Consider the following 72,089-nt stretch of genomic DNA (forward strand, 5'->3'; position numbering starts at 1 on the left):
GTTAGATAGCAAGACTTATCCTTGTTGTTTTATTCTATGAGAAATAGTTATAACAGGAAATGGAATCAGGAGATCTGCCATGCAATTGCTTTGTATGCTTCAGTTTATCCATCTGAAAAGTGGGCTTAAAAGTAGTTACCTGACTTACAGGGCCATTTAACTGTAAAACACTTTGATAAAAGGTGCTATGTTAGATCAAAAATATTATTATTTATGATGTGCACTTCTATTGTCTTTTGGCCATTCTCAGAAGGTAAATAAATTCCAGAGCAGACTTATTTTAATAGTATATTGTATGCACTACAGGACAAAGGAAAATTGACTTTGTAATTCAATAGAGAGAAGCAACTGTTTAGGTCCAAATTTTCAAGACATGGTACTGGTTTTTGAGAGTTTTAACTTGATCTGCTGGGCCCAATTTCCATGAAGTAATGAGCACCCACACCTCCAGTTGAAGTTCAAGGGAGCTGCAGGTGCTCAGAACTTCTGAAAACTAGGCCCACAATGGCTCAAGGTGAACATCTCAGGCATTGGTTTTAGTGGCAAAACTTGCTCTTCCATGATAGAGCTTGAGAGCCAAGTTTATTAATAATCTGACTTGATGCCAGATTACAAACCCTTGAATCACACTGGTGAGCAGTTACTCCCATGATCAGCCAGATGACTGGCGTGAATAACTGTTTACCAATGTGAGTGAGGGATTCAAAATCTGGCCCTTAAATATGTACCGATATCATTGTGAAAAATAATTGATCAAAGACTGTTTTCCCAGTAACTCATGGAAGGTACTTGTCATTAAGGGAATATTAGTACATGTATCTGTGGATTCTACCCCATCATATCAATAAAGGCTGTAGCTAGGGAAACCATTGACAAAACAGAGGTGGGGAGTGAATTAATTAGCCAAGCATTCTGATGCTTCAGTAGCAAGGAAACACTATAAATAGCAATAGTTATAAAACACTGTAGTTTTAATGACGGTACTTAGCAATCTGCTATATAGTCAATGGCTTTAATTACAGCACAGTTGTAGTTGGAGGTATTGTCATAAGGAGGGTAGTTACAATGCATGATGCTGCAAGAATATATGGTTTTGGCTGGTGTATTCTTAGTCACACAACGAATGCTAATGGGAAACAGAGACAAGGTGGGTGAGGTAATATCTTTTCTAGGACCAACTGCTGTTGGTGAGAGAGACAAGCTTTGGCGCTTACACAGAGTTCTTCAGCGGCTTTCTCTCAAGTCTTAACTTGTTAGAAGTCTTCATGAGACTTATGATTTTCTTTGGTCACAAACTGTACAACAACCTCATATGACTTCAATGGAGTGGCAAGTCCGAAAGGGTTTGGTCACGACAGTGATGGGAAGATGCAGAGAAATCGACCATCGATTTCAAATCGAGGCATCACCTCTGAATAATTTATGAACAAAAAGTTCAATTTGCATTGCCGCGTTAGAGCGAAACTAAAACAATCACTGGGAAGGCTGAGAATAAAGAACTTCCAGCCGCAAGCAGCTTCACCTGGACTGAGCTATTGAGTTCCATTCATTCCTAAACCATTTTAATATGGAACTCGGGTATTTGGCTAATGTTTATGTAACGGTTTAAGGAAGGTTAAAACAGTTTTATATCTAAGAAAAAACCCAACCTTATCATGGGGACATGTTCCATAAAGATTGTCCCTTCTGTCCATGAGGCGGACCTATTGGCTCAGGACATCATCCCTAATGATAGACCACAAATAAAAAGGGTTAATTTGTGAACTCCATGGTTAAACAAGCCTCCTTGGAAACAAATTGCTTTTAAGTTGCTTTTACAAAGCTTTAAACAAAGGGCTTTCCCTCCCCTTTTACTCTGTGGTATTTGCTGAAAGATTCAGGCTGAGCGATCCTTTGATAGGTAAAAGCAGGTTGGATTACTAATGTACTTGTCTACCTGTCATATCTGAAAGGCAAGTGACTTTATGATTAAAGACTTTTGTCATTCCAACTGTTACAAACTTTAATAAATAAAAAGGAGATGTTATTTCTATTAGCATAAAAGCAGCTAATATTGCTTTTTGTTTAATCAAAAATGTCCTTACTTCTACAGTTCTTTCTGTAATAGATGCTGTTATAGGGTCAACCTGTAGAAGAGATGATCTTTGTTAGGGAATTGTTGGAACCCTGACAGCAGACACCCCAAATTATGCACAAAGCAGAACACTTCTGCGCTGGCTTTATAAACAAAAGGAGCATCTGATTTTTGTCACTCTGTTTACTGGTCTTCTGCATAATATCTGTGGTGTTCATGTGGCTAAGATTTACTAAGTATTCCACTGGTGGTAATCTACCTGCTTTGTAGCCAGGCAGATTCTGGTAATGAAGATCAGGCTTCTTTAATTAAAGGGCAGCAGGTTATGGGAAGAAACCCTAGCGGGTTATACATTTCCCAAGCCTACATCCTGAAGCTGAGCAATGCAACTTTTTCTGGGTCTGCTTCCAACTTGAATTGAGATGTTTCTCTTTTTGGATCTCAGTGGAATTCCAACCTAACTGTATTTGGGGGACCCCGCACAGATCCGGAACCCTGCTAAATCTGCTGTGTGCTACTCAGGTTGTACAAAGCATACTTTAAACCTATGTAACTGGCTTGTTGATTCTCTTGCACATAGAAATCTCGTCGTAGAATACAGCTGCCAGACACCCCAGATCGCCTCCATCACCATCAGTGCCCCCAGTGCAGGCATTGGAATGGGGATATTCCGAGGGGGGGTGGCGGGGTAGTCTCTTACACCTAGTTGGGGACTGTCACAGACAAGTTTAATTCACGGCAGGCCCCAGTGGTGTCCAAGGGAAACACATTAGTGGTCCTTCTCTGAGCCAAGGTTGACTGGACCTGAGGATTGGCTGGGGCCCTATATATCTAACTTTGCTCTGACATTGGAGTCCTCACCTAAAATGTCCCCTCCTTGTGCTGTTGAGCATTCTTTGCGCTTAGCTGTCTGCCTGGATGCCTCCCTCCTAACTCCCTCGCAGAAGTGACTATGATGGGAGCAAACTATACAAAGCGACATATAAAGCAATCAACAGTGATGAACCATTTAAACATAGTGAGAACATTCTGAAAGCAGAAAAATTCCTAGAATTATCTTGTGCATGAGTGGCTACCTGTTACACTGAAATGCATAGAACACAAACAGTTTACAAAAGAGGTTAAGGGTCAAATTCTTAAAGGGGCTTCAATGCAGAAACACGTCTCCCACCACCTCTAGGGTGCCAGTCCACCTCTGGCAACTGCAATATTCATCTAAAAGCAATGGAGAAAGAAGAACACAGAATGTGAACCCCCGCTCCCGCCCCAAGAAAAATGTCATTATGTGACTGATGCTTAAACTGTAGGTTGAAAAAAAAATAGTTGCTTGTTACAATTCTATTGTAAGAGATAATAAATGCTTAGCTGTAATGCTCACCGCTTACTGCTCAGAGTGTGCCATAAAGCCAAATATAGCAGTCAAAAGAGACATTTATATACAGCGGTTGCTGTAGTGTAGCCCACTCTGTTCCATGATTATTTAATCTGGGCCAGGATTTATACAAACCACGCATGGTGAACCTAAGCAGCTCAGAAGAGAGGGGGGAGATACAAATAGATATTAGGCCTAATCCTGCAAATCCTTAGTCACCTTAACAATCCTTACTCATGAGTATGAGTTACTCCCTGAGAAAGGGTTTCAGGATTGAGCCTTCATAAGAATCAGGGTAATGTTTTACCTGTCCAAGTGTATATATACTTCACATATTCTATTTTGGTTTAAATTCTTTTGACTACTAAATACTGAATAGCAAGTAAACCTATCCAAAAGGTTATTTTAGAAACCTGAAAGCAACGGAAAGTGAAATGGGAGAATGAGCTTTCATACTTCAAGAAGCAGCAGATTTTTTAAAATAATTAAAGATATTTTTCTCTAAATGTACTCCCATTTAAGAGAGAATACTCTCCTATTTTGTTGAGAGAAACTCATTTTTACTGTCTTAAAAAAAATCACACAGGCCCATGGGCTTTATTTTTATTTTTATATATAATATGTTACTAACAAGCTGTAAAGACAAAAGAGCTCAAACCTATTCTCTGTTTAGCTCTGGATGAAATCTGTAACATGGACAAAAACAGCATTATTGCCTAATTTTAATTTCTGAGCTGACTAATGTATTTATTGGTTGTTCAGGGATGTGTAATCTGTATTTCTTCTGGGATCAGTTTGTTAGACTTCCATAAATCTTTGCAGTCTATACTTCAGTATAACAATCATTGTACATCTAATATCAAGCCTTATTGTCAGGGTTTTTGTTAGTGTTTTTTTTAACCTTTTAGACTATGGCTATTTCAAAGATATATCTATATCTATATATATATATTTTTCCTGTTGTAATAAAAGCAAGTGAAGTGCTAAATTTACTGAGAGCTCTGATAAGACAATCCAATTTACTAGGCAGCAGTGTTTTAAATACAATAATTAAACATCTCAAGATTTAGTTGAATGAATATTCAGATGTGGCCATCAGCTTGTAAACCACACAGTCAGGTGGTAACTGATCGGGAATTCTTTGCTCACCCAAGGAAACTCATATCCTTTCATTACCGTGCAAGACCCTGGTACTGCCATTTAGAATATGAGGGCAGTGAAGCCAGTGTGGCTATACACAGGTGCAGAGATCTGCTCAAATACAGTGAATTGTGGAATCGCAGTCAAAACAGAATAAAATTCAGTTTCCACCTTGGTTTTCCCATTAGACCCCACCCCCCAGGTTATCAATTTATGGCCTGATCTTCATGGCTGGCACTAGGAAGATATCCTGGCCAGCAGGATATGTAATCCTGCTCCCTATGTCTGAGGTCTAGCCCAAAAACAATGGCTCTGCTGATCCTGCTGGAGGCCGAGCATCTGAGGCTTCCATTGATGTCAATGGGAGATGTGGGTCCCTCTATGGATGAGGCCTTTGAGAGCTCAGGACACGAATTCACTCAGTCCCCAGAGACAGGGAGCACCATAGATTGTCTACAACCCTCTAGCCATTTTAAAGGTAGAGATGGCTGAGTAGATGTAATGTAAACATAATATTGTACAGGTTTTAATGAAATAACTTTACATTTATATTAACATGTGGGTGGATATTAATTTGAGTCCTTTTCTTGTGTCCTCTTGGTGATGTAAGGGTGTGGCCTGAACCTCTAGCGCAGTAGTGGGCAGCCCGCGAGCTGCATGCAGCCCGTCATGGTAATCCGCTGGCAGGCCATGAGACAGTTTGTTTACACTGACAGTCCACAGCCATGGCGCCCACAGCTTCCACGGGGTCACTGGGAGCTGTGAGCAGCTGTGTCTGTGGATGGTCAATGTAAACAAACTGTCTCGTGACCCACCAGCGGATTACCCTGATGGATTACTCTGGCGTGCTCCATGCGGCCTGTGGGTCACAGGTTGCCCACCACTACTCTAGAGGGAAGAAACTCTCTGCTGCCATTTATTAGTGAACCTAGGGAAGAGACAGAATGAGTAAGACTTTATTTGCATATTTTGTTGTGCACAATCCTAGCGTGAACATTGTGGTAGTGTTTGTTTAAAATTTGTTTTTGGTGTATGGGTAATTAAATGTTATCCTAATCTGTGTGACAAAATGGACAACAGAACTGAACTTAATATATGCCCTGAATGAAAAGTCACCATAATGGAAGCCTCAGTCGTGCATGGCTGGCAAAGGAGACAGCCTATCAACAAGAGAAAACAGGTGGCAGCAAGGAGTCTCTTGACAGAAGCCAGGCTGCATGTATGGAGTGGAGATGAATTTGCCCATGTGTATTCCTGGATTTTGGGACTTAACTAACCACTAACACCAAACCGTGAGTAGGGTGCAATAGAAGGAAAAGGGTGACAGTTGTGTGTTGAAGTGATATGTGTCTATCAGATGTTCACACTAGGAGGTGGGGAAACTGAGGCAAGGAACTACTTCTGTTCCTTTTCCCCTTAACTAACTTTTTTTCCTTCTTTTGACTCCATGCTTGTGAGAGGGAAGCAATGCCTGTTAAGTAGGCCAAGGGGAGGTATTTTGTTTTGACCGGATTTCTGGGGAGGGACTTAAGCCTGTGGTGTTTGCTAATTTTAAGAAGAACTCCTCCACCTTTGAACCTGAAACTTGTAGCTGCTAACACCATGTAGCTTGCTTCCTAATGCATGCTTTGTCCTGAGGAAATAATTTGATCCTGACAAGGCCTCTGAGTTGTAATTCTGGGAAGTTATTAGCTTGTCGGTCGTAGTAGGTGTTGACCTTCGCATGTGTTTCTTCCTTTTTGTCTGTTACTCCTTCCACCACTGCCAGTGGTAGCAATAATGGATCTATAGGCGCAGTGAAAATCAGAGTTTTGTGAACTGGTGTGTGTGATCAAGCAATGAGATAATGCATCACAAAATGCACTCTGGAGTGGTATCATAAATAATTTTAAACTACTTTTATCAAATTAACCGCCTAAACTAGTAAGTGTGCTGAAATATACTTTGTACAGTAATGAAATCTTATTACTTCACTCACTGATTCCCTCTGCTATTAAATACTTGCTGAGAAGTGAGGAGAGACTGTTTGGATTTATCTGTGAATTACGGGGTGTGCAGATTATCGAAGCAAATGTACAACAATGTAATATTTCTTTTCTACTTATGTAAACAGGGACAAAAATGGTGTCAGCATAACAGAGTACATTTTGTGATGCATCGTCTTTGCCTCTGATGCTTGATCACTCACTTTGTCATTTACAAAACTCTGTAATTTTTACTGTGTCTCCCAGTAGTTAGTGTAATTTATCAAGGCTTAGCTGTGTACTTATTTGGGTCTTGTGCATGAACTTAACTTGGTTTTATGTCAGCGAAATCTTATAGTGAATCCTGATTAGACAAAGAAATGTCATTACCAATTTTTCCACAAAAATTGAGTGTACATCTTATGCTCATCTATCTAAGTGCAATGGTTGCTGTGCAAAGTAGTAGTAGATGACTTTTTAATCTAGCTGAAAAAGGCATAATGAGATCTAATCGTTGGAAGTTGAACTTACACAACTTCAGACTAGAAATAAGGTACTTTTTAAAACAGTGAGGCTAATTAGCGATTGGAATGATTTGCTGATGGATGTGGTAAATTCTCCATTATTTGAAGTCTTTAAATCAAGAATGGATGTTTTCTAAAGATATGTTGTAGCTCAAATAGAAATTATGGGCTTGAGGCAGAAATAATTGGGTGAGGTTCTTTGGCCTGTTTTATGTAGGTCAAACTAGAGGACCATAGTGGTCCCTTCTGGCCATAAAATCTATGGAAATGGCAACATATACCAGCAGTTATCACATGGTGAAATCTGAGATATTGCAGTTTGGGGCCCCATCCTGCCCCAACTCCCATTTAAAGCGGATTGCGCCCTTCTTGCATGTTAAAAGGATAGAGGAAAACTGTTGGCAAATGCTGACAACTTAAAGGGTGACTACTTTAACTCTTCACAGAACAGAGTGCTAGACTGTGACTTGGATTTCATATTTGAACACGGAGGTAAGAGGGAGTAAGGACACATTCTTACATCCCTGTGTGGATTACATGAACTTTGGGTCTGGATGCAAAGGGTGAAACAGACCTTGCCTTCATAATGTGTGGGGATAGGTAGAGAAAAGGCAAAAACTGGGCTCAGCTCTCCTAATCGCTGTCCAACACAGCTGAGCCAGCACTGGGAGGGAGGTGATTTGATAAAGGCAAGCAGCAAATTACTACCTTCTCTGAGCAAACAGGTCAGTGGAGGAGGAATTGTGTCTCAGGGTTGTCTGAGTCCTGGTGCCTCCCAGGACTACTCCTAGGGTGATGCAAAATATATTTCACATTGTGTTCAGGGCTGTGCCCTCAGCAACAATCCATCAGGGTTATACGCTCCTGGCTGAGAGGAGTGAAAGCTGATGGAAAACAGATAGTGGAAAGGAAAAGCAGCCACCTCACACCACTCCTTCATCCCATGGAAGCATCTTTGTCCCTACTGTGCTGGGTGAGGGTTCCATCGTTGTAGGGAACGGTGCCAAGGAGAACAGGACAGGATGGATGTTGGGTCCAAGAGTGTATGTTTTCTATGATATTGTTCTCACTCTATAACCTACGGGGATTTCTTTGTGGACAATAATACTGACCTTATCAACATTCTCTTCTGTGGGCTTTTAACTCTCTGTGCTGTTGATGCCCACTGTGAGGAAGTATTTCAGGGCTAGAGTTAAGCAGAATACAGTCTTCCTGTCCTATGAAACTTTTTAATATTTCAAAATTTTCCCATTCCACAGTGGGACATATCTGAGACCTTTCAAAATTTCTCAAGAGCAAGAGACCCCAGAGTAGCAAAGTGGCTGTAGCACTTAGCTGGGACATGGGGGAGATGCTTCAAGACTGTGCTTTGAATGACACAGAGCAGGGACTTGAACTTATGGCAAGGGCTCTCATCTGGGAGACTCGAGGCCATGGAGTCTGTATCTCTAAAGCTGTCCTGTTGGAGCTGTTCCACTCTGTATAAATAAACAAACATTCATTATTTGAACCTGGTGCTGAAACATCCCAGTGCCATAACCACTGGGCTATAGTGTGTCTGTCACCCCTCTCTCCAGAAATTCCACCCTGGACTGGAGAAACTTTACCATTAAAGTTTTTTGTTGAAACCAATACATTCCCATTAAAAGCTTTGATGAACTACCATGAATTGCCAGGGATCATTAAACATACCATATTAAATAACTAATAAGCTAAATACCTACAGGTTTGCAGAAGTTGGGCAAGGACTATTTGTCTTACCCTGGGATATTTACTATCAGAAAAGCGGTGCATACTTTACACATGGAAACAATGGGCCAGATCTTCAGCTGTTGCAATTCTGCATAATCTGTTGCCTTCATTGGAGCTATGCCAATTTATACTGCCTGAGGATACGGTCCTATTTAATTTCAGGGAACTGGGATTGCTTTTGTTCCGGTTCTGAACAAAAACTCATATTCATTCTTACTGCATCTGAACTGTTTTCCTACCCTTGCTTAAAACCAGTTAGGAGCCTAGCCCAAATTCCAGGAAGTTGGAAGTTTTTTGTAGTTCTCAAGTGAATTTAGTGCTATGCCGTTTACATTTGCAATATAAAAACACCCAAACAAAAAGGAGAGAGAGAGTGAGAGAGCTGTGAATTGTGACCATAAAAATCCCTGTTATTGTTTATGGCCAGAGCTATATGCAGAAATGGAACATGAAAAATGAGAATAATAGTGGGTAACAAATATTAGATCACTTTTGACAAGGAAATTAATTGTTGGGAACTTTCTCATAAAAGAGGGTTACTACCATCTATCCATGTTAGCGGCTGAAGTTACTTTTGGAGAAATTATATTTAACAAATCAGCATGACCTTTTCATTGCATTCTATCACGATTTAATGCTCTTCTTTCTTTTGCTGTTCTTTGACAAAAAGAATGTTAGCTTTTCTAACATCATGCCTCTTCTGTTGATTATAACTCTGCAGTACTTGGATACATCATGAACAACTAATTTTGAATAGGTGTATGGTTGTGCTTTGTTCACCCATTAGATATGATTTAAGCTCCATCTTCATCCCACAGAAAAAAATAATGTGGCTGCTGTGTTGCCATTAATTAAATCAGTTTCTTGTGTTTCTCTCAGGCCTGGATTTTTGCAGTCCCTAGTTTCTCTTTGAGCTCAGCATGCAAAAAGAGAAAGTTTAGTCTTCCAAGAATTGAAGACAAGGACACATAAATTGGGAAATTAAGCTACGAAGTAGTGGTTCATAGATACTTTTTTGTATTGTTTTTTTTCTTGTAATACTAGTAAATGCTTTGTTATCAGCCTAGCACAAAATACAAGCCAGAAGCATTAGGAGCTGGCTCTGTGATAAAACAATGCTTTACTGGTATCATTTTGAATATTTCAAACCATCATCTACTGGGTTTTTAAAGTCTTCCCACTGATATAATATACATCAGTAATCTACAGAGTCTACTCTTTTACATGAACATTTCAGGCTGGAGTTGGTGGAAGTGCTTGTCCCCTCCATTTATAAAGTTTCAGGGTGCAGACTCTATGCCATGTGACTTAAGGGAGCAATCACACACCATGAATAGCAAATAGTCACTCCACATAGTGGAAACAGGTAGTTGTGAACAACTTCTAGGCTAAAAATCATTCTCATGAAGGGTTTGGATAAAAATCAAAATGAGATAATTTGTGAAAGGACTATGTTTGTTTGCTTGCTTGCTAGGAATAGTTTGCCCAGGTTTGGTTGGATTTCTGCTTATTCACTTGGGATACTTTTCCATGGTCTCATAAATCTTGGGCTGTTCCCATTTCTTAATTTAATCTTATTACTCTAGTTGCATCTTCTTGCCTGTCCTGTCATTCTGTCTCCTCCTTCTCTTTCATGTGCGTGTCCTTCAGATATTTCTGGAAGGTTACCCAGTCCCTTTAATCGGTGCTTTGCTAAGATGTGCCCATTTAATTCTTTCAATCTTCCCTTTTTATATCAATCCCTCCAGCTACTTAATCATTTTTAGTGGCCTTTCTCTGACCTCCCCACAGTGTGTCTGCATCTTTCTGGTAATGAGGTGCCTAGAGCTGAACACTACTTCAGGTGTGGTCTCACCAGTGCCTTCAACAGAGAGACTGGACCTCACTGCTTTGCAACGTAATGCCCTTGCATCTACGGCCTCAAATCACATTGCAAACTCACATCTGATGTACTGTCTGCTCTCACCCTCAGCAGGGGCAATGGAACTATCTTTATAGTGGGGGTGCTGAGAGCCATTGAACCGAACTGTAAACCCTATATATGATGAAAACCACTTCAAGCCACGGGGTGAGGCAGCACTGCCCCCCACCCCCAGCCTAGTTTCAGCACCTATGCGCTCAGGTGGTGATTGGCAGTTTTGTTTTCTTTTTAGGATAACATTACAATAGCAGTTATTGATTCCTAATAGTGTGTCTACTTTTCAGATTACTCAAAATCTGACTCAAAATTACTGACTCAAAATCTTTGTGGCTCTTCCTTACAAGATTTCTTCCTTTAAGCCTGTCTGTGGCCGCAGGATGTCCTGGGGACTGATTTTGCCCTCCAGGAAATACTGTGGTGAGGATCAAACAAGCTCTCCTGGGAACACTGTCCCTGAATCCTGCATGTAAGAGTTAATGCTGAATCCTTAAATGTTAATGTTGCAACATTTATAATATTGGAATTTCCGTCTGCACTTAGCTTGGTATTGTACAGTAAGTGATTTATGCCCCTGAGTAATGGGGCAAGTTCCTCCCTGTGAGAGCTTATGGTGTAGAGATCAGTTTTTCCTCCTCTGTGGCCTGGGGAACAACCTATCCCATTTCACTTAGGAGACTGTTCCTATAAATTAGAAAAAAGTACTCTTCTAAGCCACTTGGTTGAGGTTGATGATTGGCTGATGATTCACTGCTGCTTTACTGGTGAGCCTCTGTAATGGAATCATTTAACATACGTGTCTTGAGCCACCATCAAGAGTCTATGTATGTCGGAAGAATTTATTCTCATTTATGGAATGCTAAGGAATTCAGCAAAACCCCCTGAGGGAGAGATCGGTAGAACATGCACTTATCTGGTGATTGGAGCATCAGTATCTTATCAAGGGATTGTGAGCAAATTGATAACATGGTGTCTTAGCTAGATTTCCTTTGTATTCCCAAAGCATCGAGTTAAATTTCTTTCTCTTAGGACTCCTGTCTCTTCCATGCAGTTCTATATATTTTAATATCAAATAAGTTGCATCACATGGGTCTGGGCTATAAATGATTAAATATGGATGAGATACACATTTTTGTATCTGTTGAAGGAGTTCCTCAAATAACAATAGAATAGGTACTTATGGTTGGAGAGATGCAATTTACTGTGGAGTAAGTCCCAAATGAACTCATGTGCTTCTTAAAGACAGTGGGCCTCTTTCTCTATTGCTCTGCATCTTGTGTGACCGTGCAAAGTGGGTGCAAAATGCTGCCCAATCAGAATTATATTCTTTCACAATTCCTTTGCATAGGGTATGAATGACTACACAAGCCGGTGGAAAATCAAGTACTGGAGAAGAATTGCCTTTGGAGTACACTCTCTTGAGACCCTGGCAGAACTTGGAGAGAGTTCTGGGGACTAGCATGGGTTGAAAGTTGGGCCTACACTACGTTAGTCTGAACAGCCTTAGGGAAGAGTGGTTGTTTCTTCATGGTTACACCGACACTAGGTGAAGGGTTTTATGCTAGGAATAAAGAGTTCACTGGCTGAGTGGCGACAAGGACCTAGTCAATGAAATTCAAGTAATCCATCTAAAAAAAATGGGTGATTAACATGCAGAGCTTGGTCTCTCAGTCCCGCTCTTTCAAACTTTTGACATACATTTAAAAAAAAAAAAAAGATCGAGAGAGGAAACTTTTTTTTTTACAATTTTAACTTAGACACCATTTCTCTAGACTTTTCCTAGGCTCTTCACCAAGATTTTCCCTGGTGGCTACTGTAGTAGTGCAAAGCAGCCATATGGTAACAGACATTTAGGTCCTTTATGTCTTGAATATTTGATGGCTGGTGTGGGAGCTGTAGAAAGAAATCCCCTCTACTGAAAGATTCTGGAGAAAAGATGGAATTTTCCCTCCTCTAAACCTTGGTTTTCTATATCACAACTCACTTGTAGAGCTGAATACAACTACTTATGTATTGACTTATTTAAAGCAAATGTCAAGAAATAAGGACATTTATTTTTGGCCCCTATCTGAACATTGTCCTTACCACTGGTCCTTGCATGATCCTGCTATAGGTAAGGGAGTTTGCCATAGGAAGGACTGAGTAGATGTCGAGTGGACCCCAGGACTTGGTCTGGAGAGAACAGTGTGGAATGAATCGGAGAGGTGGTTCTGTGGATTCTCCTGATTCTGATGTACTGATGGGATTCATTTGAAAATAAAAGCAAATGTAGGGCTATTGACCACTATTGCTGCTAGATAGCAATTGCTTTCCCTTGAACTAGTCTGGGACTTCATACAGACTGGTTAAGCAAGAAAGAACAAAAAAAATGTTCATGTCTTCAACATCTGTACATTGATTAATGCTATAACTGAGGTGTCCATTCATTCTCCTATCTAATCCCAAACGGATTTGACCTGAAAGTTGTGTCTAGGCATCAAACATTGAAATCTGTGACATATTGCGTGATGGAACAGTCCACCTGGTTTTTAGCCACAGTGAATGATTATTGACACTGATAAAGGCAAAGAAGGTCATTGCTTAAACCATCATTCTATCAAAATTATAATTTATGACAGGGCAATTTAGTGCTCCTCTGTCTCTCAGAAGTTTCTCAAGCCACTCTTGGGTACTTGCCTACAGTACTCTGCATTTTGTACTGAACCGTCTTTTATTGTTATATAGTCATTATAGTGATCAGTGAATAATATTAAACATGTCCTTACTATTAAATACCTGTGCCAGCTGTTGGAAGCCCTAAATGGTGGGTGCTGCCATTGTTTGTTTGTTTTTTGTTTTTTAAAACCCCCCACAAATGAATGGCAATGTTCCTAGCACAATGGGGTCCAAGGTATTACGGCAAAACGAGTAGTAATAATAATCATCATCATAACAACATAATTGTCCCTGTACAGGAGGTGCCATTTACCTGTCCCACAATATCATACCAACCCATATTGCTTTCATCAGGTTGCTGATTTCTATTTCAATGTCTAAAGTGAGAGTGTCCAGGTATGTCACAAAACAAAGTCAAAGATATTCATTATTCATTCACTTAATAGACTGATTCCCATACATCTTGCGGAGGAAGACAGTGCACTGACCACTTTCCCTGAAAGAGGTGAGGAGAACAGAGGGGACTGTGACTCAGTTTACATTTGTCTCAGCCAACAGACAAAAGCGTTGCTTGTCAAGCACTGTTGGTATGAGTTGAATCTACAGGCCATATAGAGAACTGAAGATATTTGCTGCCCATTCCTGCTTCTGCTGTGACTTAGAACTGCTTGTTTTTGCATGCTTGGCATGCCTTCAGGGCCACCAGTCAAAAGCAAATATTAAATTACTGAAAAACTCTATTCCAAATGATCTTAAATGGTGGTACTGAGTGCTAATACATTTGGTAACTTAAACTGAGTGATAGTTCCATAAAGCAATTTCCACTGCCGAGCAACAGTGCATGAAAGGGAGTGAGGTTATCATGAAATCATTGCCCCATGGGGGATTGCACTGAACATTTCTAATCCCCCAGGAGTGTGATTCTCACAGACTAGCCACCCCTCCTGCCATATTTTTAAGTTTTTTTATTATTATTAATATTGTGGGAGGAAAATGTGCATTTTTTTTAGTTGAAAAGATGAAGCTGGCAATTTAAAATGTTCAACAGGAATTTCGTATGAGCTGACATAGATTGATCTCACCCTTTAACATTTTCACCATTCAGAAAGCTCCCAAGCACTCTGTAAAATGAGATCACAGCTGCTCGAGCCTGTAGGTGGAGCTACTGCCTTAAAGAAAAAACCAAAACAACAATAGGGCTAAAATGAGGTAGTGTCAGACTAAAATACAGGTGGTGAAATGAATTTGAAATCTTTGTGATGGTTTTTTTTCTTACCTACTGGAGACAGTGTTTGCAGGAGAAGCTAACTGCAGGCACAGAGCACTGTGCTCATTTCCTATAAAGGACAATTTAATCAAGCTGATTCAATGCCATTTATAGAGATTTTGTATTTGGAAGTCTAAAGATTTCTATGGTAAATTAACTGGTAAAAAATGGTATCTGTGTCCCCGCAGTGCATTGTCTTGTAACTTAGGGTGGCACTCTTCTAAGCTGCAGGAAGGGCTCACGTAGGCAGACTGGTGTCTAGCAAGATTACTGAACAATGATCATTAATGTGTTTCGAGAGTGGTGCCCTGCTTCCTGTAAGTAGTCTCCGGAGACGGGCAGTGAAGGAAGTAGACAGATAAGCTGGCATGTGTAGAATCACGTTTGGGTGGGTGGGTTTGGCAATCTCTAACTCACTTTTATTATTCTGAAATAATTATTCACAGCATACTGCCAAACTTGTATAAACATTCCGTGAGTCATTTTAACATGCAGGAATAAATCGGAGGATTGATGGAAAGGACACATGCCATCACATGTCATGAGAAGCAAAACAATTGTTCTGCTCAGATAATGCAACTGCCTTGGTTCTGTATTACTATCAAGTCCTGCAGTCCGCATTCAGGCTAACTTCTGGTGAAGTCAATGGGAGTTTTGTCTGAGTGAGGACTGCAGGCTTTGACCCCCCATTAATGTTCTTTCCAAGGGGAATGTCTCAGACATTCAAGAAAGTGATCCTGACCAATAACAAGACAAATGCACATAAATTAGCTGTTAGGTCCGGCAGTACCTCATCATATTTAATATATTTATCTTCACAATACCCCTGTAAGGTAGGAAAGTACTATTATCCCATTCCACACGGGGAGATGAGGTTCAGAGAAGCTAAGGGTATGTCTACATAGCGCACTAAGCCCAGGTTCTGTCCACACAGAAATTAGTCTTACTTGGGCCACATACCACTCTGGACTTGGGCTCATAGATCCTGCTCAGGCAGTAGCTCAGAGCCCAAGTACTGCTGTGATGCAGGTCAAAGCTCAGGCCTTTAGCAGTGAGGATGCTGCTCTAGTCTCGGCCACTATCCCACAATCCCACGGGCTGTGCTTCCCAGCCCTGAAATCCCAAAACTTCCCACATGCTCCTCGTGCTTCTCGGGAACTGGAAACAACCTCTTGGTTCAAATGTAGCTGCTCAGCATTTAACCCTTCATTTCCACATAGACTGGAAACACAGTTAATGCTCATGAGTATTAGCATGGCTAGCAGAGCCGTTAACAAGGAATTTTTGCACCCGAGGCAAGGGCCGGCTCCAGGCTCTTTGGCGGCAATTCAGCGGTGGGTCCCTGAGTCCCTGTCGGAGAGAAGGACCCGCCGCCGAAGAATTAAGTGGCAGTGGTGGCAATTCGGCGGCGGGTCCTTCCCTCCGAGAGGGACTCAGGGACCTGCCGCTGAAGAAGCGGTGTCAGTAGAGCTGCCGCCGAAGCGCCCCCTATTGCGGTAGAGCTGTGCCCCACCACTTTTGCGCACCCGAGGAAAGTACTTCACTCGCCTCGCCCTTGTTACGGCACTGATGGCCAGTACTAAGAAGAGGTCCTGCATCAAGCGTGCTGCTAGCCTGCCAGAGGAACACGTCCTGTTAACCTCTGGGGTGAGACAATCATGACGTTTAACTTCAGCAAGAGCACAAGAAATGATTTTTGTCTGCAAAACTATTTCCCAGTTGCTGGTAGTTTGCGGGATCGACTGACAGCAGAACAATGCAGAGAGTGAATCAAGTGGCTGAAGACCAAGTACTACAAGGTCAAGGATGCCAACTCCTCATCTTCTTGCATCTTTTATGAAGAATTTGACCAGATACTGGAGACTGTAGCAAGCACTGAGCTGATAGTGGTGCAAGACAATCTTCTGAGTTGGGATGGAACCGCGATAACACACCCCACCCCGCCATCACGGACACCACCAGAAAAGAGGCAGCCCCTGGATGAAGGGCAAGAACTAACCTTGGTGCCAAGGCTGGCAATCGAAGAGGCTATGCTGGCACAGCACATCCTGGGTCTCTATTTGGAGCAGTGTGCTGCAGAACCGGCATCAGAGCAAGCGTCCGAGTCAGAGCCTGGTACGTTTCTGCTGCCATGTTTTCTTAGTGTTAATATATGTATGGGAGGGATTTCCAGCTTACAGGCCTTTTAAGTGATTAATACAAGCTGGGGTTTTATCGTACTTCTGTTGGGGGCAGAAGCCAGGCCAGTTCCCTAGTGCCCCCCTCCCTCTTGACATCATGCGAGACTCAAAATGGATACTGTGAAAAGAGAAAGTTAAAGTGGCAGGTACAAAATTTATACTAGTTACTTGCTGTTTGTTATAAGAATGGCTTGGGGCTTCACAATTAATACCCTCATGTAACCCTCCTGCCTCAAATAGTGCACCTTATAAATGAGCTATGCCTGCACTGTCCCAGACTGCCTGTAAACTGAGTCCAAGCAAAACCAGAGTGTGTATTTGGTTCATTGCTGGCGTTAATGAGTCCAAATTGAAGCAGAGGGTATCACTCTGTCTGTGTTAATAGTCCCCATGGCAGTCAGTTGGGTCTGTGCATGGAAGCAGGCTGCTTGTAAGGAGGGTGCACTGTCTCCATGCTAAATCAGCCTCTTGTTGATTTGATCAGACTTTCGCCCATTGGAGGCTAGTGATGAAAGTGAACTTCTCATGGAGTAGGCACTCCAGACTGTCTGTTACATTCTGGGGCGAGACAGACATAGCAGACACAGGTAGCTGTCCTCCACTGGCCTGGAACAGAAGTTTGCACTTTTATTCAGGGTTTTCCAGAGCTTGCCCTATCTGACAGGATTAAAAAAAATAATAGTTAGTGACTAGATCACTTATAAATCTACCCCTCCCCAGAAAAAATGAAGGGGATATAGAAATAATTTCATTTGAATTTTGTATAGGTATCTTACCATGATGTCTGCTTGGTTTTCAGTGCTGCTCCAAAGGCTGTCTGTGGTTTCTGTGTGAATAAAATACCACCCATTGATTCAAAAATATCATTTTTTGACCTTGAATTAAAGCAGCCCCTTTCATAAAGTGGAAAATGTGGTGTGGGTGTGTGTATATGTGTATGTATGTATGTAATATATAATAAGAGAGAGATTTTTTTTTATCATTGCCAGACAATAATTTCCTCTTTCTTTCTCCTTTCAAGGCCCTTCCCCCTCTACAGGGCAAACACACAGCACTTGGTGCCTGAGAGTGCAGACCAGCCTATAGTGAGCGAGGAGAAAGTGTCTAAGATGAACTGATGGGAGAGCCAGTAGATAAAACTAATTGGCAGACAGTGCCAGAAGGATCACATGGAGTATCAGAAGGATAAGGATGAAAGAAGAGTAGAAAGAGACAGGCTGCACAGCATGAGGAGAAATTGTCAGACAGATTCATGGAGGATGACCATAAGTTGAGGGAGAAAGAAGGAGCTGTCTGAGTGATACTTGAGCTCATGGCTACCAGACCTCAGGCTCCAGTGCCACCGTCAGCTCTTGCTCCTGCCCCGTGTGCCGTGTCCCCTCTGTGCTACTATGGCCAGCAGTCTGTGAATCCTTTTGACAATTTAAGGGATGGCTGGGCCATGTTTCAGGCAATGAACACTAGCACATGGAATGGACAAATGTACCCTGTGCCTCCGTCCACTCCAGTCGCTGCCCGTATGTGCAAAACACACCAGAAAGGCCAAGGAGAACAGAAGGACAGGGGACACCCAGAAATAGCTACCAGAAAGAGGTTTTTTTCCTTTTTATTGGCCTGTTTGCCCTAACATGAAAATTCAGGCAAACGTTGACATTTTTGGCAACATTTTCTGAGGCTCTTAAAATAAATTTTAATTTTTAAAATTCAGACTCAGTACTGGAAATGTTCTCAAAATGGACATTAAAATTTCCACTTACCAAAACCCAGGTTTTTTGGTCTAAAATTTAAAAAAAAAACATTTTTGATGATTAAAAATAGGTGGGTTTTTTAAACAATCCTTTGAAATGAAAGCAAATTTTAAATTTTGGGTAAAACTACTTTTGTGGTTTTGGTCCAGTTCTACAAACTGCTGCTTGGTGGGTGATCTGGGATAAGTAGTAAAATTAGTTATAGTATTATCTCTGATACTTCTGGGAAAAGTGTTTTTCCTGATCAATAGTGTTTGCAGGAGATAATGATTAGCCCTTTAAAAACATGATGACTGATGCCTGTTCCATAGCCCCAGATTGTCTCAGAGGATAATTATAATGCTGCACATCACGCCACCAGATAGTGTCAGTACAGCCAGCACCCAGCATTCAAAAATCATGAGTCGGGCCCCCCCAACACATGGAATTGGCTTAAAAATAATTATTTTTAAAAATGCAGGTTTGTGTTCTGGTGTTGGTCTTTTAGTGTTTATATTTTCATGCTCTTCCCCGCAAGCATGTGGCTGGAGGGGGTTGAACTAAGGTACGCAACTTCAGCTACGCGAATAGCGTAGCTGAAGTCGAACTACCTTAGTTCGAACTACTTACCGATCCTCACGGTGCGGGATCGAAGTCCGCGGCTCCCCCGTCAACTCTGCCACCGCCGTTTGCGGTGGTGGAGTTCCGGAGTCGACGGGAGCGCGTTCGGAGTTCGATATATCGCGTCTAGATGAGACGCGATATATCGAACTCCGAGAAGTTGATTGCTACCCGCCGATCCGGCGGGTAGAATGGACGTACCCTAAGTGGCTGAGAGAGTGGCGTCCGCCCTGACGTTGGCCACTCTCCTTGCTTTCCTGTAAGGCTGGCCTGGAATAAGGCAATCTTAGTCTGGAATAAGAGCATCCACACCTGGAGTTAATCAGGAAGAGCTATTCCAGAATAATGCTATGTGTATACAAGCTCCTTAGTCTTATTTTCAAAAGTGACTTAGGCACTTTTGAGCTAGGCTCCTAAATCAGCTAGGCATGGTAAGGCTGAGTGGAGCAACATTTAAATACCTTTAAAAATCTGAGCCTAAATCTCAGTTTACACAACTTTAAAATGGCTAATAATATCTAGTTCCTTGCAGGGAGGTTGTGAGGCTTAATTAATGTTCAAAAATTGCTGTGGAATTCTGGCATAAAGGTGCTATGTAAGTGGTGTAATTATATTATTATTATTCTGGAGACCACATGGGGCTGGGAGACAGTAAAGATGAGAAGGGAAGCTAAATTGATTAGACATTCTATTACGCTGTCAGGCCTTTCAAACACATTAGAGAAGCAAATGAGCTGCCTGAACCTGCTTTTTCATCTCCAGACCCATTACAGGTTTTACTGTGTAAAACAACAGTTAAACCAAAGATCAAGCAGGATGCCATTGGCAAAGACTGCCCAGGTTGAGAAGATGTTACAAAATAGAGTTCCTAAACCAGTTGTTTTCCATTCACTATGATTCTTCTCCATTAGCAGGGCCACAGATCTTGGGCTGTAACTATAATGAACACCTTCTGATCTGCTATGGATTCTCAGAGTGCCCTAAGGAGGTGGGTGGAGGAGGGCAGGACATGCTGCTGGAGAGAGTGGTTGCCATGGTAGTGAAATTTAGAAGTAACCAAGTTTTTTTTTTTGACTGAGTGTGTATCATGGTAGTTGGCGGGATAAAAAAACAGGGCATTACTACATACTTTGATGGTGTCTTATGTTTCCTTTTTAGGAGAAAAAGGGACACAGTGTAACCAAGAATTGGGTCCACTATGTCCCACTGATGGGGAAAATTGGGCTCTATAACATTTCCTGTGTTGGGAGGCCTCCTTGGCCAGCATAGAGTTGGCATAAAGTTTTTACACTCGCCCTGTTTCAACCACCAGCATAATGTGGGCATGACCAGAGCTCACTAGCCTATGGCTATTCTCTACTGCCACAGGTGCATAGCGTACCTTGGGAAACAATGCATAAGTAAGAACATCCCTAGGCTACCCTGATTTACACCAGGGGCGGGGCTTTAACCCACCTTTTCCTTTCCCCCTGTGTTTCAGTCCCAAGTACAGGAATGGGAGAAGTTAGATTTTGTGCCTTATATAATCCTAAATGCTGAGTTGGTCTGTGACCCCAAAATCTCCATGACTTCTGATCTTTCTGGCATTAGAGATGTCACAGTTTCAGGGTAATTGCACCTGTATTCCCCTCTGTGCCCCTTAAGGGTACCCGCTGAAAGGTTTCCATCTTCCACCATCTCCTCTCTTGAGCAGAGACCTGTGTCCCAGTCCCTCCCGACTGGAGATTCTCTAAGGCTTTACAGTTCTAGGCCTACACTGTGACATCCCCCCAACCTCTAAAAAGCCAGCGTCTGTGCTTTGCTTTCTCTCCAGAGGCTATGACCGATGTATTGTTCACAGTTATGTTACCACACTGCTCTATCTAAGCAAACCATTTTATTCTTAAGATAAAAACAGAGAAACCACATTAAAAACAATAAAAGTTCATAAGTCTCATATTCCGCACCAGAACCTGCTCAGGCCTTTTATCTTCAGTCTCTGGGAGCAGGTTATCAGCAGACAATGACCCACTCCTCAGTGTAGAGCTTCAAAGGTTTGCCTTTTTGCATAAGTGGAGGAAGGAAATTTGCATTAACCTCTCCCTAGGTATTCCCTAGGAAATCCATTTCACACTTATTGTTTCAAAAGTCCATTCTTGTATGGCATACTTTCAATATAGTCCTTTGAACTCCTGGACCCCACATCACATCTCTCCCCCATAGAGAGTTTACAATCCCAGCCCACAATAATACATAAATTTAATACAAGGGTTTTCAAGGATATTGCAGGAAATTATCCTATTCAACATATTCATAAATGATCTGGAAAAAGGGGTAAACAGTCAGGTGGCAACATTTGTGGATGATGCAAAATTACTAAAGACAGTTAAGACCCAGGCAGACTGCAAAGAGCTACAAAAGGATCTCTCAAAACTGGGTGACTGGGCAACAAAATGGCAGATAAAATTTAATGTTGATAAATGCTAAGTAATTCACATTGGAAAGCATAATCCCAACTATATATATAAAATAATGGGGTCTAAATTAGCTGTTAACACTCAAGAAAGAGATCTTGGAGTCATTGTAGATAGTTCTCTGAAAACATCCACTCAATGTGCAGCAGCAGCCAAAAAAACCAAACAGAATGCTGGGACTAATTAAAAAAGGGATAGATAATAGGATAGAAAATATCATGTTGCCTCTATATAAATCCATGGCACACCCACATCTTGAATACTGTGTGCAGATGTGGTTGCCCCATCTCAAAAATGATAGCTCCATCAATGGCTATTAGCCAGGATGGGCAGGAATGGTGTCCCTAGCCTCAGTTTGCCAGAAGTTGGAAATGAGTGACAGGGGATGGATCACCCTGTTCTGTTCATTCCCTCTGGGAGACCTGGCATTGGCCACTGTTAGAAGACAGGCTACTGGGCTAGATGGACCTTTGGTCTGACCCAATAGGGCAGTTCTTATGCCATATCTGTTACAAAGGAATCACATGGATTTCTTGAATAAAATGTCTCAGATAACACTTTGAAGCTTAATGTGGAATTTATAGGCCCTGATCCAACAAAGCACTTAACCCTGTGTAGCTCTAAGTGTAACTTCAGTGGGGACTAATCCCAGGTCTAAAGTTCTTCACCTAATGAGGTTAACTTTACCCATGGAAAGGGCTGCATGTACTCCAAACCAAATAACTGAACTCCCGAGAATGTTTTGTTTCTTTAAATGAGCTGTATCATTCATCTGATCAATGGCTTTATACACACACACACACACCTGACATACTGTGATTTTTTTGACTATGTACAAAAGGAATATTTTATAAAACCCTGTTGTATAATGAAATTGCTCTTGAAATTGCTTACAGAATGAAGCTCATCATGTGATGCACCAGTAAGCACAATACTCCTATTAGCAGAATCCTCCTGCCCAACATCAATATGAAAAATCCCACTGAAACCAATGGCGTATGGATCCTATTTGTTATGTCGTGACTTATGTAGTACAAATACATTGTAAAAAAGATATATAGTGCACTTCAATAGAATTGTACTGTCCATACTGCTCACTCAGCAATTCTAGTTATAGCAGCAGGGTTATGCCAGATCAGGGCCCTGTCCCCCCACACAGACCCAGAGCCATCACAGGAACTCTGTTCCAGGTTTGTCTCTCTTATTTGGAGACTAAAAAATAAAGCTGGGTGAATTGTTAACAGCAAACCTCAGGCTTATGTCTTAGCTTAACAACAACCAAACAACCCTCACAGCCTACTGCTCATGGTATTAAGCCCTACACCTAGTTGTGTTTGCAGGACATGGACCTAAGCTCTTAAATCTATACAGGTCTGTCTCATCTTACGCAGGGGGTCCGTTCCGCAGTTAGCACGTAAAGCGAAAGCCGCGTATAGTCAAAATTACATTGAGTTCAATGGTGGGCGGAATGGTGGGCACTACAGGTACAGTATTAAAATTGTTTTTCTCTTTTTTTTGGTTTTTGCCGACTGCGTAAAGCTGAAAGTGCACATGTTAAATGCACATAAGATGTGACAGACCTGTATCATTTAAAAAGTTGGCATTGATCAGGCTAATATTAGTGTTAACTTTTTTTCTGCCTTTTTTGTGTGTGTGATATTATGGCTGCACTAGCAGATGTTTTGTCTTTAATTGTGAAATATCCTATTTTTTTAAATAATATGTTTGAATGATTTCACATGGCTATATATAGTGCATATTTTTTACCTGTATCCTTTCCCTACTCTTTTCATACTGCTGTTTCTGTTTTTAATTTACTTAAATACTTAAAACAGGTGCAACGGAATCAAGGGGTACTCCTCAAAAATTCTGTAGAATAAGTGTTTTGTGCCACATATAATTCTTCTTGTACAACTTCAGGCAGTGATCTAATGGTTTTTTTATTTTGCATTAGCATATTATTAATGTTCATCCAATGCTGCTCTGATTGTATTTCACAGCAGAATTATGTTAAGTTTAACAGCACTAAATGGGTGCTTGGTAAGAGGAACATGCTATGAAAGCGGAAATTTACAAATCTCCCAATATTTTCCTAGGCTTGCAATTAAAAGAGAGCGATGCACGTTTCTGACTGTCCAAACAACGCTTACTGCTGGGATCTTGATTGTATTTTTGTCAAGTGCTTGAAACATTTTAAATGGAATTTCAGGAAACGCTGCTAAAAAAGCATGTTGACCCTTAAAGTCTATAGGCTGATGTGTGCCTTATAAACAGTTATCTAGATGTGTTTTTGCTAAGATCTGTCCATCAGAGCAGTTACACAGAATGAGCTAATTTTTAGTGCATAAAATTCTTACAAGAGGATGTTGTGCAGTGAAGTTGAAACACAAGCCTTTTGCCTTTGGATGCAGTCATTCGAATCTGGCTTAGATCGCAGGTGGAGTGAGTTTGGTGGTTTCATGTTTGCAAAATTAGAATAAAATCTGCTGAGAGAAGGGCTCTGGTTTCCAATTCTGAGAGTAATCTTGCTGTAAAACAAGATTGAGATGAACTGAAGAATTACTGGGAAGAGGGGAAGTGTTCATACTGCCCGAGTCATCCAAGCTAGGTCTGAGCCTAGCAACTCCTAATGTAATAGTTTGTTATAGAAAGACAAGAAATGGAAACAATTAAAATAAAATTAGTCCCAATTCAATTCCTATTAAAACTAATGGAAAGACTCTCCCTGACTTTAATAGGAGTGGAATAATTAGGTCCATTCATAACCAATGGGGATGAGTGGATCTAACTGAGAGCAGAACTTGATCTATTTTGCTCATTTAACCCCTTTTACACTGACATGCCCTGTCTGGCTTTAAATTGACTTTACAACATGCCAACTAGTCATTTGCAATTTTTCTGTTGACTCAGTATTGGTGAGTGTATTTTCAAGGAGTTCTGGGACTGAGTACTCAACATTAATGTCTCTCTCAGAACTATTGCTTTCATAATTAGAGTTCTTGTAGTTCTTTTCCTCATCGTTTTAAGTAAAGCAGACTGTCTAGAGAGAAAACAAGGAAGCTTAGCATTGCCTAGCGTAAAAATATGGCGCTCTTCTTAAACTGGCTGTTTAGAAGTTTTAATGATAATGAGTAAACTTCAGATGCTTATATTAATATAATTGTTGTTACTAGGTGACGTTTGTAGTTATTGAAGCAGTAATAAAATAACTTATAATAACCGTTAGCTGATTTGCCCACATTTTTATAGGCATTCAGCTCTCTGAATAATTAAGGCATGCATATTAAGTTCTCAGAGATGAACAAAGCTAGTACAAATTAACATTTTTAAGTCAGGCTCAGTGCTGCATAAAAAGTGATTTTTATTTTTCTGTCTTCTACATGGGTTGCAGACAGTTCATTAGAAAAGTATTTGGCTCCACAACAATTATAAAATTTCAATAGATTGTCATATTTACTTGTTTCATTTTACGTGTAGCCCAAGAGCCTTTCAAAAGCAATGGTCCAGATCAGGGGTAGGCAACCTATGGCACGCGTGCTGAAGGTGGCATGCGAGCTGATTTTCAGTGGCACTCACACTGCCTGGGTCCTGGCCACTGGGGGGTTCTGCATTTTAATTTAATTTTAAATGAAGCTTCTTAAACATTTAAAAACCCTTATTTACTTTACATACAACAATAGTTAAGTTATATATTATAGACTTATAGAAAGAGACCTTCTAAAAATGTTAAAATGTATGACTGGCACGCGAAACCTTAAATGAGAGTGAATAAATGAAGACTCGGCACACCACTTCTGATAGGTTGACAACTCGTGGTCCAGATTCTGCTGTCACTGGGGTAAATCAGGAATCAATCCATACTATCAAGAATGTCCAGAGCTGTCATAATTAATGACAACTTATTTTGGAAAAGAGATATTAAACATTATGCTTCAGCTTTTAAGCCAAACTCTAACTACTATAGACCAGGAGGAGACCTATTGTGTGTGTGTGTTGGGGGGAGGCAGATTATCCCACATCTGTCTAACTGTTGGGTTCTTGCACCTTCTTCTACAGCATCTGGTGCTGACTACTGTTGGAGACAGAATCATAGGTGCTGGAACTGGGGGTGCTGCTGCACCCCTAGCTTGAAGTGGTTTCCATCATATACCAGGTTTACAGTTTGGCTCAATGATGCCCCGCTATACAAATTGTTCCAGCACCCTTAGATGGGATAGATGGACCATGGGTCTGATTCAGCATGGCAATTCCTATGTTTCTGTGTGCCTAGATGCACCAGTGTAAACTGGTTTTGGCCCAGGTCAGGGGGTATGTAGGCTCCATGCTATTCCAGCCACTATGGGGTTAACAGGGAGACTAGCTGTCTCCTCAGTTGTGGCTAATTGCTGGGCTTGTAACAGCTGGAGGGATAAAAAGGCTGCAGATCAGAGGACATGTAGGGCTGCTAGAAAAACTATTGAAAGGGGATTTCTTCAGCAACAGACTGGCAAGAAGCCACTCACAAAGTTGGACTTCCAGTGTGGGAGAATCAGAACATGAGTCTGTGAAAAGCCCAAAGAGAAGGTGAGGTAGGAAAGGGGTCAGGAAAGCAGAAAGGGACATAAATAACCATTTTCAGCTGCTTTATGGGCTGGAATCCAGAGGGCTGGGTGGGCCTGGGTTCCCTACCATGCCCAGCAAAAGGGATAGTAGGCACTTTGAGCAAAGGAGTCAGGATCCCACAGGGGCCTGCAACTCTCAATCCTTCATGAGGGTCACTGGACTCCTGATCAACCGGACTCTTTATTACCCCGGAAAGCGAGAGATTGTTGTTAACCCAGGTGGCGTCATAACAGGAAACCACCAGACATGGAACAAAATGGTTGGCAGGAGGGGGGGCGGAACTGAGTCAGGCTCGGTGCAACACCCGGTATAGCTGCGAGATGGTGTCAGCTGGTGAAGACAGCCCTGGACAGCCCACAAAATGGCTTGGGACATACTTGCTTGAGGGACTGCATCTCTCTCCATGATGTACTGCTGCAGTGGTGATCAGCAGATGTGCTTGTGGTGGATTCCCTTTGATTTAAAAGAGTTGATGGTAGAGCACTCGCTGTGAGCTTTCATCCTGGCTCTGAAATAGCCTGCGTTTGTTGACTTTCAGGGCACGCTACCAGGCCTAGCTTTTAAAATAGTCTTTCAAGGAGGGAGGGACCAAATGCAGGAGGGGGAGCATGTTTAGGGGAAGGGAGTTCCTCATGCTGAGCATTCGGGCTAGTGGTTAATTTTGCTGGGGATAGCTGTTGTTTTTTAGCTGCATTGTTACTTTAAAATGATGCCAGAGTTGCTTAGAGTGAAGAGAAGAACTTTATTTTTTAACAAGACCCAAGTAGAAATAAATACATGTATTTTTCAAGCGAAGTTATAATATCATGAGGGCTTAATCATGTAGTCCTTGGGAGTTTTCCCTGAGAAAACACTATTGCTTTCTGGATGGAGGTGTATCTTTGGAATAAAATAGAATGTGTGATATCTTAATTCACACCCCCTCCCCCAGTTCAAACACTGGAGAATGAATTTCACCCCTTAATTTTAATTCTGTGCCAGAAGGCTGTAGTTTCTGTGTCAGCCATGAGCCCAAACAGAATTTTTATCCTCTGACTGCATATAAGGGTCTGCTCCTGCTCCCATTTAAATCAATGGGAGTCTTGATATTTACTTAAATATAATCAGTGTTGAGCCTTAAATCTTTAAAAAGAGGGACTCCTAATGAAGCCTGACATAGGGCCATATTTTAAAAGAGCCCAGAGCCAGATTTCCATATGCTCAGTGACTGTAATTAAGGCAAGATTTTGAGGAATGCTCATCACCCAGCAGCAACCTCCCATTGTGACACTTACTGCCAGATGTTTTAAAGCACACACTGCACTGAGCAATTCTGAAAAATCTAACTACTCATTTGGTACTTAAATGGAAGCTGGGCTTTTCTGAAAATCTGGTACTGATTGTGGGTGCCTATTATATATCTAGCTAAGCAGTGCTTTTGAGTTACCTGTGAAGGTCTAGCTAGGTAGATATCTTATGCCCAACTCGAGTATTTGTCCCTGTCTTTAATAATGTATATACACCCCAGTAGGTTTTGTTTTAAGACTTTGTCAGTCAAGCTTTGGTTTTAATAGTGATGAGTGCTCAGGCCAACTTTTTAATCTATCTCTGACCAGAATCTTGGACCTGCTGGAGCTATCAGTATCTGTTCTCTTTGGAATGCATCACGTTTGTGAGAGTTTTGTAACTATGGGACAAATCAGTGGCAAAATATATCCTTTTCTCAGTAGACCAAATTCATCCCTGGCATAAGTAAGGTTCAAATGGGAAAATTAGTCCTGGAGAAGAAGACAGACATCACTGTTTCGTTGTTACCCATTTACTTTACAAGGGAGGGATGATACTGAAGAATCTAAATTAACAGAAAGGAATCTTTGACAAGGATTAGTCATTGAAATTATATATGTATATGGCTCTGAATAATACTAAGCACTTTATTGATACTTGTGGAAATTTGTGTAAAATGCTAACTTTCTGCCCTCTTAGCTGGGTATTATCTTTGTATAGTTAAGGAAACAGAGGCAGGACTGAATTAGCTAGTTCAAGGACATACTAAGCGGCTGAGCCATGATTAGAAACCGGACACTCCTGACTCCAAAGCCTCTGCTCATTCCCCTGGGACTATTCTGCACCTCAGTTGAGTATTCAGGCTGTATTTACACTGGGATACCCTACTTTCTACTACAAAATGTCTGTCTTGATAGTGTGTGAATATTATTAACTCAAAGGTTTTCTTGAAAAAGGATCAGAGCTCCAAACTTACAAACCTTTTCCTTGCGTGTTCCTGCTGTTTGTCTAGGAGACTTATTTGACATTATGCATTGAGGCTGGTGAAGAATGATTTTAAAAGCAGTTATAATTGTGCCATTCAGTTGGGACAAATTGGAAATGGCTCCAAGGGCAGAGGGCTGCCGAGAACAAAGATGAGGCACGTGTTTGTTGTGCCATGAACCTGCCCTGATTTTAGACATGTGGAGGAGTCTGCATCCTCTCTAGGATGCTGTAAAGGGGCATTCAGATTGTGAGCACCTCCAAGCAGCTGGGTGTGGTGTCACAATCCTCTTCTCACCCTGGGTGCCCCCTGCGGGCTGTTGGCTGAAGCTGGTAGGGCTTCAGTAACTTGGCCCTAGCATGAAGTGACAAAGTGCAAATGACCCTTTCTGGGGGTCCAATAACCAGTCTACTTGCCCTTGCTAGAACCTTCAGTCCCAGCTCTGGGCCCTTTAAATGCAGCCCTTTGTTCAGGCTCCCAAATGATCCCTGTCCCCTACTTGGGGTTTATGTCACTTTACCTGTGGCCAGTCAGGGGACCCTGCCTGCACACTACCCCGGGTTCCAGCCCAGGGACCTTACATGCAGCAGCCACATACTTCCCCCTCCAATCCTTCGCTGCTATTTTCCTGGACCTTTATCTCTAGCTCCATTGCAGGGGTAGCGTCTTCAGGTGGCTCTGTAAGTTCAGCCAGCCACAAACTCTGGGCACTTGTGGGCTGCTTATGCCAGGGAGCAGGGGCAGCTCCAGGCCCTAGCACGCCAAGCGCGTGCTTGGGGCGGCATGCCGCGAGGGGCGCTCTGCCGGTCGCCGGGAGGGCGGCAGGCGGCTCCGGTGGACCTCCCGCAGGCGTGTCTGCGGAGGGTCTGCTGGTCCCGTGGCTTCGGTGGAGCATCCGCAGGCACGCCTGCGGGAGGTCCACCGGAGCCGCGGGACCGGCGACCGGCAGAGCGCCCCCCGCGGCGTGCCGCTGTGCTTGGGGCGGCAAAATGGCTAGAGCTGCCCCTGCCAGGGAGGAGTTCCCTTCTTACGTCCTCTGGCCCCAGCCAGGGACTAACCTACTAAGCCCAGGCAGCCACTTTTATCTGAGCCTGCTGGGCACCGATTGGCTGATGCTAGCCCTTGGAGAAGCAGGCCTCTGAGTTTCCAAAATGGCTGCTCCAATGAGGTCTCCCTAGGCAGGCCCGTAGGACTCACCTTTGCTGCTCTTTTCCTCCCATCTTGCCTTTTCCTGGGGCAGGCTGGAGTATAGCAGAGCAGTGGTGCTTGAAGCAGGGGGATATGAAGGCAAGGTACACCACATCACAGATGCCCTTCAAGATTTCCAACGGTCTCTTCCTGGCCAAGCTGAGGGGGGAGGAGTTTCCCTTATCCCTTTTTTCTCTCTACAGCCTCCAATAGCGATGACCTGCCCCCCCTCCCGGCCCACACCCTATTCTCTCTTGGCTTTCGGGGCTCCATCCTCTTTCTGGTTCCCCTCCCCCCCCCACTGTGGAAATGAAGGATTTAATCTGTAGCAATGTTAGTGAAATGACTAAATTTGAGTAGGATGGCATCAAAAACCCATATTTCTCACAAAGCTAGACTTCTAAAATTGGGTCGAAGCTCTGAAGAGGATTGATGTATATGTGACATTCTGAATGGCCATTTCTGAAATCTCTAAACTCACGAAACATTTTTATGATCTGTCAAACATCCCTCCATCTTTGTATTTCATATCATGTGCTGATGAGTACTGTAGTATAAATGCTGCAGGTTTTGGAAGGAGTTTGACAGGCATCAAGAAGAAAGAATGTTGTGTAGCATAACTAGCCTTTGCAGCCTTCTGTCAAAAAATGTTCCTAGCTTTCTTATGACAAAGTGACAGCCTGGAATTTCAGACATATTGTTCCTAAAAATGTTGTTAAAAGGATACATTTTAAAAAACAACCACCACCCTAAAATCTTTTTAAATGATTTCAGTTTGTAAAAACTCCTCAGACTCAGACAGGACTGTGCATTTCCACTCATAATCATGAAGCATTCAATCTGTAAGCAATTAAATCTCTGACAAAGGCTTTTCCAGTTACTTGGAGAATTTAACATGCTTCAGTAAACATTGTTTTAATCTACAGCTATCCTTTACATTTGTTACTTTTTTTTCCAGTTCAGAGGTTTTACTTCTGAGTAACTTTTAGAGGTAACAAAGTGGATGGTGTGAGAACATGGTTAGATTTGTTTTTATACCCTTCTGATTGATTTAAGGCACCCATGAAGGGGTTAATTGAAAGAAGCTGCTTAAAACAATGTCTGTTCCCTCAGATTTTGAGGGAATGAGAGTTAATTCTGATGAGAACTTCTTAACTTGGCAGTTTTTGTTGGTTGAATGTGAAGTTGTCAACTGATACCCTGAGTTTTGGTGTAGTTCCCTGGGAACTCAGAGATTCTCTTTATCGTGTAAAGTTTGGTTAAATGTGAAGGTAAATTCCATTCCTCTCCTTTTCTTGGTTTCATATGCTTTGTAAACCTGAATATTACAAAACATGGCTTTTTGCCTTTTTATTATGTATTTATCTTTTAATTTGATCTTTGCAATTCATCCTTCACTAAATTCACCATGCAGGAGAGACTCTTCTTTGAACTTCACCACAGAGGAGAACTGACAAGTTAACTTGTCACATGATTTCTTGCATCTCTTAGTGGATATTCTCTTCTCCTTGATAGCATATGGGTTTACACCACTTGTTTCCTTAATCAAGTCAGTTATATTGGGTGAGTGTGTGTGCTAACTAAGAATCTTTTAGCAAAGGCAGAAGAAGAAATGCAGTTCATAGACATTTTTGGTTAGCAGTAATATAGGTTGTGCATTGCTATAGGTTCTTTGGAGCACTGTAAAGACATCATTGTGTATGGATGTCATGTGGATCACAATGATGCACATTTCCCTGGATCACTATCCAACATATCCTTTCATGAAACAAAGCCACTATTCACTCCATTCCCTCAGCTCACTCATCTTTCTCAACTGGCATGACCAAATGCAGAAGATAAGATCCATACTAAGATGTACACATGTCATAAATTGGACTTTGGTCTTCAGAGTACAGTATTCAATATGCGTCTCCTCTGTGCCTATGTTTTATTGCTCAAAGCATATACACTGCCAACACAGAACTGCAGCTTGCATATGCATCATATGTAAGCCATTCTTTAACTTAAGGCTGTTTCCTAAATATTCCCTTCAATTATATGCTTTCTTGTCTCAGATTGTGGCTAGAAATAAGGCTAGATAGCTTTTTTAGGTACTGAGTACTAAATAATTCAAACAGTTATTTAAGATTTAATTTTTGAAGTTATGAAAAGTTTTATACAAACACAACTACAAAATCTAGGTAAAAGATGGTCACTAAGGGCTTGATCCAACTTCTATAGAAGGGCTTACATTGATTTCAATATGGTATTTAGCAGGTACCTGATTTTCAGTGTGGGGGGAAGGGGCAGGCGGGCTCAGCTTGACCTCCTTTTAGGGCTGCTTTGGGCTCAAGTGAAAGACTCAAACACCTCCAACTGCAGATGGCAGAATTTTCATGATGAAAACTCATTTGCGCAATAGGTTTTGTACACAAAATAAAAGATGGAGACGTTAGCTGGTGTTGCTACTAAAACAGGTACAAAATCATACTGGTGTATCTGGAGGCTGTAAATCTGGGCCATAGTGACTTAATGCAGCCCTGCATATGTTCACTAATGACTGTGTGTTCTATTTTATTAAATATAATCAGTGATATTGTTTAAATCAGTATAAAGTTTCTAACTAGTTGTTAGAACAGAAAGCAACTCTAGGAAGTAGCTGTTTTCACTGAAATGGTTTAAAGTCTTAGTAAAATATGTCTTTGGCAGTATCAGTAGTTAAAGTAATTCAGAGACGAATAATTTTTGCTGCACTTTTATATTTTCTTTCATGTGACCTTAAAAAAATTAAACTTGCAGCTAAAGTTTTGTTGGGAGGAGCTAAAGAAGAGACCCTAATATGTTCCTCATCAGAGACTTTCTGTTCTCTCCATGTGAACTGAATTTCTCTTAAAAAGTGAGGGACTGAATAGACTGTATGATGTTGCACTCCATATGCTTTATGAAAATATGCTTATAAATGTGAATATGATGTAACTGGAATATGCTTTATGCAAAAGGTCTCTTGTAAGGTATCATTACAAAGCTTATAATCTACTGAGTGTGTTCATCCTGTTTGTTTGCATGTATTATTTTTATGTAGGTGAATAAGATCTAAACTTGTATTACTAATGTAAACCTATTAAGTGGAAGCCATTAAGAGTGCTTCAGAATCAATCAATGAACTGTAAATGGCTCTATTTACTTGAAAACCTTCCTGTGTACTTGTGGGCCAGCCCAGGAAGAATGGAGGCTGGGTCTCACAGTACATGTGACCATGTCACATGATGCTGGAATCCATCTTAAATCTGGTACTTTTCCATTTAGAAGGAGGGGTGGGAACCTAGAGAGACAAAAGATTCCCACCTTATGCCAAAGCTATAAAAGGGGGTGGAGCAGGACAAAAGGTGTTTGGGTGCTGGAGGCAAGTAATTTGCTGAGTTGTTTTCAGTTAAATCTGCAGCTTTGGGGGCATGGACCAGACCTGGCTCTGTGTTGTAGCAGGCTAGTGTGTCTGGCTCAACAAGACAGGGTTCTGGAGTCCCAAGCTGGCATGGAAAATGGGCTCAGAGGTAATTTCAGCTCGTCAGGTGACAGTCCCAAGGGGATCCCTGTGACCGAACCTGTCACAGACAGATCTAAGTTATTCACAGTATGGACATGTCTTTGTTGGCCTTCGTTCTCCATCCTTGTCCTCCATATCAACCACATGTGATGATTAGCTCCTTCTAATAATCTCTGTGCTGATTCTTGCTGTAATTGTAGGTTAATACCAAAGTTCTAGGTTATTTATGCACTCCTTGTTCCTTGAGTTGTACCCAAAGAAATTTTACCTTGGAGGATTATGTTCCCACTAAAAATTTTTATTAATATCCAAGTGCCCTTCATTTTCTTGCAAGTCATTGTGTTCACCTAATAAAAATGATTTTATACCTGTCTTTGTATATCAGTCAGAAAGGTTAGTACCATAAGTAGTTTTTATCTTTCCTGCCAAGAACCTTTACACTGCTAGAGACCTTGGGGATGATTATAGGCAAAGTCTAGAGAAAAACAAACAAACAAAAAAGGAACTGAGAGTGGCTAGATTGTTGACATACAGACATGAATTGGAATTTGAGATGCTAATACAAGCACTTGCAAGCCACAGAACAGTAAGAGACATTTGAATCCTCAAACTCTGGGCATCACAGCTCAAATTCATCGCTGGCATAAATATGAATGGATTTACTCCAGGTACCTGGTTCTGATCGTTTGATTTTTCTATTTCCATTCTTCTATTTACTTGCCATTTATTATATATTCCCATATTGTTACATTTCATCCTGAGCATGAAACTGAATAAGTCTCTTCACTTTGTTGATTTTAGCAGTTTAGCTGGTTGCCAGATCTAGGGTCAGGGTGGAGTTTCCTCTTGGTCATATTACTAGGGGCTTTTTGTTTCTCAGTCTTCAGAGACAAGGTGTTGGTTTGGGTCCATTTGTAATCTGAACACCTCAGAACTTTAGATGTTGACAGAGGGGAGGGAGACCCTGTTCAGCAGGGCAGTGGTGTTACCTGGCAACATGGAGACTCAAAGATCCACGAGGATTCCTTGAGAATCCTCAGGTTCTGTTAACTTGAAGGCTTTGCCCTTTGCCCATTTTTCAGGCTGCCAAGCCAGCCCTATTGAATACTTCCAATATTCTGCGACTTTTAACATGTGCAGTTTTCAAACCACTTGTTCCTCTTCAAACAATTTTATGCAACAGGGAAAAATATAGACCACAGCAAAGACTTTTTGTGAAAAGAGACGTCCAGTATTTCCTTTGATTGTTCTTCTTCCCTGCACCCATCGTGGCATGTGAGAGCCATTGCAAGATTGTCTCTAATGGATATTTGGTTAGACTAGTATTGTAAATTCTGCCTTATTGTTGCGGGGTGGTCACTCGCTCCTGCCCTGAGGGGTTTAAAGACAGCCCTGGGAAAGGGCTATGGCAGGGGAAAAGCCATTAGGCTGATTGGGAGGCAGCCTCAGCTGTGGCCACGCCCTAATCGGGCCTTAGCTGGCCCTATAAAAAGGCTTTTGAGCCAGGAGCATAGACAGACTCCCCCCAACTTCTGAGAGGGAGGGACCTGCCTGCAGGAACCTGAGCAGAGTACCTGACCTGAGCAGAGCAGGGCTGGGGAAAGGCAGAGGAGCTGGGGAGCTCCAGCTTGGAAAGCCCCAGGCCGCGGCCTAGCAGAAGGCCAAGGGGTACTGGGGGTTGCAGAGGGCAGCCCGGGGTAGGCAAAGGCAGCAGGTCCAAACCCTCCTTGTCAGTGATGAGTAGGCTGATACTGCAGTCTGCCCCAGGGTGTGGGGGGCTAGACAATGACTGGCAGTAGCCTGATACTGAGGCGAGGTGGGGATAGTGGGTGGGGGCTCCCTGGGGAGAGGAGACCTTGAGACAAAGGAGTTACTGCCAAGGGGCAGCACCCCAGATAACGGGGCACCGGGTCTGGGAGGGACACAGGGGCCAAGTGGCAGTGGGATACTGGCCTGCAGAGGGTGCTCTGGAGGCTGGAAAAGAGCTAATTCCCTGGACAGCCAGCAGGAGGTGCCGCAGGGGTGAGTCCGCACGCTTACAATTCAGTAAACTTTCATACTGAAAAATATTTTTTTGTTTTTGTTTTTTTGTTCATAGTAACTCATTGAATAGTTGTACTGAGGATAGTGACACTAATGATGTAATTCTCAATACCAGAAAATCTCGGAGTACCAGATTCCTTACCTTTCTCCTAGCCGATGCCTCTTAAACATCATCATTTTTTTCCTGATGCCTACAAACACTAAGGCTCATCAATAAAAATTACATCATCTGTTTATTATGTGCTAGAAAATTAAGGTCCTATATTAATATGTAGAAACAAGCTCCAAGATATATAATTTCTCTAGGACTCCAGATACCTTTTCCATTTTCATCTCTTTATATATATTTTAATATCTTCAGTTGTCCAGTGCTGAGCATGTTGATGAAATTCAACAAATAAATTAATAAGATGCTTCAGAATATAGAAACTAGGATATATGCAGTGTGTCTATAGAGATACAGACTTTTGTTATTGCATTATGGATATTTAAAAATAACTTTCTGCAGTAAGAGTTCCAGATATCAGTCTGGAATATCTTATTAGCAGAGATGGATATTTGCGGATATGATGTATTACAGGAGAAAATAGATTTGATTTACAATATACCTTGCTTGTCTGATTTTTTTAAACTTGTATTAAACAGATTTTTTTAATAAATGGCAATGATATATATATAAGATGTTGGAATAACAGGCCACTTAGTGGGAATTTACTAAACTATGATAGTTATTGTCAGCGTTCTTACTCTGTTTTAAATGGACAGCTGTGTATAACTTTTTTTCCTTTGAGAGCTTTTTTTGAGGACAAAGGTCTCCAGTAGATGTTCTGTTTTCACAACATTATCAAGGGAATTGCTGCTTTATAAGAAGTACTAATTAAATCCATGCTATTTCTGAACATGTAACTTGACATACTAAATTGGAAGTTGTATTTGTTAAATAATTTGTTTTTCAGTCCATGTATTCATGGTACTGCCACACAGACATTATTAAATGATGTTAGCTTTCACTCTTTTCTGAATGAACTGTGTAATTTAACCAACTTGTGTGCAACTGCAAACAGCAGTTTGGGTTGTTGAAGGCATCCTGGCCTCTCTGGTAAATGTTGGACACATTTTGCTCTTTTTGCTATGGCCAGGCAGTCAAAAGTACAGGATACTTGCCTGCCATCTGATGTGAAGAGGTCAGTAGCATTCTGCACCAGTGGCCCGATCCAATTCCCATTAAAGTCAATGGAAAGACCATAGCCTTCAGTTGGATTGGGTCCTAGGAGAATGGCAGGAATTAATGTCTTAGTTAGTTGGTAACAGTTTGTGTGGAGAGGAAATAGGATGCCATGAAAAATAATTTAGCTAAATGTAAACTTGGGACAGTTAAAAGACCTGCCCTTAGCATGAGGAAGTCTTCTCTGTACGTGCTGGGGGTCAGCTCCCCAACTCCACTCCAGGCAGCACAAGTACTCCCCTCTCAGCCTATGCAGGCCTCACCATCTCTCTGCGGGTTAGCAATAGGTACACGGTAGCCCTTGAGCCCTGCGAGCATCTCCCTGGAGTGTCTGGTCCATAGGTCACTGGACACTTGCAGTATTCAGATGCACTGCTTCCAAAGAAACACTATACCCCAGCTCACTGGATACCCCTCAGATCACTGCTCTGATCAACACACAACACTTATGTATGTTTATAGTGACATCAAATATGTTTAGTTAACGAAGCATAAAGATTCAAGTAGTAGCAAGCGGAAGTATTGGAAACAAATGGTTACATGTGAAATAAAATCACCTCACATTCTAGAGCCTAGACTTTAATTAATTAGGTACTCCCATGTCTTGTAGAGTCATGGTCAACCAAAATCTCTGCAGTGCTTTAATTGGGTTGGTTGTGACCCTCCTTTCATGAGCTTGCCTCCTAGGTCAGTGGTCTCCAAACTTTTTTGATCGCATACCCCATCAGTAAATTTTTGAGCATGTACCCCTGCTCCCGGCTGAACCGTCAAAGCAAAAAAAAAAAAAAAAAAAGTCCGCCGAACTGCTGAGGGAGGGGGAAAAAAAAAAAAAGGCGGCGCTGCTCCAGCGGCGCTCCTCCTGCCGCGCACCCCGAGGGATCGTCTTGCGCACCCCGCTTTGGAGACCACTGTCCTCGGTGAAGGATCCGGAATGTTCCTTTGCATTTCAAGATATACCAGAATAATCCTTTGTCTTAATTGACAAACAGGGCACGCTCCTGCTATCTATCATTCTGTAGACTTCCTCTCGTGTAGATATCTCAATCTCTTATTTAGCCCCTAGCTCAGTATGTAAATAGGCATACATTGTGAGGCATACAATCCACGAATGGCGTTTACTACGTCCTCTCTGCAGGGCCGCCGAGAGTGGGTTCAGGCCCTGGTGAAAATCTTTTTTCGGGCCCCCGGCTAAACAGGGCTGGGGAAGCCAGGCCCCGGGCCCTCTTCCGTACTGGCTTCCCCCCCACCTCTCGTCGGCCCTGCCTCTCTGAATGGAACATTGCTGAGGAATGTGACATACCTTCTTGTGACCGACTTTAAGTCCAAGACCTTAAGGACATAATATTTAAGGGGTTATATCTATACTAAACACTATCTGTATGTACATTTCACAATGATTGATGACCAGTGGGCTACTGGCTCTTGGTACAGACCTTATATGCCATCCTAGGTATATATCCGCCCCAAGGGCAGGGCCGGCTCCAGGCACCAGCATTCCAAGCTGGTGCTTGGGGCAGCAATCTGCAAGGGGCGGCAGTCCCTGTAGTTTTGCCCCCAGCAGCGCGCCGAATTGCCGCCGCAGACGGTGGGGGCAGTCCGTGTGCCCTTAGGGTGGCACATGCGTTTCCGCGGTGGCGGCAATTCGGCAGCAGCTTCTATATTTAGCAGTCCGTGGCAGCTTCAGCTAAACATAGAAGCTGCTGCCGAATCGCCGCTGCCGTGGAAATGCTCCTGCCACCCTAAGGATACACGGACTGCCCCCGCTGTCCACGGGGGCAATTTGGTGTGCTGCTTGGGGCGGCGAAAACTGTAGAGCCGGTCCTGCCCAACGGATTCCTGTAATACCCTGTGCACTCTGCCAGTTGGCACCATGGGTCCCCGAGTCACAGTTGGGGTTTGTATTGTGAAGGAGGCATGTCCACTGCAGACTGTTTGTAGCCTGGCCCTTGATCCAGCCAGTCCAACTCTGACCCCCACTTGCGAGCTAAACTTTTGCTGACAAAGTTATTTGATATAGTTAATATGCTACTACCTTAACTGTCATAAATACAGAGTTCTGAACAATTATTTGAAAGAGCCAGATCCTGCTTTTTATGCACCTGGGGAAAACGCCCATTGACAGTGAAGTGAAAGCCCCAGTACGATTTCCCTGGGCTAGGCCCCAGAGAGATTTGGGACAGAGAGGAGCAACTGCAAAGCAGGGGTTGAAAGTAGGACAGCCAGCTATTCTCTCCTTTGCCTTAGCATCAGATAAGGGAATCACTGCAGCACAATATCTGTCTAGTATCCCCTCCCATTAGTGTTGTGGGGCAAGAGCCTTAGTGCCATCTTCCAGGGCAGGACCTAGATTCTCTGAAGGACAAAGACTTAGGAGACAGCAGAACAGAACTCCTTGGGTCCCAATTCTAAAGTGTGTGTGTGTCCGTCCCCATGTAGGTCGCTCACTTCATAGTGGGAGTCCAGAGGTGTTTGCCCAAAAGGAGAGGATGTGCCTTCAAGTTAAAGAAATTCCAGGTACAGGAGGAGGAGTCAGTGTCTCTTGTCTTTAAGGGTCTTTCCCAGAACAAAAGTGTTTCAAGTCTTGCTCAGGAGAGAAAGGCATGAAATTCTGACACTTGCTCTGTCACTCAAAAATAAAAAGAGGTCTGATAAACTGAAATTCTTTTCACACGCGCTTAATTTCACAGAAAAAAAATATTTTTCGCATAAACAGCCTTTCCTTCAGCCTCAGGTGGTTAGGCTTGATGTAGGAATCATTGGGTGAGATTCTCTAGCCTGTGTTATGCAGGAGGTCAGACTATATAATCACAATGATCCCTTCTTGCTTCAAAAATCTATGAATCTAGGACTTTCTTCCAACCTGTATGTACATAGATTGAATTTTGTTAACATATCAGATAATGAACCTAGGCCAACACCCAGAAAGTGAACATCTTCCAAGCACACCCCTGATTAGCACAGCAATGTGCAAATTACCATTAAAGCGGACGGCGCTAGGTTGACCTTCGCATCCTGGGCGCTCCCTTATGGTCTTAAAAAACTAGTCCGCCAATTCCCTCTTTCTGGCAGTAAATGCACCCATAATTACCTGCTTCTTCAAGAGGTCTGAAACAGCAGTGATTTCACACTAATGAATCCCAAAAAAGAAAACTACATGTGCCCATGATTGCTGCATCAGCCCTTGGCAGCACAACTGCAGAGCCCTCTAGCCAGCATCTATTTGTAATGCTATGCCATTCGCCCACCACATCCTGTATTATAAAAGTACATGCAAGGCTTTTGCTCCCTTTTAAAAATCAGTTTGATGCCCTTTGTGTGGAACCTTGGAGAAGGTACCATATGTAAAGCATCACTTCTGGGAAATAATTATTGCTACAGTCACAAACAATGCTAAAGCCCCATTCCTTTCTTTTAGCAACAGATGAGCTGTAATAGTACTGATGGATTTCGATATTGACATTGCAACTTCACAATGCTGTCTACACAGTTATTTTTAGTGCTAGCATTAGTCCAACTAGCCTGTCGATCTGAGCTGAGCAGCTCGCTGCCAGGGACTGCACAGACATACCCAGCCAGCACTCACAGCTTCCCAGTGGCCAACTGCGCAGAAATAAAATTAAAATAAAAAATTCAGGTTAGGAGCCAACGAATGCTCAGGTGAAAACACCTGGGAAGGCACACGTGCTTGGTGGCGCGTCCTTGAGATCATCAGAAGTTGTTTGATAGCCTGCTAGGATACATAATAAGGTTAGGTGGAATCATAATGGTAATGGTAATTTCATTCAGTGAAACAAACTACTGGCTATTCTATGTGAAACTCTTCTGTTTGATGAAATAGTTTGTTTTCTGGGCTGGAATGCAAGGTTGTTAGTTAATACTTTCTGGGTCCTCCACAGACTGGGATTTTTCTGAAGATTCATATTAATACCACCTGTTAACAAGGAAAAATAATTTTCCATTTGGCAGCATGAATAAAACATAACTAATAACCACTGGGAAAATAATCTGCTTGGGGCTGTAGGTGCACTGCTTCAGAAATGAGAACAGCAGACCTTGAATGGCATTCAAGAATAAAAAAGGTAGCGACTTCAGATGTTCTTCAGCTTTTTGGAGCAGGAAAAATTTTCTATTGCTGAATATTTTATTGGCACGTTGCAGACATTTTAGAGCTAACTATTTGTTTTGGATATTTTTACACACTGCCTGCCAAAAATAAATTACCCTCAATGTATGAGTTGATATTCCACTACATCTGCTGGAGGTTAATGCCAATTAGGAATATAGGATAGAAAGAGCAACACTGGCTCAGACCAAGGTCTGTCTAGTCCAATATCCTGACTGTTATCACCACTAGATGGCTGAGAGGAAGAACCGCCCCCAGCAGGTAGATGTGGGTTAATCTGCCTGCTACATTAAGTCTCATCCTGATCTCTAATAGTGAAACACTGGATTAAAACCTGAAGCATGAAGTTTAAAACCTCTTCCACAATATTTGTTATTAATTATAACTCTAGATATTCTTGCTAACCATGTAAATGCCCAATACCTTTTTGAATCTTGTTAAATTCTTGGCCTCGATGACTTCCTGTGGCAGGAAGTTCCACAGTTTAATTATATGTTGGCTCATATCCTTGGTGCTCTGATATTCCCAGGTGATTAAATTCTTGAATCAGTATTGAAAAAGGGAGTATTAATTTTCTCAGTCTAAATACCGCTTCAATAGTAACTCTGTTACTGTCAGCAAGAATACACACACACAATTTCTTTTGCAATCTGAGATAACGTACAAAAGTTCACACACTGTTTTCTGGCTTTTTGCTTTGTATCTCTATAGCTAATAGCACTCTGACTAGAAACAACCAAGTTAAGGATCTGATAATGTACACCCATTTAACCAAATGTAACAATGTTCCAGCTACTTAAGTGACAAATTTATCACTCAGAGAGAGGAATAATCTCATAGTGAGCAATATTCCAATTCCTCTAGCTTTACTGTTTCACTATAAAATTTGTCAGCAGAACTAGCTTCTTTAAGGCCCTTAAGAGTCAGAAAAACTGCTGTTTTCCCAGAAAACCCCAATGTTATAATTCCCACATTATACAGAATGCTTAGATTTATTTACCTATTTATTTTAATATGTTTCTTTAAACATGTTAAAATGTGCATATTGTATTGGTAGCGTAAACTGAAGACTAACTTATCTGCACAAATAGGTCATGCAGTATGGAACTAAATACTCAGATGTTCCTGGCCTTCTGTGTATAAGGAAATCCAAATGAAAAATAATATAGAAATTGGACATCAGAGCAGATAGTGTTGTAAGTAGGACAGTCAGTCTGTCCCCCATGCACACCGGGAGCTTGGAAAGAATGAGGTTCCTTTCTTCACTTATGGTGCCCTTACTTATGTCTAATAGTTGGAAAATGATCAGCAATAAAATACAGGAAATCATTAGCCTACCCTTCTGATCTCTCCAGAGGTTACATTATTTATATATTGATATTAGAGTTCATGAAACTGTCAGTCTTGTCTTATAGCTGGTACTTAAACATATCCCATCATGCATATCATGCTGATTACCAACAGCACATACACACATGCAAAAGAGAAATGTTTATCATTATAAAGCGGTGTGAAAACATTTGTATATGTAGATACACAAATATACAAAAGGTTTCGTTAGTGATATTTACTCTGAGCTAGTTATTTGTTGGAAATTAGTTCAAAAGCTACAATGAATACACTTCAAGGCACAGCACTAAGTTGAATGGAAAGAGTGGTTTTCAGATACAGATGCATTCCTGTGAATAACTGTTTTTAAATATTTAAAAATTAATTGACAAGGCCATCGTGAGAGTAGCATGCAATTGCTATACAATGCTCTAGCGCATTGCTCATAAGTTTTACAAGAGAGCTTTCTCAGAAGTACAATAAAAGCTTTTCTAACTCACCTAGTGCATAAAGTCAACGGCCAACTTGTTGTCCCTGAGGCATTTCTGACAGACTTGTAAGTCTAAATTTGCTTAGAGCATAGTCATAAAATTACCTGGTGATGCTCCTTCAAGTCAATGGGAGTTGGATTACAACCTACAGGAAGGCACTAAAACAAACTATCCCCTTCCCCAACCTTCCTCAATGAAGTATCAACTGATTTTTGTTTTTAAATGTAACAGCTTTTTCTCCATCAGAGTTTTGCTTTAGAGTTCAGATTCTCTCTTTACATACATCCACTTACGTAATAGTTTACTCTGTTCCATTACAGTGGAATGATTTACTTGAATCCCTTTATTACCTTTCAGAGTTTTTTATATTAATTTTACACAGATGACTTATACCTTAGTGCTGCAAAAATCTCTTGATTTTGGTTAATGTCCATTGACCTTGTTGTTTCCTTGAGCTAAGAGGTCATTTTAAATCTCAAGTGTGTGTGTGAGAGAGAGTGAGTGTGTTATTTACTACTGGAATGAAGCATATACAACTAATATTTGGCTTCTGGGAATTTGTCTGATTGACTGAACATGCATATTCAAAATGTATTCAGATGAACTGTGACTGAACCTTCAATTGATAACATTACTAATTTTTAGTCTCCTATTATACTTGAACATTTATCTGATGTTGCTTGCCTACCTGTTGGAGAACTTGTGCTCGGTTACATTGCCACGTAGAGCCCAGTGAAAAATGTAAGTGGGTTTCCTTGTTAATCACATTGTTAAACCTAAAGGCTAAAGATGTGGGATGCAACTGTGGTGCAATTGTTTGCCATATGGTGTTTGCTTGCTGTGTATGGTACAGTCATTTACATTTGGTGTAAGTTGGAGCAGTTGGAAACATTTTAGAACATATTTGGGAGTTATTTTGCAGTACGTGGGTGCTAATTGTGTTCCACTGTCCATTATTGATGTCCAGCATATGATCTGGCGTATGCCTGTGTGTGAGTGGGGGGAGGGACCTTACTAATAACTTGATGCATGGGGAAGACTCAGTTTATACAGTTCTCTAGCACCCCTTGCAGTCTGGCTCTGAGAATAACATTGAAACACTGGGTGGATGGTTTTTCTAATGCTAGTTTCGAGGTGAGCATAGCTTGCACGTCTACTTCCATAACAATATACAGGAAAAAAATATTGGGCTAGAATAAAGATGCAGGTAAAAGCACAACCATGACTCCACTTGGACCAAGAGAAAGAATAGGCACTTTTGGACACTTCTCCCATTATCTCCTCTATTTCCCCTCCAGCATGCTTTGGAGGATAGTAGAGAAAGCACGGTCAATGTGAACACCAAGGGGCAACGGAGGGTCAATTTTGCTAGCTTGTCTGCAGAACTGAGTGTATTACTCACAATGTATAATTTATTTAGTGACCGGAACACTAAATGATTAATGTTTGTGATGATTAATGTTAGCTGGAACTCTGCTTTGGATAAAAGAACATTGCTCAGACCCCTGATGATGAAAGAGAGTCTCTTTATTGCATTAACTCTCCCATTACAGGTAAATAAATTTGTCTGAAAATTGGGATGGTATATTTTTTGGTTTTTTACTATGTGAAATACTTGTTCTTTTACATCAGAGACCAAAGAACATTCACAAACTACTATACCAGAAGTGTCATGGTGAGGAATGGGTCAATTCCCCAGTTCAGATGGATTTATCCAGGAATCCACTTGAATTCTAAGGCTAAGATTTTCAGAAACAGGAGCTTAAAGTTAGGTTCATGAGTAAGTGGCCTGATTTTTCAAATGTGCTGAGCACCCGGAACCTCCCGTTGCCTTCAAACAGTTGATTAATATTTTAAAAATATAAATATGAACTGTTGTAGACATGAAACATATTGGACTACAGTGGGGACTGCTGGGCATTCAGCACTTTTGAAAATCAGACCCCTTATTTAGGAGCTTACATACAGACTAAGGAATGTACCCCGGCACTTCTACTTTGAAAACCTTGGCCAAAGTGTTTTATATTAGTTGATTATTGATTTCAAACCTCCAAATGCTTTCGCTGATGATGCATGCAGTGTAGTTGTAGTCGTGTTGGTCCCCAGATATTAGAGAGACAAGATGGGTGACGTAATATCTTTTACTGGACCAGCTTCTGTTGGTGATGGAGACAGATGTAAAAAGTGCATCTGACTGTAGTTTTCACTTTTAGACCCTGATCCTGCAATAGGATGTGTGTGGGTGGACTTGCGCACTAATGTGGAGGCCCACTGAAGCTACTGGGGGTTCCCCATGGAGGCTAGATGATGGCTCTAGTCCTGAAACTACAGTTGCAAAATAACTATTTAATAATGTCAAAATGGAAAATCTGTCTGCATAGTACAACAGGATACAATTGAATACCTCAGGGGACTGTTTCTGTTTTTTAAAACCATTAGGTCCTTGGTTAGGAACTGGGCTGGATTCAATTTGAACAGGGTTGGTGTCTATTGTTTGAGCGTTGTGGGGATGCTTGCATAGCTGCTTTATGTGCTGTGGTCAATTTGAGAGTTTTGATCTCCCAAGCTATCAAATCAACGTTTTTCATACAAACAAAATTGGAAAGAAAACAGAATAATTAAAATGCCATATTTACACATTAAAATGCTTGCAGGACACAGAAACCAGAAACTTCATGGCAAAATGTTGTTGTTGTTGTGATTTATTTATTTTTTTATTCTTAAATGCCTTCTCTTTCACGTCATCTGCACTTGGTGAGGGGGGAAAATCGGTTCTGAAATCTTTGTAGTTGTAAAGCTGTCTGATGCAATTAGGTCCTGCAAACTCTTTCTTACGTGAGTGCTCCTTACGCAAATGAATTGATATAAAGAGGACATTTGTGCTAATAAAGGCTAATTATATGAGTAAGTGTTGCAGGATTGGGCCAGTTATTTTTATGAAGAGAGTGAGAGAACTAAGGCACCTTGAACTTTCCGTTCTACAGATGGAGAATAATCAAGAGCGTTTTGCAGAGTAAGCAAACGGCAGTATTTAGAAGTTACTCATTATTGGCAGATTGTACTACCTTTTTTAATCCACAGAAATGAGTGTTTCTTTCAGCCATGTGACATATTGGAAACAATAAAAGAGTTAAAAAACCCTAACATTTCTCCATAATCACAACTTCAGCTCACAAGGAACATAGCCCGCTGTTGGTATAAATCTTTGTGATTTCATTAGTGGCTTAAGTTTATAGTACGTTAATGAGGAGGAAATAGAATTTATTTATTTATTTATTTTGGTTAGCCTTTTTTCAAAGTGATGTCTGTTTCAAAGATTAAGGGAGCGAGTTTAAGAATTCCTAATAGAACACTTGTAGCTGGTTCTTAATTTTTTTTTACATGGTTATTTCTGCATGGATTATAAAAAGTGATTTCAAGTTTCCTTCTTTCAGTCATTCATTATTTTTGCTATTTTGAAAAACAGCGGAAAAATGACCCTAATATATAGAGATTTAGGAACTCGAACGCATTGAAGTCAATAGGAGTGTTATTTCCCATAACTCCCATAGGCTGAAGATCAGGCCTTTTAATGCTCTGTGTTAGAAATGTCTGTCCTAATTTTGTCAAAAGTATGGGGGGAAAAACAAACAAACAAAAAAACCCTTTAATCAAAATGTGCCTTTTCTGTGTGTAATATGAGAGCTATTAACAGTCACTTAATTTATCAGTTGACTGCAAAAGGTTGGAATAAATTGCTTGAGAAAGACAAATGGATGATAAAACCACATCATTTCACACTGGAAGCGCTGTGGGTTTACAAATACCATTATTAATACAAAGGGCATGGGATTATTTAGAATTTTCAAAGCTCTGACCTTTTGCAGTCAGCCCGAAGTGATGGTCTTACTGCGATTTCCGCTTGTTCACGACGAGGGGTAATTTGTGTGGCCTTTCATGCCGTTTTATGCATCCTGTTAAAACAGAAAATGGGCAGCAGGTTCACCACAATGTGTGTGAACCACTTTTTAGGTCACTTGTGCGCTTTGAAAGCGTTGCCCCCTTTAAAACAGCTCTTTAAGTACTAAGGTCCTGATCCAATGCCAACGAGGCTCAACAGACTTCACTGAGAGTAGGATCAGGTCCTAAGGCCCTTAATGCCGTATTGTGTAGTAAAGATGAGGAGTAAGGCTAGATTGTGGCTTAATGACTTATCCAGAGTAGGAAGCAGTGTGTTGCTGTGCTGCTCCTGGTGCAACCCATTCCATGCTTACTATAGTGTATGTTCTCTGATATGCCAGCAGCTATGCTGCTAGATGTCTTGGGGAGATAGATTCAAGGCTTTGCCCATCCACACCGTTGCAACCCATCTGCACAGCGGAAGCTCTGCTTTCCCCTCCTGCACTGCTGCCCACTGAAACCTTGGTAGCCAATACAAACAAAGAAGGGGCTGCCTTATGCTCTTTTGTTTCACAGTGCAAGCTGAGCCATGGCTTGGCCCATATGATTGTGTGAGGGTTGCAGTTATTTGCATTACTGTGTGTGTGGAGGTGCGGAACCACCTGTGGAGGTGCGGAATGACTATTTACAATGGTGTCAAAACGTACTTAGCAAAGCGGTTAGCCCCACCATCTGTAATGGCTTATTAGTACTAATGTGCTTGCAGTGCAGAGATTCTGGACCATGCGGCCCATAGGCTGCTGTAATTTACACAGGCTTCTTGGGCTGGGCGGATTATGCTGGAGGCTGCCCTGCCCTCCAGATCAACTCAGAATCAAGAGGGCACAAAAGTGGCTGAAATCCATGTTAGCCTCATGTCCCCCTGGGCTGCAAGTTCTGTGCTGCACCTCTTAGAATTTTCCCCATACTCTCCAAAGGGTGCCTAATACTGAATTCTTCGTCAGTGAAAAAGATCTTTCTGAGCAATATTTAAAATTAAACCCACCTCTAGGATAGACAGAATGAGCAAAGGGCAGTTGTGTTATTGCTTAATGAGCAAATCCACTTGGAGGACTCTTAATGCCAAAGGAGAGCTGTTTCCTGGATTTTACATTTTGTTCCCCACAAGCATCCTATCTCTTTACTTTGTCTGTTTTCTTTGTGAATTCAGAGTGCTGCTTATACATTTTCTGCCTATTAAAATGATCCATTAGTCAGCAGCTTGCCACAAAGGGAACTTCTTAATATAATTTCTACAATCTTTATTGATGTCTAAGAAATAAACTTTCAAAATTCTAAAAAGAAACATACCTAGGCAAATCACACTCTTTCAGTCTGTAGTGGTATAAATAAATAACTTGTATTTCTTAAATTAGGCCCTACACAACAGTTGTATTTTAAATCACTGGGTCTCGGTCATTATTATCACTGTCAAAATCTTGTGTCATCTAATGATATCACTGATAATTTGGAGGCTGTGAGATATATATATATTTTGAAATGACTGCTTCTTTGGCTTAGAATAATTGCTTAAATCTTCCTCTTGGGCCTTTGTTTCTATAAGAAGATTTTTTTTAATTTTTTTTGGAATTCCTTTTTATTCATATGCAAATACAAAAAATCCTAAAGAAAAATAGACAAAGCCACTTGCAAAGTTATCTTCTGAGTTCTGGAGAGGAGAAACTGGAAAGGTTGTTTTTTTTTTAATTTGTTAAAGACTGGGGTTCTCTTTCCTGTTGCTTTCTCCATCTCCCAACCTAGAACCCACCCTTCAAACTGATTTTTCTTTGAGAATATTAATAGTGTGACTCTCCTAGATAAAACTTTCTTGTTCTACTACTACATGGAGATATATCTATCTCACAGAACTGGAAGGGACCCTGAAAGGTCATCGAGTCCAGCCCCCTGCCTTCACTAGCAGGACCAAGTACTGATTTAGCCCCAGATCCCTAACTGGCCCCCTCAAACCCTGAACTCACAACCCTGGAGTTTAGCAAGTTAATGCTCAAACAACTGAGCTATTCCTCATGATCTTGGTGTCTCTTTCAGTTGTTAATGTTCTGTCAGCTGCATCCATTGGTAATTGCTGAAGATTAGTCAAGGGAGCCTAAGTCCCACTTTCCAAATAGACTTTGGCACTTAAGAGCCTAAATCGTATTGAAGGCTGATAGCACTTAGGCACCTAAGTGACTACGTCACTTTGCGAATTGGGACTTAGGTGCTTTGAGGCAGTGTTGCCTAGTGACTACAGCACTGGACTGGGACGCGGGAGACTTGGGTTTTATTCCCAGCTCTGCCACTTGTCTGCTGGGCAAGTCATTTTAACCTCTGTGTGCCTCAGTCTCTCTCCATCTGTAAAATGGGGATGATGTTACCGACCTCCTTTTTCAAGTGCTTTGAGAGCTACTCATGAAAAGTGGCTCCATAAGAGGTAGGTGGTATTGTTTTATTTTGAAAATGTTAGTCTGTTTCCATCCCTGTCCATGCTTAAGTGTTTTGCTGGCTAGAGATGGACGTAATCACATGTTTGTGTTTGGCTAGATCAGAGCCTCATTTAGGTCCCAATGCCATGAGGTGTTGAGCATCTTCAACTCCTACTGCAGTCAATGGCAGCTAAAGGCGCTCAGCATCTCCTAAAAGCTGCTCAGCACTTTGCAGGGCTATGCTGTCAGGGAGATAAACTGCTGACTCACTGACAGCCTCTGAGACTGTCTGGATCTGCTAGGGTGCACGAGTTAGGGTGGCTTATTGGAAGAGTTTGCTCAACCTTAGTCAAAAGTCTGTCTTTGTAAGATTGTGTTTTGCTCCAAGAAGAATGATTATACCAGAAATGCTCGCTTGCTTGTGGCATCACTGAATGAATCAGGAAAGTCTGATTACAAGGGAGACGCTGCTGTTTATGCTACAAATATACATATTGGTAATAAACAACAGAAGGACATTAAAAACATGGACATGAGAATTTAATGGGGTTCTGATGCACTTTATTATTTATTTAACTGCTCCTGTGCAGCAATGGCTCTTTACTAAACTCTTGTATATATGCTCTTTACTCTTGCTTTCATGGAGATATTCAAACAATTAAACCTTGCATAATTTCAAGTTTTATTATGATTTTTTTCTGGATATTCTCATGGTCCAATGATGAAGCCAAGAGCTGAGCAAGATTAAACAAAGTTTGGATATTTAAATAGGCAAAAATATCTAGAGTTGTTATAGTAGATGCACATTTTGGAAAGGATATCCACTCTCATGCTTCAGGGCATAAGACAACTTCTAATAGGGGTGGAAGGAAATTTTTTCCATGTTAGTCCATAACTACTTGTTGCAAGTATTTCTTGCTCCCTCCTCTGAAGCAGCTGCTACTGATCACTGTCAGAAACAGACTAGATGGACCACTGCTCTCATCCAGTATGGCAATTCCTGTGTAACCATGTTAACGTGGAGTTGCATGCAATGGTAAATACTTAAGTAATTGAAAAAAATATAAACTAGATGCTTTTGCAAGACACCTAGTGACTTCAGTGGTGCCACAATTGAATCCTATGTGCAAGTAAGATTGAGAATGAAAAACAAATGTTCTGTTGTGGGCAGCGCACCTCTTCAACTGCGCCAAATGTGTATATGTGTTCAGCAAGAGATTAACAACTGACTTTAATCATCAGTTTCTGTTTAGGATAATTTGACTGCACAGAATAACAGAACATGATCTATTGAGTATTTTTGGTAAAAGGAACTGAATCCTTATTGGTTGGGAGTCGCTAAGAATAGTGTTTCATGTCTAAATATAGATATTTATTTGCTTGGATTGGCTGATTTCAGCCAACAAATACATACAAACATTCAGGTCTAAGACAATGCTGTAATGTGGAAATCCAAGCTTTAGCCTCAGAACCTCTCTACGATCCCCAGTGCTAGGTTATAAAGATGAATAATTTAGGAGGATTATATTTTCTTTGAAACCAAACATCTAATATTAAACAGATGCCCAACTAAAAGGGCCAAATTTATGGCTCTACCTTCACTGAGGCACTAAGAGCTAGCTGTTAATACTATCCCCCAAGACACATCTGTAATGCCAATCCCCTGGGTGGGTTCTCGGCAGCAGGGATGGAAACTGGGACCTTTGGATCTTAAAGCATGAACCTCTCCTTCCTGAACCAGCTTTGTTAGCCAAAGCTGTAGAAGGCTCAGAAGTGGCTCAGCCCTACTAAACAGGGACAGAGCACCAGATGGAGTGGATGTAGCTTATAGGTACATGCAAGAAGCAGACGTCATGTGACTGCTTGCATTTTGGAATGTAAAGGTTAGGGGCTGGCTTGTGTTACTGGCACCGTTTAATGCCTCCGAAGGGGTACGTCTGGGTGAGGGTGTGGCTATGCCCTTCTTGCTCGTGCCTGCTGTGACAGAGCCAGCGGGGCAGCATAGAGTGTAGGATGTGGTGTGTGTTTTAGCATAATAGGTTCTGCTTCTCATCACGCTTCCTCCAATGCCATGTGCTCAAAATAATCTGTGTGGGGCTTCTTATTCTATGTACACACAGTACCAATACAAAGGGGGCCCGATGCCTGAACTCTTGGTGCTGCCACAGTTCACATACTGGTAATAAGTGCCTCTGGAGGTATAATGCATCCATGCATCAGACATGGATAGAGTGCAAGAGGTACTTCTCTCACCTCATTGCTTCGTTGGCCTCCCAACACCATCACTGAGAATTTAAGGCTTGCTATAGCTCAGCGTTTCTTAGACTGGGATACTCCAGGGGGGTCTGTGGGCCCCACTGATCAACTCTTCCTCCCCCTCCCTCCCATTGCCTCCTGCACGGTGGGGTACACGGGGGGGGGAGTGTGGATGGGGTGCGCTCGGGGAAAGAGGCGGGGAAGAGGTGGGGTGTGGGCAGAGCCTGAGGCTGAGCAGCAGGCTTGGGGGTCCATGAAAATTTTAAAGTCAAAATGGGGGTCCTCGGGTTGCTATAACATTTTCTGTCTCATTTGCATAGTAGAATTTCATTATGAAAATGTTCGTACAAATATTTACATAGTATTTTAAAGAAAATTCTATAATCTATATCTAAATTAGTGTATGAAGTGATGAAATATTTGTAGTCATTACTAATAAATATTTGATTAATTTTTCTCAGAAAGGGGCTTGGATAATAGAAACGGGAAAGGAATCAGTCAAATTTTGCAAGTACTTGCACCTTGTAACTTCCAGCTGACCTCAGCTGAATGATATAGGGTGTGAATTCATGCAAGAATTTGGCTCTTAGAGCATCACTTAGAAATAGTCCTCCCTCCCCACAAAAAATGGGACAGATCTGTTCCAATTACCTGCAAATTATATTTTGTGAACTGCAAACTTTAAAGACTGCTTCCAAAGAGCTGTTGTTATGGCATGTCAGCAGTGGCATTGACTGTTATGACATCTCTGCCTAGCTCTTATTTTCATTCTGATGAAAAGAAATGTCACTGGTCAGCAATGGCACTAATGAGTTGAATTTAATGGTCTAAAAGTTGAAATTCTCCTTTTAGACAAAGGTTAAATGAGGCGCTGGTGTTGCAGGCTTACTCGTGTTTGCATTTATGGCTAATATAGTGCTAAGACCAGAGCTGCAATGAACAGTGAAAAATGTTTTATATTGGTTTACATGGAATTATTTTTAATTTGAGTCTTAAATTAAGACTTCTAAAGAAACTGGACATCATATCAGCCATTTAGTCTTTCTGCAGCACATTATTTTCCTTAAAATCTGTACCTTGTGCAAACTCTTTTATTGGTCTTAATGACAAATGCACCTACCTTTATAATTGACCTGTTCTCCTGTTGTTCATTAGCTGCTACTAAAGAATGAAACATTTCCACCCACACTATAGAAGACTCACTTTCTCATCATGCTGCAAAACTTTCTCATTTACTGTCTGGAGAATGACTCATTGTCTATGATTTAGGATAATCAAAAAGCACTGTCTTTTTATTCTGTTCTTGTTTAATCGAATTGTGATGTAATGCTAATTAAATCCATATATATCTCCATATAATATGAACTTATATTTCACAGTGGAGTTTTGCTGCTTCTTAATGTATCCAGTGAAACCTGGTAGGATTAACCTTGGATTTAGTAAAACTCCATTAATATAGTACTATAGAATGAAAGTGCTGGTATGCTGCAGTGCGCTGCAATTGGTAAATTTCACTTCTGATTATAGTGAGCCTCTGCTTTATACAAAATTCTCCCCAGTGCAGATGGTCCACATGAGGGTCTCTGTGCCACGTAAGCTTTTAATGTTAGAAGCTTAGGTAAGGCTTAAATAATGCAAAGGGTTTTACAATAGGAAGATTCCACTGTGCTACAGTTTAGTGGACGATTTGGACTTTCTCTAATAGGGAGGCAAGTTCCGGGTCCACCCATAGAAATACAGATTTCCTGTGTTGAGCCATAGGTCAGGTACTAGAACTCAGCATGGAGTTGGAGTATACTTACATTCCAATAAATTGATCCCGTTAGCTCCAGCTACAATAGATAGGTCTAATCGTGCAAAGGCTGATCCCAATCCAGCAAAGCACTTAAGCAAGTGCCTAACTTTAAGTAAGTGCATAATATAACTTCAATGGGACTACGTAAGTGTTTGAAATTAACAGTGAGCTTGTGTGTTTTGCTGGATCGCAGCCAGAGCATTCTGCACCGTGGAGCCCTGAGTGGGGTTGAATTACGGTGACCAGATGTCCTGATTTTATAGGGACAGTCCCGATTTTTGAGTCTTTTTCTTATATAGGCTCCAATTACCCCCCGCCCCATCCCGATTTTTCACATTTTGTTGTCTGGTCACCCTAGGTTGAATTGTCACTCTGAGGCAGGGGGAACTAAGGGTTGGCACAAAGGAGATTACAGGAGCCTAGGAACAGCCAGGCTTGGTGGAGAGAGTTTAGGCTGAAGTTTTATGTTTAGTTACTGGAGTTATTAGTAAATGCATCCCCCAGTAAAGGGTAAGTTTGGAATGTATATAGTGGATGAGACTGAGCTGCGCCTCTGGGAGGTGCAATACACACAGACAGCCTGAGCTTTAAGCCGCCTTGCACCTTTGGGCTGTTCTGTGGGCTCGTATGATTCCTTAGCATAGGTTAGGCAATGCAGGGGAGCTGCCGAAATTATAACAGTGTGTGTCCAGCTGCCAGTGGGTGGTGCCACCACCCAGACACTCTGCAGAGTTAGGATGCTTTGTGACTCCAACCTTCTTTCCTACCTCAGACCTCTCCCCGTGTGCTCCATATGCCGGGGCTTGCAAAGAGTCCTACAGAAACGTGTATGGCAGCCTTTCACAGTGCTTGTGCCAGGGGAATTCTCCCTGCAATATGCTAATGGGTTGTTCTGGTCCCTTTATACTACCACAGAAGCATCCAGAGGCTGAGGAAAGGAATCCCTCCCAATACGTGCATACTTAGTTTTGAACTCCATCTACTTATGCATTCATTCCAGTCGCTCGGCTGATTTTTGTCACTGGAAGTTTCTAAAGTGTCATTACGTTCTCCCCAAACCCTTACATGTTTGCTTCAGTGTCATCCCTCAAACTTCTCTGGTAGGCCTGTCTATATTACCCAATACTACAGGTCTTACTATTTTAGACAAGAATGAAGCATGTTTTACTATTAAGTTTGTTTCTTCTCTCATGATGGTATAACTATTTTGTTAGAGTAATATGCAAATACCTGTAACAGTGTGAGGATGGTTATTATGAATCATAGAATATCAGTGTTGGAAAAGACTGCAGGAGATTATCTAGTCCAACCCCCAGCTCAAAGCAGGACCAATCCTCAATTTCCCTCTCCCCCATAGCATCTTCAAGGATTGAACCCACAACGCTGGGTTTAGCAGGCCAATGCTCAAACCACTGAGCTATCTCTCTTGCCCTTGAAGGGCACCTTTTACCATTAAAGAGCAATAGCATATGGAAAAATGTTAACATCAGAAAACTGTGAACTTGAGGCTACATTAATCTGCTTTGTGCCTTTAAGGGCACTTATTGACATTCATCTCTAAACAGCATTCTGCCCTCCTGTTTAGAGAATAGATACTATTCATGACAATGAGGCAAATAATTAGTAGTTTTGACAAAGGGTTGGTGTCATCGATTGATAGACTGATCTTTACCACGCCACTGACTGACTTATTCCACTCAACATCCTACTGCATTTCCTCTTGTCTGCAGTGCAGTATCTGTTTCTAATCACAGTGTTGAAACTTGCAGTGGAGAGACCTGGATTCTGCTTCATGGTGCTGACTTTGCTGGTGTCATTGCTTTGCAAGTAGGTGAGTAGCACTGCAGGTGCCAGGGGTACTCATTTAATACCATATGTGAGGGGAAAAGGGTGTGCTGACTATTTAAGAGTGGCTATCGATTCATGTCCAGATCAAGTGAATTCTAGGAGGGGACCTGGGAATTAAAGGCTGGACAACAATGTATTTGAAGCAATGTGTTTAGCCCATGTATAACCATTATGTAACTAATTCTCCCAACCCAACTGTCTCCCATGATTTAGGTAAGTATTATTACAGAGTCAAAACTGGAGCACCGGGGTTAATTGACTTGCCCAAAGCCAGTTTTAGGCCAAGACTAGAGATCTAGTTTAAAGTCAAATGTAAGAAAATTAGACTGAGCATGGAGGCTACTTATGGAACCATAACAAGATCACTGGAGGCACGGAAACGGGGGAAAGAAATACCCTTATAAAGAAAAGGAAACAGGAAGACGTGGAACAATGGTGCGATTAGATGGCAAGGTTCTACTGGAAACTATCTGCTCCTGGTCCCTTTTCAACCAACGCGAGAGACATTCTAGGGTCATTCCATGGTATGCCTGGAACATACAATTCCAGACTGCCAAAATGGCCCCTAGGGAGACATTAATGTCCGCATCAGTTAGAGTGACTATTACTCACACTTGGGGGGAACAGGCACTTGGCAGCTCCCAGGAGTGGAGGGAATGGGCAGGTGGCAGAAAGCTGCCTGTGGCCGCCTCTTTTCAGAAGTCTGAAGTATAACACAGGCACCAGAGGATCTGCATCTCTGACTAGAATTATGGGGCTAAAATTATCCTTTTTGCCATGGCTCACTTGGTTGCCACTTAACTATCTCTGAAATTGGAGTAATGGTGAGTTTTTAATAGGACTGTTATAGGGAAAACAACCACCCTCCCATCAACAATATAGGAAAAACTGGAGCCTCTGTTGTTTGACTCACTCTTTAAAAGAATATTGGTTTGGAAAGGTGCAGGAGCATGAGTCATGTGAAAATGAAGGGGGCAAGTAGAGGAAACAAGGAAAGTTTGCTGGTGCAAGAAAATAAATAGGGAACCTGGGCAGCTATATTCTGTCCCATATCTGGCCTGCCTCTACAAATAAATTGCTTATGTGTATAATATGCATGTTTGTTTCATAGCATGTACAGTGCCAGTATGGTTACCCCTTTTAGATCCCAGTGGTTATTCAAAGCTCAGGGTTATGCAGGTTATTTGTTAGGAGGAGAGATTAATAATCGTGTTAAATATCTTTGATAAAATCTTGTTTATTTACAAAGAATGTACAAAGTCCTGTGTCTCTGAACACAGGAGGAATCAAATGGGAGACTTTCTTTGCTCACCGCTTCAAGCAGAGGCTACACATGGTGGGGGGCATGCAGGATCACATGGCTCCCCCCCAATCGCTTGGTCACATAGTGTAGCCAGGTCCCCTCCCTGTGGGGTAGCTGAGCTGGTGAGCTGTGCCCTGCAGGGAGAGGCAGGAGGAACAGCTGGGAGCTGCAGGGAGGGGTTGCTGCTTTCCAGAGGTCTGGGGGGGGGGGAAGTGCTGCTTTCTGGGGGAGTATCTCGGGGGCGGGTATGACTCAAGCTGTTCCACAGAGTTGTGCCCCCCCACACTTTCAGAAGGCATGGGTCTTCTCTGGTTCCAAGCCTCTGTCAGCCAGCACTCAGCCCAAAAGCTTTTCTCAGGGCCTCGCTACCGGTGCATCTGTGTCTGGTTCTTCTTGTTGCTGGCTCACTCTGCTTTCTCTGGTCTTTCTGCTGTTCCTATCACAAACCAAGTTTCACCAATTAATGCCCTGGGGAAATCCATGGTTCAGCTTCTACTTAAACCTTGCCATGGGCCTGTGTTTTGGATGTTACTCCTATTGTTTCAGCTACTTGGTTACATAAAAGAGCTTAATGGCTTCTTTAGGTTTATCCTGAATGAAAGGTGGCTGTTTACCCAGCAACCAGAACAAGGCTTAACCCCTCCCATAACCCTCTGTATTTAATTGGAAACAAGGTTTTGCAACTTTAGATAACCGGTATGTTCTGCTCTGTACAACTTCCTGACTGTGTCATGTTTCCTTTTTCATTTGGATGTTTTTATCATTTCATAAATTGTTCTCCTCTAACTTGATTAAATAGGAATTCTCCTGGGAAGGTAACTGTATTTTCCCTCTAGTGATAGAGGTTTACTCACTGCATTACACTTTACAGCTTTTTTCTGATAAGTTATTTGTATGATTTCTGGTTTTGTCTGAATGAACTTTAGCCATGGGAGGAAATGTGAATATCGCAGTGAGTATCAAAAGCATAATTAAGATAATCTTTCTCTTGAGCTGTGTTTTTAATTAGCTCTTTGAGGTTTGGCCATAAAGACTTTCTACTGTCAACAAATGGCCTATGGGTTATACCCTTTCCTCCTAATGTCCTTGGACACTCCGTAGACCAATTAATGCATTGCTCCTGATTTGGGTGGAAAACTCTGGGATGGATTCTCTGCTGGTGTAAATCATCACAGCTCCATTGACTTCAGTGGAAGCTTTGGACCGGGTCCTTTCAGGAAGCAAACCCCATACCTTCTATGATTATATTTCTGTCCAGTGACTGCTTTCTCATTTGACACCACGGCTTTTTATAAACCAAGCCATTGCCAAGGTGTTAAATTTGTTGACGTTAACACCTAAAATCTTCCTCTGAGAACAGAGGTTTTAAAAGCTTAGGTGATATAGCAATGGCCGGATAGAATTTCTTTCTCTAAAATATGGCTTTCTAAAAGGATAACTGACTTGGATGTATGCAATGAATGATTGAATTTATGTGGAAGCAATGGATCTGAGAGGAGAGGAGAGTTTGACACGCAGGCTGTATCATCTTAAATGATAAATAAGAGATGATTCATTTGAAGGGTTTTTTTTTTGCTAGGTTTAAATTGAATCTCATCAAATACATGATGATGGCATATATTTATAAACCTCCAAAGCCTACCAAGGGACTATGAGCAATATTGCCAATACTACAGGTTAACAGTAGAACAAGTCCGAATTCATTAGGCTGAGCAATTGTGCCACAGCTGCAGTGACAATTCATTATAGTTGGCCCTGGAAGTGCAAGTTCTGAAAAACTATCCCTATTCTAATTCTAAAGGGGTTTATAACTCATCTGCTCAAAGTACATTTTGGCTTGTAAATTGTCTCACAGGTTTTTAGCCTGGAAGTATTTTTGGCTCAGTAGTAATAATACCTAGTTCTTATAAAGCTCTTTTTCACTTGTAGATCTCAAAGGAGGTAAACAACATTATTCCCACAAAGGTAAAGGGCTCTCTTAACCATGCTGCCTTAAAATTAAGCTTTTTTGTTTGTTTTAAGAAGTTTATTTAGAATTATATTGAGGGTCTGAGCTAACCTGATGAATACAGACAGCATCAGAAGATAAGACTGCTCATCTGTTCTGCACTTACCTTTTCACGTTTAAGTATTGCAACACCAATATGTGGTATGTAATAGCATATTGTGTTTTTAGGGCCAAAGTTGCAAAATATGGCCTCAAATTCTGTGTGCACAATCATTTGGATGCCTTTACTTGTCCACGTAAATGGTAGAAGCTACATATGGAAACCTTTTTTTTTTAAGCAAACAAGTAATAGTTCCTATGGACATGCAAATGCAAATGATAAATGATGCATGCAAAATTACAGCTACACTCTGGCCCTCCGCTTGAAGGTATACTACAGCAAGCCTGGTAAGAGACTGAATTCTGTTTCTTGGACCCAGTCACCTGACATTCAGAAAAGGTTAATACCGCTTTCATCTGAGAGGGGTCAGTACTGCTACATGTTGCTTTGAGAGGTCCATAATGCAGTGTGTAGTCAATTTAACCTCCCATATTTGAGGCCTAGCTGCAAGTTATAACAAGGGTCTTATAGCCATCACATTTGACTAAAAAAATCCAGATTAAGTACTCGCTTGATTTAGTATTTGCTCCCAGGGCCAAATTAAGGCAATTCGTAGCTGTAGGTTTACCATGACACTCATCTTCCAGAGAAGCAGTGCAGTAGCATAGATTCCTATCCCTCTTCAAAGTATGGTAGCTGGGGGCATCTTTGACCCTGGAAAGATGGGTGGCCCTTGGTAATTTAGCCCAGCAGCCAGGATGTGTGCAATTTGGGTGTTGTTTGGGTATGCCTTACTCTTCTCCTGCCACACCTGGAGTCCTCCTATGCTGGGGTGGTAGTGGCAGGGCCGCAGATAGAATGTCCACTTACACATTTCCAGAATACCGTATGTTCTGGTGCTTTTGGGAATAGCGTGGGTCCACCCTTGGCAGTGTGACCTCGCCCCGGCTGGTGTGACTTCGCCTGTATGGTGCATATGAGGTCAGGCCACATGGAGGATGTAAATTTGAAGAGCACTCTGCTCGGCCAGCGTGCAAGATCACAACGGCCAGGGTGGAGCAGCACTGTTTTCGAAATGGCGTCCCCTGTTGATACCAAACAAAACCATATCTGATTTTTGTCTCCGTGCCAGATGAGATTCAAACAACTCAAAAAGAGTAGTCTGGTTTCAAAACCAGACAAATGACCTGTTAGCCCCAGAGCAATAAGGTATTGGAGTTAATATTCCATAGAGCTGCATGGGGCTATCCTCGTCCCCAGGCTACAGCTTCAGGTAGTCTCAAAACCAGGCAGCTACCACTGCTTTGGTTACATCCAGGTCATATTCTCAAGACTTTCTTCAGACCTATGTGTGCTAGAAACTTACTGTTTTTTAGTGAAGGATAAAATTCTGATATAATCACATGACTCCAGAAATTGGGGCTCTAGTCACAGACATATAGGGCCTATGCCTTAATCTGGACTTGTGTAGATCCTGGTTATCCTACCATCCTGGATTTAGACTCTGAAAGGTAGTTTTCTGCAGTATTACATTTTCTACTAATAAAAATTGAAGATGCTTAAATCTTTTTCTACAAATTATCAGATCATTTAAAAAGAAATTGTGCTCATTCTAATCTAATTCCTAATGTGCAACTGTCTGGGGAATTATTTTCAGCTCCGTTAGTTGCAGTTTGCGATTATCACGCTCCTTTTAAAGAAAAGAAAAGTAACAGGACTAAATTTATGTGAATTACTGGTGATCTTTCAGAACAATTCATGTTCAGGATAACTAATGGAAGAAATGAAAGACCAAAGGGACAATGATGTGGACTTGGAAAAAGCACAGTGAAAATAGAAACACATGTAACAATGACACTGAAAAGCTAACATTTGAGATCACTTAGATCACTGATGCATGAATATTTCAAATTAAGAAACTTTGGCCTGTCATGATTCAAGTGAAATCAGCAGAGGCGGTGCTATCCCATGGGGGGCCTTAAGCAGGAATATTTTTGCGTCCCTCTCCTCCACATATTAAAAAGCTCAAGGGGGCCCCTTATTTGCTGCTTGAGGCCCTAAACAATTGCTTAGACTGGTTATGCCAACCACTGGCTCTGGAAATCAGCAGTTGCTAAATAGGCACAAAGTTTGTTTTTTAACTTGATTTCTGATCCTGAAAAGGCAACAGTTCTCTTCAGTTGTTTAGTGAGCTTCTGTAGTCTCTTACTCAAATTGTTCTGATTATTTACATTATGGAATTTATGGAAATTATGTAAACTTTAGGTGCAAAGTTTGTGCACCTAAAATCCAGAACAGTCTTCTCAAAGGAGTTAGCGCTGGAGAAGCTTGCAGTTAGGATGTCTCTTTATGGGCCATGTTTGCTATAAAGATAACATGTAGATATATTTTTAAAGTGTTTGTTCTTTATCCAGAAACTTCTAACGATAGCCATTTTGTTCATGATGACGAAAATCCCAACTATCAAGTGCTTATTGATCTAGTGTGCATGATTTTTATACTGTACCAAGTTAGGCATCTTGGAAAATCTTATGCATATGCTTAACTTTATTTACAGGAGTAGTGGTGCCATTTGTCATGTGATTATTCCTAAGAGTAAAGTTACACTTAGGCCTAGATCCTGCTAACACTTATGCACAAGTTAACCGAATGTCATGTGAGAATCTGAATAACTTGCAGTGCAGAGGGACTGCTCCCTTAGTCCGCAAGGTTGCATTGTGCTCGGAAGGAGGCAGGGAGAATAGATCTCTTTTCCCCACTACATACCAGCTGGCAGAGCACAGGGTAGAGAGAGAGTTGTTTACCACTCCCTGCCCCATGGAAGAGTGTATGAGTTTGCATGCTCTCTCTTGCAGGCTGGGAAGACTGAGTGCCTCCAGATGCTGCCTCTTTGGTTGTGCACCTCTGCAGCACCTAAAGTGCCCAGCTGTGCCCAAAGGGAATGACCAAGCCCTTAATTTAACTGCTACACAAGCTGCCATATAACTCTGGATAGAAACCATGGTGTCTCTCACATAATTACGGTACATTCCATGGTGTCATGCATGGCAAAAGCGCTGTTAACAGGCAACAGCAGCTTCCCTAAAAACTGCATGAGAAAGGGGTATGTGGCTACTAACTGAGAACAACTTGTAAGCAATGATATAAGGTGAACCATATACAGTTATCTCTAAGCACAGCTGAAGGTGAAGAATAATAGCCTACAACAGCACAACATTAATTTTGCTGACACACGCCAAGAGGATCTGGTCCAAAGCTGTTCATTGTAACTCTACCTTAAAAACAGACCTGCATTGATTGCTTTGCTTTCCCTTCCCTGTCACCAGGAAGAGGAAGGGTTATATTGGAGTAGAAGGGGTAGAGGAACTGAAGTATATTGCAGTACTTAGAATGAAGCACATACAGGCAGAGAGCGCATGAGAGATTAGATGGCACCGCTAAACGAATGGTGAAAGAGGAGAGTAACCACACTTCTCTGCTCCTTTGATGAGATTTCTAATTCACTGGAGGGAATTTTTTTTTTTTTACAAAATGTGTTTTCTGTGTCAGCGAGCCAGAGATTTTTGATACCACAGAGCTCCTTTCTGCAACTGAATACAGATTGCCAACATCTTCCCGAGCGTTAGCAAAGGGAGCAGGCTAATGTGGCAGGAGCACATGATGGGTAACATCAGTATCCAAGGGAACTGTGCAATGCAGCAGCAGACAGCCAAAGAAGTGATGAAAGGTTTTAGAATGTTGCCACGGGGGTTTCGGGATTTGCTGAACCCAAATTATCCCTGCTGTAACTCCATTGTCTGCAGTGCATTAGTTTCAAGGGGGATGATTCTGATCTCACTCATGCTAGTGTAAATGACTATTGGATACGAGTGTCACGATGGCACAGTTCTCTGGAGGGTGCAGACAGGTGTGCTGAGAATGCTGGGTTTAGGAAACCAGTTTAATTAGCCATAATGGCCACCCAAAAGTAACAAAGCTTTGGCTTCAACCAGAAAGGTGGATGGCTGTATTAGGTGATTGACGGAGGCGAAGTATTTAAAATCTATAATACCTATAAATATCATTTCAGTAGTTCCAAGGGGCAAATCGCGTCTACCCAATCTGTGTTGGCACAGAGGTCCCAGATACAATGGAACTTGTGTGTTCTCTTGTGCAGTGGCACCAGCGATAGGATATGAGGAGTGTATGTTGTGTGCACATATTTCTGCAGTTGGTGATTGGGATGGCGGCATAGGCTAGGCAGAGCAGAAATCAGGTTGGTGGATATGCTGCTGCATAGATCCACAAAGCAAGGATGCTGTGGCTTTGGGAGCTATTCTAGCCGCCTGACTGCAGTTGTGACTCATCTGCCATGCCCGGTGGAATTCTCCAGAGCATGGCATAGCTACATGGGCTGTGCACTGAAAGCGAAACTTGTCCCCAGTTCAAGAACTTCGGTAAAAAGTGTGAAACTCCTCCCTGGGACAGCAGCATCATACTGTGAAGGCTCTTAGGGTGAGATTTTTTAAGGTATTTGGGTGCCTTATTGCCTTTGAAATGCATGGGAGTTAGGTGCCTAAATACCTTGCAAAATCTGGCCCTTAGTACATAACAAGCAGGAAATACTAGTGGGCTGAATTAGAGCCTTGGAAAATCTCAGGTTCTTTAGGTTTTGGATGCATCCTATTATTTTGATCCTGACTGATACTTGCACCTAATTTCACATCTCTTTACAATGCTAGAGCACTGTAAAGGGACCTTAGGGTAAATGAGAATTAGGCCTTGTGCATTCTTACTTGGACTCTAGGGTATTCTTATTTTTATTCATTAATATAATGCCCTAAAATGTGCTAGACACTTTGAAAGCATATTTAAAAAAATCTCTGGATGAGTAACTGAAGTGGTGTTGGTGTTTATTCATTGTTGTATCCAGGGGCGGCTCTAGACATTTCGCTGCCCCAAGCACGGTGGCATGCCGTGGGGGGCGCTCTGCCGGTCGCCGGTCCCGCGGCTCCGGTGGACCTCCCGCAGCCGTGCCTGCGGAGGGTCCGCTGGTCCGCCTGCGGGAGGTCCACCGAAGCCGCGGGACCAGCGGACCCTCCGCAGGCATGCCGCAGAAGGCTGCCTGCCTGCCGCCCTCCCGGTGACCGGCAGAGCGCCCCCCGCGGCATGCCGCCCCAAGCACGCGCTTGACGTGCTGCGGCCTGGAGCTGCCCCTGGTTGTATCCTGTACCAAACTTCATGCTGCAATTTTGAGTAGAAGAAGTGATAACTGAATGTTCGTTATCAGAAAAATATATAAACTTGTTAGACAATTCTGTGATCAAAAGGATGAGAACAAATATGGTTTTAATACCCAGGTCCAATGCCAAAAGAGATCCTTCATAAAATTTCTGTCCATTGAGCTACTGTTTGTCTAATTGTTATTACTTAGTATATAATTTCCATCTACCAAAATGCATTATTTAGGAGGTCAGGTATGATTTGCAATGGCATATCTTTTGAGTTGAAGCTGTGGAAGATAATAGGCTCTAGTAGCTTTTTTTTTTCATGATTAGTCTTGAGTCCATCATAAAACATTTCAAGTAGTCCCTGTTTAATAACTCTTTCCCCCACTAATGTGCAGACCACTTAGTGTATTTTACAGCAGTTCTTTTTCTGTATCTTCATTATCAATAAATATCATCATTACCTATAAATTCAGTTCTGGAGTTGACCAGTTGCCTTCAAACTTAAATGACACAACTTTTGATGTGCTGCATAAGCTAAACTCAAATTCATTAGTGAATTTTGTTACAAAAAAGACCTTTCCTTTTTTTAGTACCACTGGAGGGCAGTAGGTTGATACGCATGCCTCATTATGACAGAATATTTAAGGGCAAAGTGTCAGTGCATTTGTTTTTGTCTCATGTAAGTTTCAGTACATTATTTACTAGCATACTGTTAACCATTTTAATCAAAGGATCAGACACTAAAAATCATGTTATTTTGTATCTGTGCATCATTCTATGTTTTTGCATTTATGAGCTAACAATGATGAATATTTGAGAATTTACTATGGGACAGTGGGAGAATTCAGCATCCCTGACTTTTATACAGTTCAGTTCAACTTAGTTTTTCTTTACGTAGATTCTGACAACCATTTAAAAAAACCTTCACTATTTCAGAACATACCTCCCCCACCAAATCATCTCAGAAGATTTTGCTATTAGAAAAGGTGGCATTATGCTGGTGTGCCGACTGTCAACTTTCAGGGTATTGGAGTTTGAATTCCCTCACCCATGTCTGTCCAATCTGGGTGCATGTGTAAGTGGAGGATGGGAGTGCTAACAAGAGGACAAGAGAGTGATTCTTTCCAACTAACCTGCTATTTGCAGGCTCTGAGGAAGTCATCTCAGAATGAGCTTGTGCTGTAGGGTAGGGGATTAGTTGTGCAGCTGCGTATAGATGAAAAATTACTTGTAATGCATTTGTTTGTGTACATGTGCCATTGCCCTGGATTGGATGGAATTGGCCCTGGTCAAATGCTTATGTTATGTCATCCTCTGGTCTATTTAGTGGATATAAACCTTAGTGCTATTGACAACTCGAAGGGATAGACTATTTTATTGAAACTTATTTCCAGTGTAAAACATAATTATTTTTCTGTTTAATATATGTGAGGGACTTTTTTCTGTACCAGCTCAGTATTAAGATGGTTACATTTGATGTTGAACATTGAGAGCAAATAACTGTGACTTTTAGATAGATTCCAGTAATAAAGAACTTGCTACTATAAAATAATGCGGAAAGGTTGATTTAGATGAATTGCTACAGTTCTGTTCCCTGTTGAGTTTTGCTTACAGAGGCCCCACTTATGAAATTGGGGCATAATTTTATGCTGTTAATGAGACCTCCAAGTGCCTGCATAGGAATTTAAATAAATATAGTCAAACAAGTATATTGTAGCCATTTATATTGCATTATTCTGGAAAGATGGGAATGACTCAGAAGGAGCGATTACAGTTTACAGGTTAATTATGATGGGATTTAAAAATGGGGTAAACACCTCTTTGTATGACACACTGTAATGGCTAAAATGGTGCTAACAAGTGACCACTGCAGAGAAAGCCCTGTAGAGATTGAAATAACCCAAGGTTATTTCTGAAAGGAAATCATTTATTTGTATTAGAGTAACGTTGAGAGGCGCCAACCAAGATCAGGGCCCCTATTGATTAGCATTTGTCCCTAAGAGCTTGCTGTCTAAATAAAGAAGGGTGGAAAGGGAGTGGTATTGTCCCCATTGTACAAATGAGGAACTGAGGCACGGAAGGAGTTGGTGACTTTCCCAAAGTCACTGTGGAAGTCTTTGGCAAAGGTGGGCAATGAACCTAGATCTTCTGAGTCCCAGTTCGGTGCCTTATGCACAAGATCACTTTTCTTCTCTATTAACCTCCATGTCTCAAGGAGAATTTTCAGAGTATGTGGGGGATGCTGAAGAACTCAGACAGCACTGTAAATGTGTGAAGTACAGTTCTAAAGTCAAATTTATGGTCTATTTCACATTCCTAAACGCTTTCTTAGGTGGTGTGTTTTTCTCAGCTTTAAAAAATAATACCCTGGAGAAAATTAAAGCATAAAGTTTATGTTTTGATAACATTCACAGTTTGAGTCAAATCCACAAAAACAAGGACATTCCAAGGAAAGGATGAAATTACACCCAGGGTTCTTGTACTTAACTTAGGGTGGGGATCCTCAAACACTGTCTGATCTGCTGTGTGCAGTGCTACTGAGGGCTGAGGCTCCATTGTGAGGCTTTGCCTTGTGTGGACCAAACTCTTTTTTTGGTGTGTGTCCCCTAATCTGGGCATAAAATGGTAGGTGAAATTACTTGTGGGCACAGATGGTGGTATTTTGATGTCTGACCTGGTTTGTGGGTATAAAATTAGGGGCCATTAAAAATGTGGCCCCGAAGTTCAAACTTAATGTCCTACTATTTAGCATCATTAGGCACAGTCCAGTGCAATGGGTGGTGCATAAGATGCTCCTCTTCAGGAAAATCCACGGGCGGCATCGTACTCCAGACATCCCTCTGTGTTGCAGTTACACTTTTGCTCTCTGTTGCTCTGGTGATGGAAGGAGGCGGGGCAGAAAAGGGTATTACTGTAGCACTTGAGAGTATGTATCTCTCCCCTCAATCATTTTACACCTGGTCACTACTCTGGTCAGTAAGTATAGTCTTCCTTTTCCCCCCCAGGTTCTGCCTCCTCCTCACCCGCTTCCAGGGAAGAGGGTGTATGGAAAGTCAGGGTTTCATTCTACCAGATCTGAACCCAAGTTCCATGTAAGTTGAGCAAAGGGAATAGGGACCTCATTGTGCCAACTCTTGCCATTTTTGTTGTCATTCACATAATATTTGGTCATTTTCTCAAAGCCTGAGCTCCTGGAGTCATGTTGCTAATATGAGCATTGTTATAAAGTAAGGTTTTTTTGTTTTGTTTTGTTTTTGGTAGCCTTTGTAGCTGCAGAGAAGCTGGAAAACATAAGTCCTAAAAGCTCAGAAACCAGACTGCTAAGAGCTACAAAAGGATCTGTCAAAACAAGGTGACTGGGCAACAAAAGGGCAGATGAAATTCGGTGTTGATAAATACAAAGTAATGCATATTAGAAAATATAATCCCAACTATACGTATACAACGATGGGGTCTAAACTGGCTGTTACCACTCAAGAAAGAGATCTTGGAGTCATTGTGGATAGTTCTTGAAAACATCCACTCAATGTGCAGTGGGAGTCAAAAAAGCAAACAGAAGGTTGGGAATCATTAAGAAAATGATAGATAATAAGACAGAAAATATCGTATTGCCTCTATATAAATCCATGGTGCGCCCACATGTGGTTGCCCTATCTCAAAAAAGAGATGTTAGAATTGGAAAAGGTTCAGAAAAGGGCAACTACTATGATTAGGGGTATGGAACAGCTGCCGTATGAGGAGAGCTTAATAAGACTGGGACTTTTCAGCTTGGAAAAGAGATGACTGGGGGGAGATATGAAGAAGTCTATAAAATCATGACTGGTGTGGAGAAAGTAAATAAGGAAGTGTTATTTACTCCTCATAACACAAGAACTAGGGGGTCACCAAATGAAATTAATAGGCAGCAGGTTTATAACAAACAAAAGGAAGACTTTTTCACACAACGCACAGTCAGCCTGTGGAACTCCTTGCCAGAGGATGTTGTGAAGGCCAAGACTATAACCGGGTTCAAAAAATAACTAGATAGATTCATGGAGGATAGGTCCATTTTAGCTAAGATGGACAGGGAATGGTGTCCCTCACCTCTGTTTGCCTGAAGGTGGGAATGGGCGACAGGGAATGGATCACTTGTTGATTACCTGTTCTGTTCATTCCCTCTAAAGCAGCTGGCATTGGCCATTGCCATAAGACAGGATACTGGGCTAGATGGACCTGTGGTTTGACCCAGTATGGCCATTCTTATGTTCTTGTGATATAGGAGACCTGGATCCATCAAAATAATGGCCACCCCTTTAGCTTACTTTTTTTTCCGCAGCCTGCCTCCACTTCCTGCAACCCTCACATAAACATTTCATTAACCCCTTCCCCCACAACTCCTGAGTCTTTGATCACAAGTGAGGCACCCTAACCCATGCTAGTAGTAAACTGGTTGACAGTAGCCAATGATTTTAGCCTGCAAAGCTAGGCTGTCACATAGGAAGAAGTGAGTTATGTCAGGCATAGGACTGGTATCGCAGTTCCCCTCCCTCTCTCTCTCTCTCTCTGAGTCACAGTTACATTCCTTGTTGGCTCCTGGGTCAGCACAACTATGCACCACTCCTTTCTCAGGATTCATTGTAATACCATGATCTAGCCCTAAACAAACTAGGGTAGGAAACCTCTCTACGATGCCCAATATTTAATTTTTTATTTAGATTTTTTCCCCCTAGGAAAAAATTGGGGTTTTATAGCTGAGTTGTGTTCTGTACTTTTAAAATAAAGATTCTCTTTGCAACTTGGTTAGTATTGTGCTTATTCTGATGGGCCAGTTACATCATTTACTAAATAAAGTCCCAATCCTACAAGGTGCTGAGCACCTCCTGAGAGATGTCTCTGGGAACTGAAGAGGATTAGAACCTGCAACAAAGACCTTGGAGGAGTGAGCTTTTCAAAGGTCTTCGCCACTCAAAAGATATTCAATAAATATAGAGCTACACCTCTATCCTGATATAAAGCTGTCCTCGGGAGCCAAAAAATCTTACCGCGTTATAGGTGAAACCGCGTTATAGCGAACTTGCTTTGATCCACTGGAGTGTGCGGTCCCCCCACTCCCCCGAGCACTGCTTTACCACGTTCTATCCGAATTCGTGTTGTTTTGGGTCGTGTTATATCAGGGTAGAGGTGTAATATTAAATTAGTTGTACTGTTTTTTCCCTTTGAGTATCTTTATCTACCTGATCTATATGAGATCATGCAACAAACCTCAAAGGAAAAAACGTTAATCTTGGCTACACACTTGATGAAAGTAAATAAGTCATTCAAGGTGATGTGTTGGGTTATGGTCTGTCTGTGTATCTTTTTTTTATTTTTTTTTTAAATGCTGAAAGAAATCTCCTACAGTTGATTTGCTGCACTCACATCCCATGTCTCCTCTTCTCATTTGCTGGGGAATCTTTGGACTCTAAAGGGTTTCTGCTGAATGAAATATGGGCTAATGAATACCGTGAAAACTCTGGAAGCTTGATTCTACTGTTGCATTTCTAAAATCTCTAGCTAGCTTTCCACAGCACTTAGCTTTTAGAGACCTTTTTAAATGAATGGTCTAAGGTTTGGTTTTGTGCTGTGTTTTATAACGTTTGAATTCTTCTGTCTGCTGTTAAGTTTGTATACATTAGTTTGAACGGAACCAGAGCACACTTTTTTTGTCTAATTCTGACTGTGATGGAACAGAGCATAAACCAAGAAAGACGACGTGAAAGTCTTTTGTTTCACACCAGTCAGAATCACCAGCTGAGAATTCCTCTGTTTCCTTTCAAGCACCCTGAGACTGGAGCAGAGGATTTGCTGTATTCAGGAAGTGGAAGGTTCTAGATTTTTATGGCGCTGGGAACTGAAACAACATGGGCTGTGTTGTGTTCTGATTTGGAATTAAGGATTGACCCTTTCGGAGACTCAGCCTGGAACGTTGCTAACTGGAAACCACAGGGGAACATATTGTAACTTGCACTGATTATATTGCTTTCTGCCCATTAGGAAACTGCAGTTTAAGGGGTAGAGTTCTTTGTAACATGCGTTTCAGTGCCTCTGGTGTGTGCTTCCTTAAAACCATATACCGAGGTGTGAGAGGTTACAACAGCATTTAAAAGCATCATTTAGGCTGTCAGTCAGTTTTGTCTCCTTTAAGCAGTCTCCAGTGTGGCCTCGATGGCACTTGGCCCTTCCCTACTCCATGTACTTTTCTTTCAGCTGAGTAATTGGATCCACCCAGTTAGAAAACAAATTTAATTTCTCCACAGCCTGACATCACAAATTCTCCATTCTCCCTGTCCTCTTTAGACATGGCTTATTCTTTGCTGTGCGCTCTGCCAGGATTTCACCCTGTGCAGGCACATTTAGGCTGTGCCAAAGCTTGGGCTTTCCAGGAAGATGGCAGAAGGCTCCTGAAACTGGAGGAGCTTATTCCTCTGAGTTTTCTAGTTTTGATCAAAGATGTATATGGTAGGATGAAAAGCACCGCAGACTGATTGCTATTCTCCTTGGGGGTCTACTTGCATTAAAGAGCAAAAACTGAAGGGGCATTTTAACAAGTTAGAATATTCTGTAGATGTTTATATTATTTAGAATTGGGCTGTGGAGATGGGGTTGGGATCCAGTTGAGGTTTAGTTGAGATTTCAGTTTGAGACAGAAGCAGGGAGGGCTGGAGAGCCGGTTGAGAGTGAAAGGCACTAAAACCTCATGAGTTGATTCCATGAGACTTCAGCTGCATCTGAATAAGAAAAGAAACCGCATCCTGGTGTTAAGACTGACGTGACCTGACCTGAAACTGCAAGTGTAAGAGCCAGGACCCCACTCCATGGAGTTCAATTTCAATCTCTCCAAAATTTGAGGGGGTTTGAATTTGAGTTTCTGGTTTGGGGTATTCTCTAGCTTTAACTGAATTGCTGTTACTAAATAGTGGTCCTTGCTCCAGTAGCAGGGGCATTTTAAAAAAACAGCTGCATAGCCTGCTATGGTCAGGAATGAAACCGTGCAGAGAATAGGCCATGTTTGGATTCCATCTGGGACATCAACCACTGCGAAGGAAAAAAGATCAGAATAAAATGCCTTTAAAGTAAATATCATTAAGACAAAATTGACGATTGAACTGCAAAGGATAAGTGATTCCCCTTATATATCTAAGCAGCTGTTTTACTTTACATGCAATGACCATTATAAATAATTCAAGACTGTTTATAACCATAGCAAAACCCTGGAAAAAGGCACTGCTACCATCCAACTAATAAAATGTATTTATTGAAGCAACAACTGGTAACTTATCACTGTGTCATTAACTGCAGCTGATCTGATTGCAGCTTATGTAGCACATAACTTCGCACACCTTGTTAAAATAACTACAGGCCTATATTTGCATACAGTACAAGGCTTAAGAGGGTGAGCATATGGCACTCTACAAGCAAGTTGTATCATAAAGCTTGTAAACTTCTGAATGTCAGATCAAGATTTGCAGTTCATTGGTGAACCATGAGGCAGCTTGCTAGGGGCTAGACTCACTGTGATGATAGTCATAACCCTGAGCGAGGAGTTGCCCCAGGAGGCATTGTGATTCTAAATCACAATTCATCTCCTGTTGCCGCATTGCTCTGAATATGACCAGTAATCTCCTCAGTGGGTAGAAGATGAAAGGCCAAGGCTCAGCCCATTTAAACTTGGAAATAAGTAAGCAGGCATGCAACATCTACTCATTCCTATGCACCCAGATCCAAGGTCCAGGTTGGCCTATCTGGTGATATACCGGGGATGGTTCTCTCTTCTCTCTTTCCCTCTCTCCATCTCCTTACTCCCTTGCATAGACATGTAGGCAAAATCACAATCTAGCCCTAAATATTCGCTTTTCCAGCTCTGGACTATTGCCCATTTGTTTGGCGTGATGAAAATTTGTAACCACATTGGCAAAGGAGTTCATTTCTGTTCCACACTGAAGTGTTTATAGGATTCTCTGAATACAGTGATTCCCAGGTTGGGTATTAGGCAATAGAATTAAAACCACTGGTTTTTGGTAATTCATGTTCCCTGCTACAACTGTCTTTTCTGCTTGAAAAATAATTCTGTTTTTGTGTGTGTGAAAAATGAGCTAGCCATTGAAAGGAGAGGGTATTTTCATCCTTGCAACAAAGCATATTCACAAAGAAGCCACTTTGAAAAATGGACTGCTATATTCTTGCTGCTGAAGGTACTGCAGGATATTAGATCTTGTTACCATCACTGCCATGTTTTCACTGCTGTGTAAGCACAAAGGACTGGTTTCCCTGATGTCTGTGTAATGCCAAAAGACCCCGGTTGTCGGTGGGCGGGATGGAACTAGGAACCTCTGGATCTTAGTGCATGAGCCTCTACCATGGGAGCTAAAAGCCAGCTGCTTCTTAGCTAAGGCTGTAGAACAGACTCATTTAACTCTAAGTGATCTCGGTGTCACTAGATGGGACAGAACACTCCCTTCCCCCCGGAGGTGTGTGGGTTACATTTGCTCAAGTTGGGTGGCACCGGATCAGAATGCCAGCTTTGGACCCGTCTACCCTGAGATCAGTGGGATGGAAGTGGGTTTAGAATTGTACTCTGATTTAACTGCCAGTGCCAATAAAAAATTCTAAAGTACTAAGTGTCCTGCAGGAACGAACGAACGAACACACACACACACACACACACACACACACACTTCAAGACTTCCCCAGCACTGTTCCTTCCCCTATACCCTTCTCTGTGCCCCCTGCCCTCCCCTTCTGGCCCCACAGAGATTAGTCTAAGAAGATAATGCAGCCTTGAACCATACTATCTCTTTATATAACCCCTCTTGCCCTCCCAACCCCCCACACACCCAGGGATCCC

The 72,089-nt window shown here is 41.7% G+C and overlaps 1 long non-coding RNA gene across 1 annotated transcript; it reads right to left on the minus strand.

Annotated features, from left to right (window-relative positions):
• Positions 1-16,994: 16,994 nt before the first annotated feature.
• LOC123375059 lies at positions 16,995-29,818 on the minus strand. Its single transcript, XR_006581303.1, has 3 exons — positions 29,698-29,818; positions 17,623-17,672; positions 16,995-17,503 (listed from the first exon to the last, which is right to left on the minus strand). It is a non-coding gene; the product is annotated as an uncharacterized LOC123375059 (long non-coding RNA).
• Between the last annotated feature and the right edge of the window lie 42,271 nt (positions 29,819-72,089).

The sequence above is a fragment of the Mauremys mutica genome, chromosome 7, assembly GCF_020497125.1.
Source record: "Mauremys mutica isolate MM-2020 ecotype Southern chromosome 7, ASM2049712v1, whole genome shotgun sequence".
NCBI lineage: Eukaryota > Metazoa > Chordata > Testudines > Geoemydidae > Mauremys > Mauremys mutica.